Here is a 72,089-nt window from a genome sequence, read left to right on the forward strand (position 1 = left end):
TTGAAAACGTGTATGATAGGGTAGTGCATGATTTTATGTTTCATGTTTTTGAACGTTTAGGTTTTTCTGGTAAGATTATTGTATCTTTTAAATGTTTGTATTGTGAAATTGCGAGTCAAGTTCAGGTTAATGGTTTTTTGACTGAGGAATTTTGTGTTAAATCTGGAGTGTGCCAAGGTTGTCCTTTGTCTCCTGTGTTATTTGTATGTGTCATTGAGCCATTGTTAACTAGTTTGAGGAAGGATACATTAGTTAGAGGTGTGAGTGTTCCTGGCAGTAATGGAAGGTGTTTGAAAGTGATTGAGTATATGGATTATGTGAGTGTGGTATGTGAGACTCAGGCTGGTTTGAGGAGGGTGAAAACTTTGGTTGAATATTTTTGTATGGCAAGTGGTTTCAGAGTTAATTGGAATAAGTGTAAAGTTAAAGTTTTTGGTAATGATAGGGAGATTGATTCCTGTGGATGGCCTGTGACTAACGGTGCAATTGAGGTGTTGGGTGTGAAATTTGATGTGGATTTGAAAGGCTTGGAAAGTTGGGAGAATGTTTTTGATAAAGTGAGTAGAAAACTTCAGTTTTGGTCTTTAAGGACTTTATCTTTGGAAGGAAAAATGTTAGTTATTAAATCGATTTTGATCCCTATTATGTTATATTTAGCGTTAGTTTTTCCGCATCCTCAGAGGATTTTTTTGAGAATTTTGAGAGTGTTGTTTTCTTTTTTCTGGAGTTCTGGTATGAAGCGTTTGAAAAGAGATGTTGTTAAGATTAAGAATGTTGGTGGTAAGGGTTTTCCAAATGTGGAGAGATTCTTGGCTGTGAAATATGTTAGTAGGTGTGTGGTTCTGAGTGGTAAGGATAGCATGGCTGGTTGTATGGTAAAATATGCTTGTGGAAATGTTTTAAGATGATATGGTTTGTTTGAGATTGATAGAAAGAAACCAGTATGTTTTGTTGTTCCATGGTTTTATGTAAGGGTGGAATGTTGGATTAAAAAATAGACGGCTAGATTACAAGCTGTGCGTTATGAGGGGTGCGGTGCTAACTTGCAGTTTATTATCACCACTCACTTACCTGCAGCGCTGGTATTACAGGTTTTTATCAACCCGGCGTTAACAGGCAAGAAGTGATCATAGAGCAAAATTGTGCGCCACACTGCACTCCAATACCAGTGCTGCTTAAGTGAGCGGTGAGCTGGTTATACGTGCTTGTGCATGATTTCCCCATAGACATCAATGGGGAGAGCTGGCTGAGAAAAAGTCTAACACCTGCAAAAAAGCAGCGTAAAACTCAGTAACACAGCCCCATTGATTCCTATGGGGAAACACATTTTATGCTTACACCTAACACCCTAACATGAACCCGAGTCTAAACACCCCTAATCTTACACTTATTAACCCCTAATCTGCTGCCCCCGTCATCGCAGACACCTACATTATACTTATTAACCCCTAATCTGCCGCCATGGACATCGCCGCCACCTACATTATACTTATTAACCCCTAATCTGCTGCCCCCAACATTGCAGACAGCTACATTATATTTATTAACCCCTAATCTCCCGCCCCCAATGTCGCTGCAACCTACCTACACTTATTAACCCCTAATCTTCCGCCCCCAACATCGCAGCCACTATATTAAATGTATTAACCCCTAAATCTAAGTCTAACCCTAACCCTAACACCCCCTAACTTAAATATAATTTAAATAAATCTAAATAAAATTCCTATCATTACCTAAATTATTCCTATTTAAAACTAAATACTTACCTGTAAAATAAACCCTAAGCTAGCTACAATATAACTAATAGTTACATTGTAGCTAGCTTAGGGTTTATTTTTATTTTACAAGCAAGTTTGTATTTATTTTAACTAGGTAGAATAGTTACTAAATAGCTAATAACTATTTAATAACTACCTAGCGAAAATAAATACAAATTGACCTGTAAAATAAAACCTAACCTATGTTACAATAACACCTAACACTACACTACAATTAAATAAATTCCCTACATTAAATACATTAAATAAAATTAGCTAAATTACAACCCCCCCACTAAATTACAGAAAATAAAAAACAAATTACAAGATCTTTAAACTAATTACACCTAATCTAATAGCCCCCCCAAAATAAAAAAACCCTATATTTTTTTTATTTGGGGTGTTGGTTGTGTGGGTGGTGGGTTTTACTGTTGGGGGGGTTGTTTGTATTTTTTTTTACAGGTAAAAGAGCTGATTTCTTTGGGGCAATGCCCCACAAAAGGCCCTTTTAAGGGCTATTGGTAGTTTAGTTTAGACTAGGGTTTTTTAATTTTTATTTGGGGGGGGGGTTTTTTTTATTTTGATAGGGCTATTAGATTAGGTGTAATTAGTTTAAATATCTTGTAATTTGTTTTTTATTTTCTGTAATTTAGTGTTTTTTTTTGTAATTTAGCTAATTTTATTTAATTTATTTAATTGTATTTAATGTAGGGAATTTATTTAATTGTAGTGTAGTGTTAGGAGTTATTGTAACATAGATTAGGTTTTATTTTACAGGTCAATTTGTATTTATTTTAGCTAGGTAGTTATTAAATAGTTAATAACTATTTAGTAACTATTCTACCTAGTTAAAATAAATACAAACTTGCCTGTAAAATAAAAATAAACCCTAAACTAGCTACAATGTAACTATTAGTTATATTGTAGCTAGCTTAGGGTTTATTTTATAGGTAAGTATTTCGTTTTAAATAGGAATTATTTAGTTAATGATATGAAATTTTCTTTATATTTATTTTAATTATATTTAGGTTAGGGGGTGTTAGGGTTAGGGTTAGACTTAGATTTAGGGGTTAATAAATATAATATAGTGGCGGCGACGTTGGGGGCAGCAGATTAGGGGTTAATAAATGTAGGTAGGTGGCAGCGATGTTAGGGACGGCAGATTAGGGTTAATAATATTTAACTAGTGTTTGCGAGGCGGGAGTGCGGCGGTTTAGGGGTTAATATGTTTTTTCTAGTGGCAGCGATGTCCGGAGCGGCAGATTAGGGGTTAAAAAATGTATTATAGTGTTTGCGATGTAGGAGGGCCTCGGTTTAGGGGTTAATAGGTAGACTCGTAATACCGGTGCTATGGAAGTCCCATAGAAAAAAGCCTTTACAATTTTTGCGTTAAGGCCAAAAAAGTGTGCGGTACACCTATACCTGCGAGACTCGTAATAGCAGCGGGCATAAAAAAGTCAGCGTTAGGACCTGTTAATGCTGCTTTTTTACCTTAACGCACAACTCGTAATCTAGCCGATGGTTTGGAGAATGTTAGTAGGGAGATGTGGTGTGCAAACAGAATGGTGTTGAAAATGTTGGAGAAGAAGGAAGGTCTTGAGTTGATTGGGGGTTTGAATGAGAATGAATGTGTGTTTATATAGAAAAATGTGTGTAATAAACATTTGATGAATAGGCAGAAAGATATTAGTTAAATGAGTGCGCATAAGTGTTTGCCGACAAGGGATTTTTAGAGAGTGCGTCGTTTAGTGGCTTCGGGAGTGTGTCCTAGAGATGGTTGTTGTCAAAGCGAGAGTGTTATTCATTTGTTTTGGAATTGTGAGTATGCTAGGGATGTTTGGAGAAGTTTGAATAGGATGATTAAGGGTCTGACTGGAGTGCAGTTTTTTACTTTTAATATGATGATGTATGGTTTGTGTGGAAGTGGTGTGGAAAAGGAGAAAGCAAGATTGATATGGTTGTTGGCATGTTGTGTGAAGGAGGTGTTGTGGGATGTGCGTAATATTTTTATATTTAAGAAAGAGGTAGTTACTGTAGGTAATTGTGTGGGTATGATCCGTGGGAAGTTGTTTTTGTATTTTTCTTTTGATAGGAGGCGATATGGGGAATTAGATTCTGAAGGCATCTGGAAGACAAAGAAGTGGAAAGATTGGATTATTAAGTTTTTACTTTTTTTTTTCCTCCAGTTTGTTTTTGTCTGTATTTGAAATATGTTTAATTTTATTTTGTGTGATTATTTAAGTTTTATGTTTGCATTTTGTTTTATGTTTGCAGTTGTTTTGTAACAAGAGATATTTTGTTTGCATTTGTTATTATGATTTTATTTTGTATATATGCATATATAATTATTTTTCTAATAAAAGAATTACGAAACGTACGTCTGTGGTTTTACTGTTTCCCTTGTTCAGAGAGGGATTGCCTGGTATTTCGGGGCTGGACTGTACTGTTAAGTAAGGATCAGACTGATATGCTACAGGGAAGTTCTTCTCTGTGAAAGGCACATGTTGAGCAAAAAGAGGCTGCTTCTTGGGTGGTAACTAGCCATAGAACAAGCTATTATGCTATTGTTTGTTCCCAGGTTGAGCGTTTCTCTCTTTTAATTTATGCAAATTATGACTCTTAGGTAAGTCTCTCTATGTGTGATGCGGGAATCCAGACGTGGACCCGTTGCTCAGTGTGTCTAGAGGGATATGGCTGCACCTCACTGACGAGGCCCACACTAGGCCGAAAAGTACGTCTGGGGTTTCCCTTGTTCAGAGAGGGATTGCCTGGTACTTCGGGGCTGGACTTTACTGTTAAAGGGACAGTCTACCATAGAATTATGATTGTTTTAAAAGATAGATAACCCTTTATTACCCATTCCCCAGTTTTGCCTAACCAACACAGTTATATTAATATACTTTTTACCTCTGTGATTACCTTGCAGCTATGAACCTTCTTCAAGTCCCCTGATCACATGACTGTGACTGTTTATTATCTATTGTCTTAAATTTAGCATTGTGTTGTGATAACTCTTAAATAACCCCCTGTGCCTGAATACAGTGTTATCTATAAGCAAATTTGATGATAAAAGTAAATTTGATGATAAAAGTAAATTGGAAAGTTGATTAAAATTAAAAGTCCTATCTGAATAATGAAACTTTAATTTATACTAGACTGTCCCTTTAAGTCAGGATCAGACTGATATGCTACAGAAAAGTTCTTCTCTGTGAAAGGCACATGTTGAGTAAAAAGAGGCTGCTTCTTGGGTGGTAACTAGCCATTGAACAAGCTATTATGCTATTGTTTGTTCCCAGGTTGAGCGCTTCTCTCTTTTAATTTATACTATATTTAATTATATCATTTTATATATATATATATATATATATATATATATATATATATATATATATATATATATATATATATATATATATATATATATATATATATATATATATAACCAAAATACCATCAGATATGTGTAGAAACATTTATTTATAAATAAATACAACAAATTCTTCTATGTGAAGAACATTGGAATGTGAAATATTCATATTTTTATGTTGGATTAGCGCAAATGAGAATATGTCATCGGTTTTGCGCGAGAGTAGGGTGTTTTTCCCACTTTTTTTTGCACACGCAATATTCTAAGTTTGGCTTTTTGCGCTTGTCAGGTTACAGCGAGAGCAAGAACAGTTTACTTTCAACTCAAAATATGAGTGCAACCCGATGAGAGCAAAAAGCTTACTTCTAGCGCATTTAATGCTCAAGAAGAAGCCTTAATTTGCACTTCACCCATAATATGGACCATTTTTGGGCATTTGTATGTGTAGAATAAATAAAGAAAAACCATTAAATAAAGAAAAACACTATTCCAGTTATCTATCCTTGAGCATTTTAAGGTATAGAAAACTATGACTTCTCAGAACACCACACAGTTTGGGATGGTCTCCCACGTACAAAACAAGTAACAACAACACAATCTGAAGTGAAGTAGATAAATATGAAATATGGCTTTTGGCAGCCTATCAAATATTGAAGTGTGATCACAAAAACGGCACTGCTCTAATACTGTATTGGTTAACTGGTTTTCTTAAAGTAATTTTATGTCTTTTATGTCCACTCTTCATGTGGATATCATAAGGAAGAGGAGATTTAGCTAAAAGCTTGAGGAAGTATAAGGCATTTTGGGTCTTTTTTATAATACCTGTGAACCCAGGGAATGGGATGTGACATTATATATTTATTTATACATATACTGGTGATTGGTGCTGCTAGTCATTTTGTTGCATCCCTGTATCCACAAAGGTAATTTTATTCTTCGAGCATGATAGTATTTTGCAAATAATTCAGATGTGCATGGTTTACAAATTACATTAACAATTATATTGTTGAAGTTATAAACATTAAAATAATGTTGTTTAGGGGGCGGAGCCAGCAGCTGAAGCAGTAAGACGCATCTTTCCAGAGCTCCTGCTGTTTGATCGAATAAATAATCATATTAAGCAAGTTGAGGAATCTTATACTTTAATGTTCCTATTCATTAAGTCCTAGAATACAGGGCAAACATTTTAGGCCACTGAAACGAAGTGTTAGCTGCCATAACGGCACAAAGATCTTTTGGCCTGCTGTGTTTGCTGCATGGAGTAGGCCGCCATCTTAGAGAACACCTACGCACTGTCGCTGCTATCAGAGGTACATCTTTTTATACATCAACTCAGCCTTAAGCTACACTATGGAGAGGTAAATTATATCTGTTGCACAACTTACTACTTTCTTTGGATGCCCATCAACACGCACTTACTGAGGCGCTGAGAGCAGCTGTAGACTTGAGACGGGATGTTGTACCGACAGCATTTGAGACTGAAGAAGCTACTAAATATTGTGTATCAGACACATCCCACTGGGGATTAACGGAGCCCTGAGCCCAATATGGCGGCACCAACAGATCACTGTTAGCAGCACAGTCCCCTACAGTCCACTACCGTTAAAGTGGATGCGGTGGGCCCTCAGAAGCGGGAAGCTTGGCCTCCACTAGTTTTGAGGGTAATCTCCACAGGCAATAAATTAGTGAACTTACTAGCAAAGCCTTGGTCGGATCAAGTAAGAATACCAACACCGGTACTTGATCTCATCGCTAACAGCTTTTATGATGATCCAGAGCTGCTCACTGATGCTCTACTTTTGTGTTGTGAGGCATCTCTTGTTGCAGTTACCAAGTAGACAATGGGCGGTTCCCTCCTTTTAGGTGGGCAGATATTATGGCTGCACCAACCGCGGGTTGGATACATTCACTTATGCTCTCGCAAGATGGCTGGAATTGGATGAGGTAGTGGGACTCATTACCACAAGTGAGAGACTTCAACTCTCAATATATTGGAGTACTTTTTCTACCAATTGCTATGTTTTTGTTTCCTCATAATTGTTTAATTAGACTTAATTTTTGTTCTCCACCATCTTTGAAATGCTGAGTTATTCTATTCCAGTTATTTGTTCACATACTATTGTAATTGCTCTTATCACTGTAAATAAAACAATCTTTCCTTACTATGATATATATGTGTTTATTTAAATAGTGCTTTTTACTGCCAAATGCCTAATAAAAAAACACACCTATGATATGATTATACATCCTGTAATTTTGAGGTTACACGGGGTGGTTGGTATAGCTATTCCGGACTGATTGCTACCCTTTACATATTTTACTCAGTGCCCTAACATATCACTGAAATGCAAGCTAGATAGGACACAATGGGGTCACTTAGACATAACTAGGGTCACACCGCTATGTGAGTGTAAATGGGATCCATTTAGGAGATATAGCAGCCCACACTGTACTCCTTTAACAGACGAAGTTCTACAGCATGTTATAGTATATGTAGGTAGTATTCCTTCTATATGTTTAATAACTAAACTGACAAAGGCATATCATGTTTTCTAGCAAATTATGTGGTTTTACGAACTATGGTACTCTATTCCTACTACCCGTTTGATGATCATCTAAGCCAGGTCATTCCGCCTTACACATCATAGAACCTAGAAGACAGTTAATTTTGGCAATATTAAGAATACCAGATGCTCATATTTTGAAGGTTAGTTTTATATATCGGTAATACCTCAGTATATTCTCTAAAATGTTCATGTTAGGGTAGCTTTAGTCAAATTGCTCCTAATTATTTTGGCCTAGATTTGGAGTTTGGCGGTAGCCATGAAAACCAGCGTTAGAGGCTCCTAACGCTGGTTTTAGGCTACCGCCGGTATTTGGAGTCATTCACTTTTCAGCCGCGACTTTTCCATACCGCAGATCCCCTTACGTCAATTGCGCATCCTATCTTTTCAATGGGATCTTTCTAACTCCGGTATTTAGAGTGGTGTCTGAAGTGAGCGTTAGAAATCTAACGACAAAACTCCAGCCGCAGAAAAAAGTCAGTAGTTAAGAGCTTTCTGGGCTAACGCCAGTTCATAAAGCTCTTAACTACTGTGCTCTAAAGTACGCTAACACCCATAAACTACCTATGTACCCCTAAACCGAGGTCCCTCCACATCGCCGCCACTCGATTACATTTTTTAACCCCTAATCTGCCGACCGCCACCTACGTTATACTTATGTACCCCTAATCTGCTGCCCCTAACACCGCCGACCCTTTTTATATTTATTTACCCCTAACCTGCCCCCCACAACGTCGCCGCCAGCTACCTACAATAATTAACCCCTAATCTGCCGACCGCAAAGCGCTGCCACCTACATTATAGCTATGTACCCCTAATCTGCTGCCCCTAACACCGCCAACCCCTATATTATATTTATTAACCCATAATCCGCCGCCCTCAATGTCGCCTCCACCTGCCTACACTTATTAACCCCTAATCCGCCTCACTAACCCTATAATAAATAGTATTAACCCCTAATCTGCCCTCCCTAACATCGCCGACACCTAACTTCAAACATTAACCCCTAATCTGCCAACCGGAGCTCACCGCTATTCTAATAAATGTATTAACCCCTAAAGCTAAGTCTAACCCTAACACTAACACCCCCCTAAATTAAATATAATTTAAATCTAACGAAATTAATTAACTCTTATTAAATAAATTATTCCTATTTAAAGCTAAATACTTACCTGTAAAATAAATCCTAATATAGCTACAATATAAATTATAATTATATTATAGCTATTTTAGGATTTATATTTATTTTACAGGTAACTTTGTATTTATTTTAACCAGGTACAATAGCTATTAAATAGTTAAGAACTATTTAATAGCTACCTAGTTAAAATAATTACAAAATTACCTGTAAAATAAATCCTAACCTAAGTTACAATTAAACCTAACACTACACTATCAATAAATAAATTAAATAAAATACCTACAATTACCTACAATTAAACCTAACACTACACTATCAATAAATAAATTAAATACAATATCTACAAATAACTACAATGAAATAAACTAACTAAAGTACAAAAAATAAAAAAGAACTAAGTTACAAAAAATAAAAAAATATTTACAAACATTAGAAAAATATTACAACAATTTTAAACTAATTACACCTACTCTAAGCCCCCTAATAAAATAACAAAGCCCCCCAAAATAAAAAAATGCCCTACCCTATTCTAAATTACTAAAGTTCAAAGCTCTTTTACCTTACCAGCCCTGAACAGGGCCCTTTACGGGGCATGCCCCAAGAAGTTCAGCTCTTTTGCCTGTAAAAAAAAACATACAATACCCCCCCCAACATTACAATCCACCACCCACATACCCCTAATCTAACCCAAACCCCCCTTAAATAAACCTAACACTAAGCCCCTGAAGATCTTCCTACCTTATCTTCACCATACCAGGTTCACCGATCGATCCAGAAGAGCTCCTCCAATGTCCTGATCCAAGCCCAAGCGGGGGGCTGAAGAGGTCCATGATCCGGCTGAAGTCATCATCCAAGCGGGAGCTGAAGAGGTCCATGATCCGGCTGAAGTCTTCATCCAAGCGGGAGCTGAAGAGGTCCATGATCCGGATGAAGTCTTCTATCAACGGCATCTTCAATCTTCTTTCTTCGGGAGCCATCATCTTCCATCCGACGCGGAACATCCTCTTCTCCCGACGCCTACTAGCTGAATGACGGTTCCTTTAAATGACGTCATCCAAGATGGCATCCCTCGAATTCCGATTGGCTGATAGGATTCTATCAGCCAATCGGAATTTAGGTAGGAATATTCTGATTGGCTGATGGAATCAGCCAATCAGAATCAAGTTCAATCTGATTGGCTGATTCAATCAGCCAATCAGATTGAGCTCGCATTCTATTGGCTGTCCCGCTTGGATGATGACTTCAGCCGGATCATGGACCTCTTCAGCCCCCCGCTTGGGCTTGGATCAGGACATCGGAGGAGCTCTTCTGGATCGATCAGTGAACCTGGTATGGTGAAGATAAGGTAGGAAGATCTTCAGGGGCTTAGTGTTAGGTTTATTTAAGGGGGGTTTGGGTTAGATTAGGGGTATGTGGGTGGTGGGTTGTAATGTTGGGGGGGGTATTGTATGTTTTTTTTTTACAGGCAAAAGAGCTGAACTTCTTGGGGCATGCCCCGCAAAGGGCCCTGTTCAGGGCTGGTAAGGTAAAAGAGCTTTGAACTTTAGTAATTTAGAATAGGGTAGGGCATTTTTTTTATTTTGGGGGGCTTTGTTATTTTATTAGGGAGCTTAGAGTAGGTGTAATTAGTTTAAAATTGTTGTAATATTTTTCTAATGTTTGTAAATATTTTTTTATTTTTTGTAACTTAGTTCTTTTTTATTTTTTGTACTTTAGTTAGTTTATTTCATTGTAGTTATTTGTAGGAATTGTATTTAATGTATTTATTGATAGTGTAGTGTTAAGTTTAAATGTAGATAATTATAGGTATTTTATTTAATTTATTTATTGATAGTGTAGTGTTAGGTTTAATTGTAACTTAGGTTAGGATTTATTTTACAGGTAAATTTGTAATTATTTTAACTATTTTAGCTATTAAATAGTTCTTAACTATTTAATAGCTATTGTACCTGGTTAAAATAAATACAAAGTTACCTGTAAAATAAATATTAATCCTAAAATAGCTATAATATAATTATAATTTATATTGTAGCTATATTAGGATTTATTTTACAGGTAAGTATTTAGCTTTAAATAGAAATAATTTATTTAATAAGAGTTAATTAATTTCGTTAGATTAAAATTATATTTAATTTAGGGGGGTGTTAGTGTTAGGGTTAGACTTAGCTTTAGGGGTTAATACATTTATTAGAATAGCGGTGAGCTCCAGTCGGCAGATTAGGGGTTAATAATTGAAGTTAGGTGTCGGCGATGTTAGGGAGGGCAGATTAGGGGTTAATACTATTTATTATAGGGTTAGTGAGGCGGATTAGGGGTTAATAACTTTATATAATAATAGCAGTGCGGTCCGCTCGGCAGATTAGGGGTTAATAAGTGTAGGCAGGTGTCGGCGACATTGTGGGGGGCAGATTAGGGGTTAATAAATATAATATAGGGGTCGGCGGTGTTAGGGGCAGCAGATTAGGGGTACATAGGGATAATGTAAGTAGCGGCGGTTTACGGAGCGGCAGATTAGGGGTTAAAAATAATATACAGGGGTCAGCGATAGTGGGGGCGGCAGAATAGGGGTTAATAAGTGTAAGGTTAGGGGTGTTTAGACTCGGGGTACATGTTAGGGTGTTAGGTGCAGACGTAGGAAGTGTTTCCCCATAGCAAACAATGGGGCTGCGTTAGGAGCTGAACGCGGCTTTTTTTGCAGGTGTTAGGTTTTTTTTCAGCTCAAACAGCCCCATTGTTTCCTATGGGGGAATCGTGCACGAGCACGTTTTTGAGGCTGGCCGCGTCCGTAAGCAACTCTGGTATCGAGAGTTGCAGTGGCGTTAAATATGCTCTACGCTCCCTTTTTGGAGCCTAACGCAGCCATTCTGTGGACTCTCAATACCAGAGTTATTTTAAAGGTGCGGCCAGAAAAAAGCCAGCGTTAGATACACGGGTCATTACCGACAAAACTCTAAATCTAGCCGTCTGTTAATACACCTAGATATTTCCAATAGCACATCACTCTGTGGTTTTATGAGCTATATTTAATAAGCGGAACTGGAGATGGGTTATACCTATATATGTCTTAGCAAATATTAAGATGCTGTAATGCTCGTGGGATACTCCTCTATCAGACTGAACTCGGACAGTAATCTTGTTATCCCGGCGTTGAGCCACAATGATAGGGAATATCCCAGAGCAGAGAAGGTTTGCAAGATTAGATAAGTGGCACTTACCACAGGCAGGACAGTCCTTGGCGGAAACAGACAGGAAACCAGATAAAGGTAGTTCAGGGGTAAACCACTAGGATGGTCAGGCAGGCAGGGATTGGCAACAGTAAGGCAGTCCTGAGGTAAACCACTAGGATGGTCAGGCAGGCAGGGATCAGAAACAGTAAGGTAGTCCAGAGGTAAACCACTATGATGGTCAGGCAGGCAGGGTTTGGCAACAGTAAATCAATCCAGCAGTTAAGGGTTAAACAGGCAGAGTGGTCAGACAAGCAAGGTTCAGCATCAGTATATCAATCCAGCAGTTTAAGGGTTAAACAGGCAGAGTGGTCAGACAAGCAAGATTCAGCAACAATATAACAGTCCAGTATACAAATAAGCACAACCCAGGAGAACAGTAAGTAACACCTATACTTGGGCAGTGATAGGTATGACTGAGTTACTTACATAGGCGCAGGATTCGTGCCACAGGAGATCCTAACCGTCTTCTTAGGGAGAAAGCGTGCGGCACGCAGGCAGAGAGGAGCCGACTCCCCCCTAGGCAATGAGCATACAGGTCGCGACGTGACAGATGCTATCCCTGAGAGGGATGTCGTAGTGTCTCTGCCAGTGGCCGGGGCGCAGATACTATTTGTCCTTATATGCTAGGCATAACTGACAAGAGAAATATCTGTTTATTTTGGAATGTACTCAACCTGTTTTTGACTCAACCATACTTAACATCATAAGACCTTATCCACGCTCATTATAGAAGATACTTGACGGTTCTAATTATTTATCTGTGTCGTCTTTCTACGTATTATGTATTACTTTACTTATTATTGGTGTATTAGTATAGCCTTCTAGTTGGCTTCATTATTGAATATGTTTCTAATGTGTATAGCCAGGTTACCACCCGCAGCACTCGTTTATCAATCCGCCCCCCCCCCCTCAATATAGATCATAAACGGTGTTTATCCACTGAAAATCTAATCAAAACAAAATATAAGTTTATATTCCACTATGCGCTTGCTTTACTATGGCATGTATTTTGATATTTTTACATTTATGCAATGTCATTAATACTTAATTGGGTCCCTAGTGTGACTATCATACTCCTTTCTTCTCCTTAATCACTTGGTCCACAAGTGGCCGGCTAAATAGTCACTCAATTGAGCAATGAATATAAAAAGAGGTTTCAATAGCCCACTTTTTTATCTCTTTTTTTTCTGTCAACCATCCTTATTTTCTTTACCAAGCTTTTTTAACTGAATGGATGTTATTGATGTTACATGGCATTCGTTGTATGCTGTATTTTTCCTTTTTGTATTTGCACAACCTGAATAAAAGAATATAAAAAATAAATAAAAAGAATAATAACAAAATAAAATAAAAAAATAATGTTGTTTAATTTTTGAGTTTCATATTTCATAGGGCTGCTAGAATCAATATGTATCCAGTGTTGATTTTACTATTTATAAATCACATATGATTTTGATTCTGTTTCTATCTTTTGTATGCATATATGATTATATTTGTGTGTTATTTTTACATGTTTATATATTTTTCTTAATGTTTCTTCTGTTTTTCCCTTATAGGCTGTTTCACTAGTAATGAATTTGGAGATTTTGGAAACAATGAGACCAATTTATTAAAGGTCTTGCGGTCCTGATCTGACAGTGCGGATCAGGTCCGCAAGACCTCGCTGAATGCCGAGAGCAATACGTTCTCCGTATTCAGCATTGCACCAGCAGCTCACAAGCGCAGCTGGTGCAACGCCACCCCCTGCAGACTCGTCAGAAAGACCGCTGCTCCATAACTTGTGTTTCTGGCGAGTCTGAAGACTCGCCAGAAACACAGGCCCTCAAGTTCCATACGGAGCTTGATAAATGGGCCTCAATTAGTTAAGCATGATGATGATTTCATTATCAAATTAGGCATTGGTGTCTTTACAATGAACATCTGAGCATTATGTTTATTTTTGAGGAAGTACTGTTTGGCACACAACTGATATACAGTTTCTGTTGTTTTTATGCTGCCAGAATTTTATAGATGTTCAATTAACATTAAAGGGTCAGTTTACCCAAAAACATTCTCTCCTTTAATTTGTTCCCAATGATCCATTTTACCTGCTGGAGTGTATTAATATGTTTACAAATAGCTTCTTAGCCTTTATATTGGCATTTTAAATAGCTGATTTAGCCTGCAGCATCCCTATCTATACTGAAAGTTTATATACCTAGGTATATACTATTGAGAAACTATGGCCTAGATTTGGAGTTTTGTCGGTAAAGACCCGAAAAACTAACGCCGGCTTTTTTCTGGCCGCACCATAAAAATAACTCTGGTATCGAGAGTCCACATAAAGGCTGCGTTAGGCTCCAAAAAAGGAGCGTAGAGCATTTTTAACGCAGCTTCAACTCTCGATACCAGAGTTGCTTACGGACGCGGCCAGCCTCAAAAACGTGCTCGTGCACAATTCCCCCATGGGAAACAATGGGGCTGTTTGAGCTGAAAAAAAACCAAACACCTGCAAAAAAGCCGCGTTCAGCTCCTAACGCAGCCCCATTGTTTGCTATGCGGTAACCCTTCCTACGTCTGCACTTAACACTCTAACATGTACCCCGAGTCTAAACACCCCTAACCTTACACTTATTAACCCCTAATCTGCCGCCCCCGCTATCGCTGACCCCTGCATATTATTATTAACCCCTAATCTGCCGCTCCGTAAACCGCCGCTACTTACATTATCCCTATGTACCCCTAATCTGCTGCCCCTAACACCGCCGACCCCTATATTATATTTATTAACCCCTAATCTGCCCTCCCTAACATCGCCGACACCTAACTTCAATTATTAACCCCTAATCTGCCGACCGAATCTCGCCGCTATTCTAATAAATGTATTAACCCCTAAAGCTAAGTCTAACCCTAATACTAACACCCCCCTAAGTTAAATATAATTTAAATCTAACGAAATTAATTAACTCTTATTAAATAAATTATTCCAATTTAAAGCTAAATACTTACCTGTAAAATAAATCCTAATATAGCTACAATATAAATTATAATTATATTATAGCTATTTTAGGATTTATATTTATTTTACAGGTAACTTTGTATTTATTTTAACCAGGTACAATAGCTATTAAATAGTTAAGAACTATTTAATAGCTAAAATAGTTAAAATAATTACAAATTTACCTGTAAAAGAAATCCTAACCTAAGTTACAAATAAACCTAACACTATACTATCAATAAATTAATTAAATAAACTACCTACAATTACCTACAATTAACCTAACACTACACTATCAATAAATTAATTAAATACAATTGCTACAAATAACTACAATTAAATAAACTAGCTAAAGTACAAAAAATAAAAAAGAACTGTTACAAAAAATAAAAAAATATTTACAAACATAAGAAAAATATTACAATTTTAAACTAATTACACCTACTCTAAGCCCCCTAATAAAATAACAAAGCCCCCCAAAATAAAAAAATGCCCTACCCTATTCTAAATTACTAAAGTTCAAAGCTCTTTTACCTTACCAGCCCTGAACAGGGCCCTTTGCGGGGCATGCCCCAAGAAATTCAGCTCTTTTGCCTGTAAAAAAAAACATACAATACCCCCCCCCAACATTACAACCCACCACCCACATACCCCTAATCTAACCCAAACCCCCCTTAAATAAACCTAACACTAAGCCCCTGAAGATCATCCTACCTTGTCTTCACCATACCAGGTTCACCGATCGGTCCAGAAGAGCTTCTCCGATGTCCTGATCCAAGCCCAAGCGGGGGGCTGAAGAGGTCCATGATCCGGCTGAAGTCTTCATCCAAGCGGGCCAGAAGAGGTCTTCCATCCGATTGAAGTCTTCATCCAAGCGGCATCCATCCGGAGCGAAGCGGCAGCATCCTGAAGACCTCCACCGCGGAACATCCATCCTGGCCGACGACTGAACGACGAATGACGGTTCCTTTAAATGACGTCATCCAAGATGGCGTCCCTCGAATTCCGATTGGCTGATACGATTCTATCAGCCAATCGGAATTAAGGTAGGAATATTCTGATTGGCTGATGGAATCAGCCAATCAGAATCAAGTTCAATCCGATTGGCTGATCCAATCAGCCAATCAGATTGAGCTTGCATTCTATTGGCTGATCAGAACAGCCAATAGAATGCGAGCTCAATCTGATTGGCTGATCGGTAGCCTAAAACCAGCGTTAGGAGCCTCTATCTAGCCTCTATATAAATCTAGGCCTATGTAAACACAAACAGCAGAAGAAATTACACTCACACTGGGAGGTAGAAGATATAAAGCTCTAAAATGTTCATTTTCAGTTGTTTATAAGTATTGTACAGAGATTAGGAAAGTAAGCATTTGAGTGATAAGATAACGAGATCTTATTACACTGCAAGCTTAGTCTATTTTGATGGGCTGTGGTTTCAAAGAGCAAATCCAGCTATTTATTTTGCTAATAGAAGCATAAATAAGCAATTTCTCATACATTTTATATAATGCAGCTGGTATAACAAGTAATGGGGAACACATTCAGGGAAAAACAATTTTACAGTGAACTGTCCCTTTAAACTTGTATGATTTTTGAAGCTTCCATTTTGCCCTACTGTCTATAGCCTTTTCAAGTTAAATAATAGTGAGTTAACTGTTGACTTTTGTAAATAAGGTCTACGGTCAGTAGAATTTATCTTGTTTAATCAGAAAATTGATCACAATTTTATGACAATTCTCCCTCTTAATCTTTATTATCTAAAAAGTTCTAGCTTTGACATTAATCATCAGATTTGGTTTCATTGGTCAAGTGATTCTGGAAATTGTTCATACTTATATAGCACGTGTCTGGATTAGGATTAACATAAAGTCTCAGAACTATAAAAAAATATTTTTTTAAATAGTGATTTTCAATGTAGAAATGTGCTTTGAACAGTCAAATTAAGTAAGAGAGTCCATTTGTGATGCCTTCTTAAGCCATAGACATTATTACATGATGGACATATTATTAGTGCAATATTGTTAAACTGTTAAGGGAGATGTTTATTGCTCGATTAATGACCTTACTAATAGACTATCTGGCACATGACTTTCACCAAGATTACAAGTTGTGCTCTAAAAAATGCGCTAAAAACGCAACAAAATTAACGGTATCTCACTTTCCATAGCGCTGCCATTACACGTTACTGAAAAACCTTCTTTTCTTTCATGTAATTGGCAAAAGTCCATGAGCTAGTGACGTATGGGATATACAATCCTTCCAGGAGAGGTAAAGTCTCCCAAACCTCAAAATGCCTATAAATGCACCCCTCACCACACCCACAAATCAGTTTTACAAACTTTGCCTCCCTATGGAGGTGGTGAAGTAAGTTTGTGCTTGATTTTCTTCTGTGATATGCGCTTCTCAGCATTTTGAAGCCTGATAACTCTCAGAGTACAGTGTTTGTCAGAGGGATGTGAAGGGAGTATCACCTATTGATTCTATGGTTTTCCTCACGGGAAATCTTTTCATAGGTTCTCTGTTATCGGTCATAGAGATTCATCTCCTACCTCCCTTTTCAGATCGACGATATTCCATTACCTCTACTGATACTTTTTCAGGTTTGGCTATCTGCTATATTTGGATGGGTGTCTTTCGGCATATATGTTTTCATTACTTAAGACACTCTCAGCTATGGTTTGGCACTTTATGTATTAATATAAAGTTTTAAATATATGTATTGTACTTATATTTGCCATGAGTCAGGTTTATGTATATTTCATTTTGCAGACTATCAGTTTCAACATTGGGAAAAACATATTTAGGAAGTTCTTACCTGGAGTATATTCTTTTCTTCAAAATGACTGTTTTTTTTAATTAAATTTTGCGGCCAAAATTAGGCTTGCAAAATGCTGATATTTATTGCATCATTTTTGGCGCAATAATTTTTTTGGTGCAAAGGTACGTTCGGTGACGCAAAGGAAATTGATCATTTTCCTTTATATGTTGTTTTTTCTCTTACATTTGCAAGATGTCTCAATCTGATCCTGTCTCAGAAACAATTGCTAGAACCCTGCTGCCTGATAACAGTTCTACCAAATCTAAGTGTATCTGTTGTAAGTTAGCGAAGATTATATCTCCGGCTGTAGTATGTAACAGTTGTCATGATAAGCTTTTCCATGCAGAGAATGTATCCATCAGTACTAGTACAATGCCTGTTGTTCCTTCAACATCTAATATACATGATATCCCTGTGAATATAAAATATTTTATTTCTGATGCAATTCAGAATAATTCTGAATAAACGTAAAAGGTCTTTTAAAACTTCTCATAAAGTTGATGAATTTTCAAATGACCGATAACATACTGAATTATCCTCCTCTGATGAGGATCTATCTGATTCAGAAGATCCTACCTCATATATTGACTCTGACAAATCTACTTATCTCTTTAAGATGGAGTATATATGTTCCTTGTTAAAAGAGGTGTTGATTACTTTGGATATTGAGGAATCTAGTCCTCTTGATACTAAAACTAATAAACCAATAAGAACAGGAGAGCAGGCACTACTGACAAGCATCCGTATAAAAGTAAAACTTTAATAGGAAAAAGATTAAAAAATAAAGTGACAGCAACAAACGCTGTAGACACAAAAGTCACACAAAGCAGGAGGACAAACTGACAAAAATTGTCTGACTAGTTTCGCGCCCCCTGATGGCGCTTATTCATAGACATACAGAGAGTGATAGGTAAATTCTATAAGTAGGGCAAGCTAACATTTGATTGGTTTAAACATTGCATTATTCATTAGCATAAAACAGCTGCTGCTTATTAGCTAAGCCTCTAAAAGAAAAGACCCTAAATCACAAACACAATTACATGTTAAAAACAAAATACTATGTGAAGCTTTCTACCACAATAAAAGTGAGAATATTGTTGAGAACACCAAGAAAGAAAGAGTGTAAACACCTAAATGTTTATGTCACAGTGAGAAAACAGATAAAGGCAATTTGACCTAGAAAAACCGAATACTACATTAAGTATCAATGAAAAAATTAATGTCACATTCACGGTTCATACCAGATGGGCAACGTGTTTGTAATTTTATTATCCAGAAAAGTTATTTTTTAAATTTAAAACCTCTGATGGAGGTGGGGACTGTATCTATTAGTTTAATATTCATGTTTGCAACATTGGCAAAATGGTATCCATTAAAGTGGTTAGCAACTGCCGAATCTTTATTAAAATTCTTAACATCCCTAGTGTGTTCATTAAACCTTTTTCTGATCTCCCTAGAGCAGAGCTTTCCAAACTTTTCATGTTGGGGACACACTTTTTAGACCTACATCATTTTGCGACACAGTAATTCAGTTGCACTAGCAAACAGGAGGTTAAACTAACTTGTTTTAAGACATTCGGACACATACATAAATTATATAATAACAAAATATATTTACTAGTAACAGTACTGTATGTGCAAGAATTACAAAAAGTTTAATAACACCAATAGCTACTTACTATTTTAATGGGATGTATGAGGTTGATGGGATGAACACAGTTTCTGAATATTTGGTGGAATATTAGATAAAGATACTCGCATTTTTAAGCTTCCACTTCCTATCCATATATCAAGAGCAGGAGCAGCAATGCACTACTGGGAGCTAGCTGCAAAATAAAAACACTTTGACTTCTGACTTCAGCTTAGCATTTAAGCTGCTGCCCTCAGAGCTCTGCAAGTCCGACTGACTACTGCCCACTCTGCAAACACACTACTATCCCACTCACTGACTAGATATGCAGCCACGAGACAATTGAGAAGACTATATGTGCAGTCAGGAGCCAATGTGATGTCAATGGGAATAGTTTCAGTTCCCGCTAAGCTGCGCCAATAGGTTAAGATGATCTGTGACCCACTAGGTATTAATCACGTGTCAACCACGTGATATGCGTAGTAGGCAGGCAGAAAGTCGGAAACCAAAAAAAAAAAGGTAAAAATAATTTTAAATTAAAAAAAAATTTGTACTGAAGCAGGGACACAGCTACACACTGCCACCGACACGCTAATGTGTCACGACACACAGTTTGGAAAGCACTGCCCTAGAGGTTTGACCTGTATACTGCAGTTGGCATAAATTACAAGTAAGCAAACAGACCCCAAAAGTGGTTCCACAATTTGCATAAAAATCTATAGTGTAACCATTACCTGTACAGCTACTTGAAAAATAATTGCATTCTTGTATATGAGCACACATGAGACAATTTCTTTTGCCACATTTGAAATTACCCGTTTTATATAACCAGTTTTGTTTATTATTAAGAGAGGTATTAACTTTAGTTACTAGGCTAGGGGACAGCTTTTGCCCTAAGGTTTTTGACTTTTTAGGAACAAATTTAATTTTATCGATAAATGGCTTTAATATTTCATCTCCTAATAACATATGAGAGTGTTTCTTTAATATTTTCACAACCTCATTATACTGTTGGGAATAAGCTGTAGTGAACACTATAGCATCTTTGAAATTGGAATTTTGCTTCCTATTATCATTATGTGTTGTTAAAGATACATTGTATGATTTAATGTCCTTGCAAAAATTTTCTAGGCTATTGGCATTATACCCTCTGCATATGAGCCTATTTACAATACGATATTACACGCTTCTTCTCAACACCCTAAACATGTTGTCAAGGCTATACCTCGCGGACAATTCATCAGAATTCGTAGAAATACGAAATCGGATGAAATTTATGTATCTCAGTCCTTGGAATTAAAAAAATAGGCTCAAATGCAGAGGGTATAATGCCAATAGCCTAGAAAAATGTTGCAAGGACATTAAATCATACAATGTATCTTTAACAACACATAATGATAATAGGAAGCAAAATTCCAATTTCAAAGATGCTATAGTGTTCACTACAGCTTATTCCCAACAGTATAATGAGGTTGTGAAAATATTAAAGAAACACTCTCATATGTTATTAGGAGATGAAATATTAAAATCATTTATTGATAAAATTAAATTCGTTCCTAAAAAGTCAAAAACCTTAGGGCAAAAGCTAGCCTAGTAACTAGAGTCAGCATCTAGATTACTATCTCTTTCTCTTTCTTTCCAAGGTAACAATTTATTTGGTTATCAGTTGGATTCAATTATTTCAAATGTCACTGGAGGGAAGGGAGTTTTTTGCCTCAGGATAAAAGATCTAAGGGTAAATGGAAAGCTTCTAATCATTTTCGTTCTTTTCGACAGAATAAGGAACAGAAAGCCAATCCTTCCCCCAAAGAATCTGGTTCCAATTGGAAACCTTCTTTAAGTTGGAATAAATCCAAGCCTTTTAAGAAACCAAAGCCAGCCCCCAAATCTGCATGAAGGTGCGGCCCTCATTCCAGCTCAGCTGGCGGGGGAGCAGATTAAAATGTTTCCAATACATTTGGGCAGATTCTGTCTAAAATCAGTGGATTCAGAGTATTGTCTCTCAAGGGTATCGAATAGGATTCAGAGTAAGACCTCCTGTGAGAAGATTTTTTCTCTCACACGTTCCAGCAAATCCAGTGAAGGCTCAGACTTTTCTGAAGTGTGTTAGATCTAGAGCTTTCAGGGGTAATCATACCAATTCCATTTCAGGAACAGGGTCTGGGGTTTTATTCATATCTCTTGATTGTCCCAAAGAAAGAAAATTCATTCAGGCTAGTTCTGGATCTGAACATTTTGAATCTTTTTGTAAGAGTGCCAACTTTCAAAATGGTGACTATAAGGACTATTCTGCCTTTTGTTCAGCAAGGTCATTATATGTCCACAATAGACTTACAGGATGAATATCTTCATATTCCGATTCATCCAGACCACGATCGATTTCTGATATTCTCTTTTCAAGACAAGCATTACCAATTTGTCGATCTTCCATTTGGCCTAGCGACAGCTCCAAGAATTTTTTCGAAGGTTCTCGGTGCCCTACTCTCTGTAATCAGAGAACAGGGTATTGCAGTGTTTCCTTATTTGGACGATGTCATGGTACTAGCTCAGTCTTTAGATTCTGACGAATCTTACACAAATCAACTAGTGTTGTTTCTTCAAAGATATGGTTGGAGGATCAATTTACAGAAAAGTTCCTTGATTCCTCAGACAAGTGTCACCTTTTTAGGTTTCCAGACTCTGTCTCTAACAGACAAGAGATGAATGAAAATGGTTTCAGCTTGTCGAAACCTTCAGTCTCAATCATTCCCTTCAGTGGCTATGTGCATGGAAGTTTTAGGTCTCGTGACTGCAGCATCGGACGTGATCCCCTTTGCTCATTTTCATATGAGACCTCTTCAGCTTTGTATGCTGAATCAATGGTGCAGGGATTATACAAGGATATCACAATTAATATCCTTTAATCCCAATGTTCTCTCTCTCTAACTTGGTGGTTAGATCACTATATTATAGTTCAAGGGGCTCCTTTTGTTCGTCCAACCTGGACTGTAATCACAACAGATGCAAGTCTTTCAGGTTGGGGAGCTGTCTGGGGATCTCTGACAGTACAAGGGGTTTGGAAATCTCAAGAGGCAAGGTTACCAATCAATATTTTAGAACTCTGTGATATTTTAGGGCTTTTCAGGTTTGCCCTCTGTTGAAGAGAGAACCATTCATTTGTTTTCAGACAGACAATATCACAACTGTGGCCTATGTCAATCATCAGGGTGGGACTCACAGTCTCCTAGCTATGAAAGAAGTATCTTAGATACTTTCTTGGGTGGAATCCAGCTATTGTCTAATTTCTGCAGTATATATCCCAGGTGTAGGCAATTGGGAAGCGGATTTTCTCAGCTGTCAGACTTTACATCCGGGGGAGTGGTCTCTCCATCCAGATATGTTTTTTCATATGTAGGGTCTTCCAGAAATAGATCTGATGGCTTCTCATCTAAACAAGAAACTTCCCAGGTACTTGTCCAGGTTCAAGGATCCTCAGGCGCAGTTGGTGGATACGTTAGCAGTTCCTTGGTTTTACCAACCTGCTTATATCTTCCCACCTCTAGTTCTTCTTCCAAGAGTGATCTCCAAGATCATCATGGAACACTCATTTGTGTTTCTGGTAGCACCAGCAGGGCCTCACAGGTTCTGGTATGAGGATCTTGTCCGGATGTCCAGTTGCCAACCTTGGCCACTTCCTTTATGATCAGACCTTCTGTCTCAAGGACCGTTTTTCCATCAGGATCTCAAATCATTAAATTTAAAGGTATGGAAATCGAACGCTTAGTGCTTAGTCATAGAGGTTTCTCTGACTCAGTGATTGATACTATGTTACAGACTCGTAAATCTGTTTCTAGGAAGATTTATTATCGAGTTTGGAAGACTTATATTTCATGGTGTTCTTCTCATAAATTGTCTTGGCATTCTTTTAGAATTCCTAGAATTTAGCAGTTTCTTCAGGATGGTTTGGAAAAAGGCTTGTCTGCAAGTTCCTTGAAGGGACAAATCTCTGCTCTTTCTGTTTTATTTCACAGAAAGATTGTTAAGCTTCCTGATATTCACTGTTTTGTACAGGCTTTGGTCCATATCAAGTCTGTCATTAAATCAATCTCTCCTCCTTGGAGTCTTAATTTGGTTTTGAAGGCTTTACAGGCTCCTCCTTTTGAGCCTATGCATTCTTTGGACATTAAACTACTTTCTTGGAAAGTGTTGTTCCTTTTGACTATCTCTTCTGCTAGAAGAGTTTCCGAATTATCTGCTCTTTCTTGTGAGACTCCATTTCTGATTTTCCATGAGGATAAGGCAGTTTTGCGGAGTTCATTTACATTTTTACCTAAAATTGTGAATTCTAACAACATTAATAGGGAAATTGTTGTTCCCTCTTTGTGTCCTAATCCGAAAAATTCTTTGGAGAGATCCTTACATTCTCTGGATGTTGTAAGAGCTTTGAAATATTATGTTGAAGCTACTAAAGATTTCAGGAAGACTTCTAGTCTATTTGTTATCTTTCCTGGTTCTAGGAAAGGTCAGAAAGTCTCTGCCATTTCCTTGGCATCTTGGTTAAAGCTTTTGATTCATCAGGCTTATTTGGAGTCGGGTCAGGCTCCACCTCAGAGAATCACAGCTCATTCTACTAGATCAGTCTCCACTTTGTGGGCTTTTAAGAATGAAGCTTCAGTTGATCAGATTTGCAAAGCAGCAACTTGGTCTTTTTTGCATACATTTACTAAATTCTACTGTTTTGATGTTTTTGCCTCTTCGGAAGCAGTTTTTGGTAGAAAATTTCTTCATGCAGCTGTTTCAATTTGATTCCTCTGCTTATATTTTAAGTTTTTTTTCTTTTCAATTATGAGAAAAACTTATTTTTTTGGATGTGGATTTAATTTTTTCAGTGGAAAATGGCTGTTTTTATTTTTATCCCTCCCTCTCTATTGACTCTTCTGTGGAGTACCACATCTTGGGTATTACTATCCCATACCTCACTATCTAATGGACTCTTGCCAATTACATGAAAGAAAACATAATTTATGTAAGAACTTACCTGATAAATTAATTTCTTTCATATTGGCAAGAGTCCATGAGACCCACCCTTTTTATGGTGGTTATGTTTTTTTTTATAAAGCACAATTATATTTCCAGTTCCTTTTTTGATGCTTTTTACTCCTTTTTCTATCACCCCACTACTTGTCTATTCGTTAAACTGAATTGTGGGTGTGGTGAGGGGTGTATTTATAGGCATTTTGAGGTTTGGGAAACTTTGCCCCTCCTGGTAGGATTGTATATCCCATACGCCATTAGCTCATGGACTCTTGCCAATATGAAAGAAATGACTTTATCAGGTAAGTTCTTACATAAATTATGTTTTTTTGTGCAATATGGTGCGTTAAGATCCATACCGTACAAAATCCAAGTCCTGACTTGACGTGCTAGTGCATGTTTTCCCCCATAGACATCAATGGAGAGAAAGTGTTAGGAAAAAAAATCACGGAATGGTGATCGCTGTAACGCAACCCTATTAATGTCTATGGGGAAAATAAAGTTATATATAAATCTAACACCCTAACATAAACCCCTAGTCTAAATACCCCTAATCCACCACCCCCCAACATCGTCAACACTAATTAAAGTTATTAACCCATAAACCGCCGCCCTCTGACATCGTCGACACTAAATAAACATATTAACTCCTAAACCAGTGCCCCCCCCCCACTTCGCTACTAATAAAATAAAGTTATTAACCCCTAAACCACCGGCCCCCACATCGACAACACTAAACTAAATCTATTAACCACCACATCGCAAAACACTAAATTAAACCTAAAACCCCCCTAACTTTAAATTAAACTTACAATCTTAAAATAAATAAAAACTTTCCTGTGAAAAAAAATATAACCTAACATTAATATTTTTAAAAAATTAAATAAACTAAAAAGAAAGAAAACTAAATTACAATATTAAAAAATCCTAACACTATGAAAAGATTTAAAAAAAACTAACATTACAAAAAAAAACTCCCACTAAAATTAAGATAATAAAAAATAATCTAACATTACAAAAAAAAAACCCCCACTAACATTAGGAAAAATTAAAAAAAATCTAAGATTACAAAAAATAATAAGCGAAATTATCCAAAATAATAAAAATTAAACCTAATCTAATAGCCCTATAAAAACAAAAACGCCACCCCAAAATAAAAACACCCCCTAATCTATCAACAAACTACAAATAGCCCTTAAAAGGGCCTGTTGTAGGGCATTGCCCTAAGTTAAACAGCTCTTTTACCTACAAAAATGATAAGTCCCCCCTAAAAGTAAACCCCCCAACCCAACCAACCCCCCAAAATAAAAAAACCTAAGTCTAAAAAAAAACTAAACCTAAGATACCCATTGCCCCTAAAGGGGCATTTGTATGGGCATTGCCCTTAAAAGGGCAATCAGCTCTATTTTGCCCATTAAAATAAAAAATGCCCTAATCTAAAAAAAAACCCCCACCCAAAAAACCCCCAAAAAAACAACTAACACTAACCCCAGAAAATCTACTCACCATTCCTGAAATCCGGAAGTCCAGGAGGAGCAAAGTTTTCATCCAGGTGGTGAAGATCTTCTTCCAGGGCAGCACCATCTTCTATCTTCTTCCCGGAGGTGCAGAGCGTTCTTCAGCGATGTCCGGATCCGAAGCACTGGTCCACATCTGGAGCGCTGGCCCTCTTCAGCCGCAGCGGTCTTCAGTGACATGGATCCTCCTCATCATGCAATCGTCCGTCGCACACTCAAGCTGCAATGCAAGGTACCCCTTTTATATTGGGGTACCGTTGCATTCCTATTGGCTGAAATATTCAAATCAGCCAATAGGATGAGAGCTGCTTAAATTCTATTGGCTGTTCAAATCAGGTGAAGAAAGCGATGATATATGAAAAACAGACTTGGACTGCTGATAATGATGATGTTAGGAATTCAACAAAAATGAATAAATTGATCAAACAGAAAATATAATTAAAACAGGAATGGGAAAGACAGATATGGAGGGAAAATATTTGTCTCTGTGCAAAGGGAAATTGTACACTAGCTTTTTCTTTGCATAAATGTTTTGTAGGCAATCCATTTATATAGCCCATCTGGGGTTGTTTCTGTAAAAATGTATAGTTTTGTTTATTTTTTAATAACACTGTGCTGATTTTAAGACTCCTAGCCAAGCCCCAAAGTTTTAGATGCATACTGATGTCTACAGACTACTGATTGTGCCTGTTTTTATAATCTGTTTTTTCATATGCAGGGAAAGGGGTGGAGTATTTGCTGTTCCTTTTTTCCCCAGCCCCTTTCACTGGGTATCCCAGCCTAACCTCATCAACAGTGCTAAACTGGGGGCTTCTAAGAAAGTTTTTAATATGTTTTATACTGAATTTTTAGATCAGTATCTGTGCATATTCTTCTTTATAGTAGTGTCTATTACATGCAGTTATGTGAAATTTGGTGTATACTGTCCCTTCAATAACATCTAGATTGTACCTACATAAAGCTAGGATAATCTAAATTTTATTGCGAAATATCAGACATATATTTTGCTAGTTTAGAGTGAATTACTGGAGTAAAGAGGAAGCAGCATGAGTAATAGGTTTAAAATAAAATTGTCTAAAAATGGAATCAGATGATCAGTCTGCTGTGTTCATAATGTCCAGTGAAGAGGCTGATTCAATAAAAACTTTGGAAGTTGCAGAGCAGCCTCTTTCAAAATGAGCAGAAACATTGTGACCCACGCTATCTCCCTTCATCCACTTTACCTATATAGCGATATTATTAGAAGTGATAGGTATATGAGGAGGAATAAAAGATAACATTTATTAATAAGTACAAGAAGATCTAAAAAAGGAAACGTTTTAGATTAATAAATTATTAAACAATTAACCACACATAATTTAGGGTGTTGAGAAAAATACGGAAAAATAAAGTAGAGAGCAAAGTCTTAGGCCTAGATTTGGAGTTTGGCGGTAGCCGTGAAAACCAGCGTTAGAGGCTCCTAACGCTCGTTTTAGGCTACCGCCGGTATTTGCAGTCACTCAAAATAGGGTCTAACGCTCACTTTCCAGCCGCGACTTTTCCATACCGCAGATCCCCTTACGTAAATTGCGTATCCTATCTTTTCAATGGGATTTTTATAACTCCGGTATTTAGAGTCGTGTCTGAAGTGAGCGTTAGACATCTAACGACAAAACTCCAGCCGCAGGAAAAAAGTCAGTAGTTAAGAGCTTTCTGGGCTAACGCCGGTTTATAAAGCTCTTAACTACTGTGCTCTAAAGTACACTAACACCCATAAACTACCTATGTACCCCTAAACCGAGGTCCCCCCACATCGCCGACACTCGAAAAAAATTTTTTAACGCCTAATCTGCCGACCGCCACCTACGTTATACTTATGTACCCCTAATCTGCTGCCCCTAACACCGCCGACCCCTGTATTATATTTATTAACCCCTAACCTGCCCCCCACAACGTCGCCTCCACCTGCCTACACTTATTAACCCCTAATCTGCCGACCGCAAAGCGCCGCCACCTACGTTATCCTTATGTACCCCTAATCTGCTGCCCCTAACACCGCCGACCCCTATATTATATTTATTAACCCCTAATCTGCCCCTCTCAACGTCGCCTCCACCTGCCTACACTTATTAACCCCTAATCTGCCGACCGGACCTGAGCGCTACTATAATAAAGTTATTAACCCCTAATCCGCCTCACTAACCCTATAATAAATAGTATTAACCCCTAATCTGCCCTCCCTAACATCGCCGACACCTAACTTCAATTATTAACCCCTAATCTGCCGACCGAATCTCGCCGCTATTCTAATAAATGTATTAACCCCTAAAGCTAAGTCTAACCCTAATACTAACACCCCCCTAAGTTAAATATAATTTAAATCTAACAAAATTAATTAACTCTTATTAAATAAATTATTCCTAATTAAAGCTAAATACTTACCTGTAAAATAAATCCTAATATAGCTACAATATAAATTATAATTATATTATAGCTATTTTAGGATTAATATTTATTTTACAGGTAACTTTGTATTTATTTTAACCATGTACAATAGCTATTAAATAGTTAAGAACTATTTAATAGCTAAAATAGTTAAAATAATTACAAATTTACCTGTAAAAGAAATCCTAACCTAAGTTACAATTAAACCTAACACTAGACTATCAATAAATTAATTAAATACAATTGCTACAAATAAATACAATTAAATAAACTAGCTAAAGTACAAAAAATAAAAAAGAACTAAGTTACAAAAAATAAAAAAATATTTACAAACATAAGAAAAATATTACAACAATTTTAAACTAATTACACCTACTCTAAGCCCCCTAATAAAATAACAAAGCCCCCCAAAATAAAAAAATGCCCTACCCTATTCTAAATTACTAAAGTTCAAAGCTCTTTTACCTTACCAGCCCTGAACAGGGCCCTTTGCAGGGCATGCCCCAAGAAATATAGCTCTTTTGCCTGTAAAAAAAAACATACAATACCCAAGCCCCCCAACATTACAACCCACCACCCACATACCCCTAATCTAACCCAAACCCCCCTTAAATAAACCTAACACTAAGCCCCTGAAGATCATCCTACCTTGTCTTCACCTCACCGGGTATGTTAGGGCAGCAGATTAGGGGTACATAGGGATAATGTAAGTAGCGACGGTTTACGGAGCGGCAGATTAGGGGTTAATAATAATATGCAGGGGTCAGCGATAGCGGGGGCGGCAGAATAGGGGTTAATAAGTGTAAGGTTAGGGGTGTTTAGACTCGGGGTACATGTTAGAGTGTTAAGTGCAGACGTAGGAAGGGTTACCGCAAAGCAAACAATGGGGCTGCGTTAGGAGCTGAACGCGGCTTTTTTGCAGGTGTTTGGTTTTTTTTCAGCTCAAACAGCCCCATTGTTTCCTATGGGGGAATCGTGCACGAGCACGTTTTTGAGGCTGGCCGCGTCCGTAAGCAACTCTGGTATCGAGAGTTGAAGCTGCGTTAAAAATGCTCTACGCTCCTTTTTTGGAGCCTAACGCAGCCTTTATGTGGACTCTCAATACCAGAGTTATTTTTATGGTGCGGCCAGAAAAAAGCCAGCGTTAGTTTTTCGGGTCGTTACCGACAAAACTCCAAATCTAGGCCTCTGTTCTTCGGGATAAATAAAATATGACTCCTTCGGGGAAAAAAAAAAGTTGGAGCTGTAATCAATTGCTTGAACATCTGAAACTAAAAGTTAAAACAAAGTAGCTCATTTTGCAATTAACTATTTAAAAGATAAATCTGTATTGTGTGGAAAATTTCTGAAAAAGTTAAAACTAAATCAAAATCCCAAAATTGAGAATATATAGGGATATGATGAGTTTGAATATAAATAGGCTTTTAAAATCCTAACTACCTGAGAGTGAAAACCACAACTAGAAATTACAAAAATGCTTAAAATTGCATGCTCTATCTAAATCATTAAAGAAAAAATTGGGTTTAGTGTCCCATTAATTCGTAATCTGGATACAGTCTAAATATAAAGGTTGAATGACACAAAACTATCAGTTTCATCGGCTTAATGAAAATCCAGGAAGCTGATAAAAGGCCGAAGGGAGAAAAGGGAATTGCCTTAGGTATTCTTTCTACAAAAATCTCAAATATATGTGATGACATAAAACAATCGGATGGTTAAATAAGCATCTGCTAATTCTAATCATATAAACCAATCATTGTCTAAAAGGCAATCTCTTAAAAGATAGATTCTTCCATTTTGAAGTGATGATAAAGTAAGTTATGTAAAAATTGTAACTTAATAACTGCATGAAATGGACCAGTCTTCTTTTTGTTTTGTTTTTTACCAAAAATATCTTGTTTATATTGTAAGCAGTCCAGTCAAAGCTATTCACTTATTTTAACCATTCAAAATTGCTGGTTATTGATATTATGCATCTTTCCATTAGGCACCACCTTGGAATTTAAAGGGACAGTCAACACCATAATTTTTGTTGTTTAAAAAGATAGATAATCCGTTAATTACCAATTCCCCAGTTTTGCATAACCAACACAGTTATAATAATACACGTTTTACCTCTGAAATTACCTTGTATCTAAACCACTGAAGACTGCCCCCTTATTTCAGTTCTTTTGATAGATTTGCATTTTAGCCAATCAGTGCTCACTCCTCTGTAAATTCACCTGCATGAGCTCAATGTTATCAATACGAAACACATGAACTAATGCACTGTAGTGGGGAAAAGCTGTCAAAATGCATTTAGCTTAGAGGCAGCCTTCAAGGTCTAAGAAATTAGTATATGAACCTCCTAAGAATACCAAGAGAACAAAGCAAAATTGGTGATAAAAGTAAATTGGAAAGTTGTTTAAAATTACATGCCCTATTTGAATCATAAAAGTTTTTTTTGGACTTGACTGTTCCTTTAAGTATTACTGGACCTCTGAATCTACCATCTAGTAAGTTTAAGTTATGCCCAATTGATCTGATTCTTTTTTGAGAAATATTTTATTGTACTCTATTTGGGAGTAAGAAATTCATTGTTTTTTTTATTATTGGCTCGGTTTGAAAAGGTGGAGTTACTACAAGAAAGGCTTTAACCTTTCCAGTCTGGAGTGCGCCTAGTTATTTATTTTAAAATATTTTATATTTTGTTTTTATATTATGTTATCAATATAACTTAATTTATATTATGTTATCAATATACTTAAAGGGCATGCAATTTTAAACAACTTTCCAGTTTACTTTTATCATCAAATTTGCTTTGTTATTTTGGTATTCTTTGTTGAAAGATATATTCTAATTTCTAAGGCCATAAATGCTGCCTCTTATCTCAGCACATTTTTACAGTTTTTCACAGCTAGACAGAGCTAGTGCATGTGAGCCGTATAGATTACATTGTTCTCACTCCTGTGGAGTTATTTATGAGTCAGCACTGATTGGCTAAAATACAAGTCTGTCAAAAGAACTGATAAAGGGAGCAGTCTCTAGAGGGGTAGATACAAGATAATCACAGAGGTAAAAAGTAAATTAATATAGCCGTGTTGGTTATTCAAAACTGGGGAATGGGTAATAAAGGGATTATCTATCTTTTTATACAATAAAAATTCTGGAGAAGACTGTCCCTTTAAGCAAGAGGAAAGCAGATCTACCAAGCTTTTGCATAGTTATTCCTTTCAACGCTACTCTACTTTTTAAAAAAAAATTGGCCTACTTAAAGGGACAGTCTAGGCCAAAATAAACTTTAATGATTCAGATAGAGCATGTAATTTTAAACAATTTTCCAATTTACTTTTATCACCAATTTTGCTTTGTTCTCTTGGTATTCTTAGTTGAAAGCTTAACCTAGGAGGTTCATATGCTCATTTCTTAGACCTTGAAGCCCACCTCTTTCAGATTGCATTTTAACAGTTTTTCACCACTAGAGGGTGTTAGTTCACATATTTCATATAGATAACACTGTTCTCGTGCACGTGAAGTAATCTGGGAGCAGGCACTGAATGGCTAGACTGCAAGTCTGTCAAAAGAACTGAAAAAAGGGGCAGTTTGCAGAGGCTTAGATACAAGATAATCACAGAGGTTAAAAGTATATTATTATAACTGTGTTGGTTATGCAAAACTGGGAAATGGGTAATAAAGGGATTATCTATCTTTTAAAACAATAAAAATTCTGGTGTAGACTGCCCCTTTAACATTGGTACATCTGTTTATATTGCAGTGGTTGTTACACTTCTCAACTAAATCAAAAAATATTTTTTTATTTTTTGAACTTTTTTATTTTTGAGCTTTTTTTTTTTTTTTTTTAATAAACTTTAACTTTTTTATTTTTGTGTATGTACTTCATGCTGATTTTATGTTGACTTTAGAATAATAATATATGTATGTGATTCAGACCTTTAAGCTTTTTTTGTGCAGTCCTATTACCTCTGTTTCACTCCAGATAATGGACTTTATACATAAAGTAAACTCATAATTGCAAGGGACAGGACAGGACTACATCCCTTTAATATTTCTGAATGTATGTGATCAGTTTAATACATCAGATAAAGTGATCCAGAAAGAGTTAAACCAAAACAAGTAAATGTCATCCAACACGTGCCTTTTCCCTTACGTGTCACTTCTGCATTCTAACTTGTTCAGTGTGTTAATAAGCTAAAAATACCCACCATATCAACATGTTAATACCATGAATGCACCAACCAAAATGTTAATTTACATCACAAAACAAATAAATAATAATAAAAAAAATCTGCTCAATAATTTACTAGTAGAGTCGTGGTCAAAAGTTTTGAGAATGACACAAATATTAATTTTCACGAAGTCTGCTGCCTCAGTTTTTATGATGGCAATTTGCAAATACCCCAGAATGTTATGAAGAGTGACCAGATCAATTGCAATTAATTGCAAAGTCCTTCTTAGCCATGAAAATGAACTTAATCCCCAAAAAACATTTCCACTGCATTTCAGCCCTGCCACAAAAGGACGAGCTGACATCATGTCAGTGATTCTCTCGTTAACACAGGTGTCAGTGTTGAGGACAAGCTGGAGACCACTCTGTCATGCTGATTGAGTTAGAATAACAGACTGGAAGTTTTAAAAGGAGGGTGGTGCTTGAAATCATCTTCCTCTGTTAACCATGGTTACCTGCAAGGAAAAACATGCAGTCATCATTGCTTTGCACAAAAAACGATTCACAGTCAAGGATATTGCTGCTACTAAGATTGCACCTAAATCAACCATTTATCGGATCATCAAGAACTTCAAGGAGAGAGGTTCAATTGTTATGAAGAAGGCTTCAGGGTGCCCAAGAAAGTCCAGCAAGCGCCAGAACCGTCTCCTTAAGATGATTCAGCTGCAGGATCGGGGCACCACCAGTGCAGAGCTTGTTCAGGAATGGCAGCAGGCAGGTGTGACTTTTGGAGGATGGCCTGGTGTCAAGAAGGGCAGCAAAGAAGCCACTTCTCTCCAGGAAAAACATCAGGGACAGACTGATATTCTGCAAAAGGTACAGGGATTGGACTGCTGAGGACTGGGGTAAAGTCATTTTCTCTGATGAATCCCCTTTCTGACTGTTTGGGGCATCTGGGAAAAACCTTGTCCGGAGAAGAAGAGGTGAGCACTACTACCATCAGTCGTGTGTGATGCTAAGCATCCTGAGAACATGCATGTGTGGGGTTGCTTCTCAGCCAAGGTAGTGGACTCACTCACAATTTTGCCTAAGAACACAGCCATGAATAAAGAATGGTACAAATACATCCTCCAAGAGCAACTTCTACCAACCATCAAATAACAGTTTGGTGATGAACAATGCCTTTCCAGCATGATGGAGCACCTTGCCATAAGGCAAAAGTGATAACTAAGTGGCTTGGGGAACAAAACATCAAAATTTTGGGTCCATGGCCAGGAAACTCCCCATACCTTAATCCCATTGAGAACTTGTAGTCAATCCTCAAGAGGCGGGTGAACAACCCCCCCCCCCCCACACACACACACACAAATTCTAATAACTCCTGGGGGCCCATTTATCAAAGGGCTTGCGGACCTGATCCGACACTGCGGATCAGGTCCGCAAGACCTCGCTAAATGCGGAGAGCAATACGCTCTCCACATTTAACATTGCACCAGCAGCTCACAAGAGCTGCTGGTGCAACGCCGCCCCCTGCTGACTCGCGGCCAATCGGCCGCCAGCAGGGAGCTGTCAATCAACCCGATCGTATTCGATCGGGTTGATTTCCGGCGGTTCCTGTCCGCCTGCTCAGAGCAGGCGGACAGGGTTATGAAGCAGCGGTCTTTAGACCGCTGCTTCATAACTTGTGTTTCTGGCGAGTCTGAAGACTCGCCAGAAACACGGCCCTTCAAGCTCCATACGGAGCTTGATAAATGGGCCTGCAAGCATTGATTATGCAAAAATGGGCTGCCATTGGTCAGGATGTGGCCCAGAAGATGATTGACAGCATGCCAGGGCGAATTGCAGAGGTCTTGAAAAAGAAGGGTCAACACTGCAAATATTGACTCTTTGCATAAACTTAATGTAACTGTCAATAAAAACCATTGACACTTATGAAATGATTGTAATTATACTTCAGTATACCATGATAACATCTGACAAAAAGATCTAAAAACACTGAAGCAGCAGACTTTGTTAAAAGTAATATTTGTGTCATTCTCAAAACTTTTGGCCAGGATTGTACATTCTTGTAAAGTGGACGAACATTTTTTCTGGGCTTTGTTCTTTAAGCTTACTTTTCTAACTATCACCTAGATTAAAAGTTTTGCATCATGAGTCAAATAGCATCGTTATGGCACATAACGCTTAATTTTCCCTAACGCTGCTATTACAAGTTTCGGTAGCACCACAAATATCCCCATCTACGCTCAAATCCATAACACTCACCCAGACCCAGTAGTTATTGATATACCGATACCAAAAGCATTCACAAATCATTTAAAAAATATCATACAAAGTACTCTTACACTCATACAAACACTATACAATGTTTCATTTTTAATAAAATATTTTTATATACAAAATATAACGGATCAAAGTTACGAGATCTCGGGTGTTAGAAAAAAATGCACACAAACCCATTTTACATTGACTTACATAGACATATGTGAACATACTCTCATTTAGCTACATCTACATACAAATATCATCACATACATACAGAATTAGATACATACAAACAATATACAGCACATTACGTATACAAAACATTTTTTTATTATGAAATTAACACAATTTAGGTACTTTTTCACAGAAGGACATGATGTCGCTCATTTTATGCTCAACACAAGTGTTGGAAGTTTTTTCATTGCAATTTCTCGCCTCCATTGACTTCTATGGGGAATACGTGCTCGTGCAAGCGACCGGCCTCTTTCCATAACGCACGTGATATTTTCTCCTTTAAAACTCGTAATAGCAGCGTAAATATTGTGGCGCTAATTCATTCATTCTTGCGTTGGTCACGCTATGACAAATAGCCTGCTATGGCTGCTTTTTATGGCGAGGTGAAAATGGATTTTCTCCATTTTCGCCATGTAAGGCCTTGCGCTGGATATTGGATACCAAATTGCGCGGGTTTTATATGTTAGTCTATGGGGGGAAAAACTACGTCCGCCGGGTGAAATATACGTGCCACATTTATATGCAGCGCTGTATATAGGATACCAAACCCACGCAAAAACCGGCGTCACCGGCTTTTGCGGGCGACGCTGCATATCGGATGGGGCCCTAGGTGTAATTTGTTTAAATATTTGATCATTTCTTTTTTATTTTTGTGTAATTTAGTGTTTATTTTTTTTAATTTAGTTGACTGTATTTAATTAATGTAATTTATTTAATTTTAGTCTAATGTTAGGTGTTAGTGTAACTTAGGTTAGGTTTTATTTTACAGGTAAATTTGTATTTATTTTAACAGATAGTTAGTAAATAGTTAATAACTATTTACTAACTAGTCTACCTAGTTAAAATAAATACAAACTTAGCTGTGGAATACTACTATTAGTTATATTGTAGCTAGCTTAGGGTTTTTTTTATAGGTAAGTATTTAGTTTTAAAAAGGAATAATTTAGGTAATAATAGGAAGTTTTATTTTGATTTATTTTAATTATATTAAAGTTAGGGGTGTTAGGGTTAGGTTTAGGGGCTAATATATTTATTTAGTGTTAGTGATGTGGAAGGCCAGAGGTTTAGGGGTTAATAACTTTAGTATAGTGGTGGCGGTGGCGGCGTTGGGGGCAGCATATTAGGGGTTAATAAATTTATGTAGGTTGTGACGACATTGGGGCAGAAGAATAGGGGTTAATAAGTGTAGGTAGGTGTCGGCGATATCGGGGGCGGCAGATTAGGGGTTAATAAGTGTAATGTAGGTGTCGGTGATGTCGGGGGCAGCAGATTAGGGGTTAATAAGTTAAATGTAGGTGTCGGCGATGTTAGGGGCAGCAGATTAGGGGTGTTTAGACTCGGGGTTTATGTTAGGGTGTTAGGTTTAAACATACATTTTCTTTCCCCATAGGAATCAATGGGGCTGCGTTACGGAGCTTTATGCTCCTTTATTGCAGGTGTTAGGCTTTTTTTTCAGCCGGCTCTCCCCATTGATGTCTATGGGGAAATCGTGCACAAGCATGTAAAACCAGTTCAAAGCAGTGCTGGTATTTGTGTGCGGTATGGAGCTCAACGCTACCATATTTCCCGCTAATGCAGGTTTTTGGAAAGCCTGTAATAGCAGCGCTATTAAAGGTGAGCAGTGGAAATAACTTGCACGTAAAACTCGTAATCTGGCTGAGTGTTTTTTAAGGGTTATGTGCAACTGGTATCTGCTTTTGTTTTTAATTCACTGGAATGATTTTGATTTCTAATGACTTTTGTTGAGTGGAACAAAATATGGTAAATGAACAGAGAATATTTGTTCTTTGTGCCAATAAGGAAATTGGCAATAGTTTATTTTAAATTTAATCAGATTTCAATTTCATGATGTCTTCCATTGTACTAATGTCAAGAAGTGCATACAATCAATCCGTCTAATTAATGGTCATAGAAATAATTGTCAAACATAAATCAATAAAGACTATAAGGATTAATGTGGATTACAGTGGATTTTAAGAAAATTAAAATAAAGATAAGGTTTATACAACCTAATATTTTAACAGTTGATGATTCGAAAAAAAATGGTAAAATAATCAACAACTTGAGAAAAAGAATGTAAGTACATGAAATGGAACAGTAGCACAACAAAACCCACATAAGCATGTTATAATACAAAACCTACATAAGCATGTTATAATACAAAACCTACATAAGCATGTTATAATACAAAACCTACATAAGCATGTTATAATACAAAACCTACATAAGCATGTTATAATACAAAACCTACATAAGCATGTTATAATACAAAACCTACATAAGCATGTTATAATACAAAACCTACATAAGCATGTTATAATACAAAACCCACATAAGCATGTTATAATACAAAACCTACATAAGCATGTTATAATACAAAACCTACATAAGCATGTTATAATACAAAACCCACATAAGCATGTTATAATACAAAACCTACATTAGCATGTTATAATACAAAACCTACATTAGCATGTTATAATACAAAACCTACATAAGCATGTTATAATACAAAACCTACATAAGCATGTTATAATACAAAACCCACATAAGCATGTTATAATACAAAACCTACATAAGCATGTTATAATACAAAACCAGAGAGATATAACCTTGTTTCACCACTTGTCAATGACAAATAGAACGATGAATACATGGATGCACAAATATACAATTTAAGAGTGAGAAATATGACTTGTTTTTCACTTAGTTAATCTGAAGATTTTATAGAACTCTGTTTAGCAATTAATTGCCTCGACATTTATTTATATTCTTCTTCCCTTCTGCAAACCTCCTTTCTCTTTCAGCTCATAAAACGTCTTACTGCCTTATCAACCTTTTATCTCACCCAATTACTTTTTTTCTTCTGCTTATCTGTCTTTTTCTTCCATACTCTTGTATCTTCCTACTCGTTTCACTTGCCTTCAGGTTAAACTGTTTTGATCTATAGATCTTGATGATACAAGGGGGTAGATTTATGAACTGCCGAGCGGACATGATTCGCTTCAGCCTTTATCCTTTTCTTTTTCACACCATTATGATTGCAATATACTATTTCATGCAGTACAATACTGTCCAGTAAAGCTTAAGAAGGTGTAATAACTCAATCTGTTCTAATACTGCTTTAATACAGACGTAGGGGCCGATTTATCATCAGTCTGTCCAACGTGATCCGCTCAGCGGATCATGTCCGACAGACATCGATGAATGCTGACAGCATACGCTGTTGGCATTTATCTGTCAGGGTTTTTTCCCTGCTTTGTTTGCCATGTGCTGCTGGCAGCCATTTTACTCACCTCTCTTGCTGACTCTGGTGCATAGTGTGTGATGCTGCTCATTTCCTGCATGCCCTTTTATAGCCAGACTGGTGTACATCATCCTTGTGAGACAGGTTGCAGTCTCAGAATTGTAAGGTCATCACTTATTATTTAAATGGCCTCTGTTCAGTATGCTTTGCCCTTGCATTGTCTCAGACCTGTTTGTGAGAGTTCCAGTTCCTGTGTATTACCTGGCTGTCTGACGTCCCTCCTGGTTCCTGATCCCTGGCTTGTTCCTGACTCTGCTATTCTCCTTGTTCCTGATTCCGGCTCGTCTGACTACTCGTTTTGGCTCCTGACTCGGCTCGTCTGACTATTTGCTTTGGCTCCTGACTCGGCTCGTCTGACTACCAGCTCTGGTTTTGACTCCTGGCTTGTTATTTGACTTGTGGACTTTTTATTATTTTTTGCTATTAATAAATGTGTGATTATTTTTGCACTTTTCATCTCAGTGTGATTCCTGGCACCCTGACATTATGCAAGGGCCATGAATCCTGATGGTGCTAATAATCCACCTTTACCTACCATCATTTCCAGGATGGATGAACAGGATCCCCGCATGGATCAATTTGCACTAGCCCTGCAAACCCTGCTGACTCGCACTGCACATTTGGACCAAAGTGTCCCGCAAGTTATGGTTGCTCCTGTTTCCGCTGCTGCTCCTAGTCCTACCAGGAGCATGTCCGGTTCTGCACCTCTACCTCAGCGATATGGAGGTGATCCTATTCAGTGAAGAGGGTTTTTGAACCAGGTGGGCATTTACTTTGGGATGTTAACTCAGGTGTTTCCCTCTGCCAGAGATAAGGTGGGATTTCTCATCTCATTACTCTCTGACACAGCTCTTGCCTGGGCTAATCCCTTGTGGGAGACTAATAAACCTGTGATTTCAAATTACCCTGAATTTGTGGCCTCCTTTCGAAGGGTATTTGATGTGCTTGCTCCTCCTCTGCTGCTAAACGACTCATGTCCATTCAGCAAGGCAATGAAGCCCTTGTTGCCGCCTTCTTTCATGGGCTCTCTGATGCGATTAAAGATGAAGTTGCTGCCAGAGATTTACCAGAGGATCTCAAGGCATTGGTGTCTTTTTTTATCCTAATTGACATCAGACTCAGAGAGAGGCCCTCTTTCAAGGAGCGCTTGCCGGAAGCCTCCTGTTCCGTTGTCTCCTATGTGTTCGTTCCCACCCATGCCTCCCTCTCCTCCTATGCCTCCTGGTCCCGAGTCACCAGGTACTGCTGAGCCAATGCAGTTGGGATTCACGCGTCTCTCTGTGGCGGAGAGGGCCTTTGGGAGGAGGGAGGGGCTTTGCCTCTATTGTGGGTTACAGGGCCACCTTTTAAAAAGTTTTGTCCTACATGGCTGGAAAAACGCTCACACCTAAGGTCCTGTCAGGGGCAGACCTTGGGTGCTTTATCCTTGTCCCCGGAACCACTAAAGGAGAAATCCTTGGTCATGGTTGTCCTTTCCTGGGTGGACTCCTCCATAGTCACCTAGGCTCTTGTTGACTCCGGTGCTGCGGGCTATTTCATTGACAGTGCTTTTGTATCAAAGTACTCCATTCCTGTTTTGCCTAGGTCTGTTCCACTAGCTATTGAGGCCATTGATGGCAGGCCCCTTCAGCCCACACTCGTTACTCACGAAACCGCTCCGTTATCCATGGCTGTTGGGGCTCTCCATTTTGAAACCCTCTAGTTCCAGGTGATAAATTCTCTGCATTTTCCAGTTGTTCTGGTTTATCCCTGGCTCCAAAAGCACAATCCCAGTCTCGACTGGTGCAGGTCTGAAAATTTGTCGTGGTCTCTGCAATGTGTTTCCACTTGTCTTCGGAAACCAGTTAAAGTCTTGTGCACTTCTTCGGTATTTCAATTGCCAGAGGAGTACCGAGAGTTCCTAGACGTTTTTGACAAGGTTCGTGCCATTACGTTGCCTCCTCACCGGTCTTACGATTGTGCCATAGACCTGCAACCCGGAGCCATTCCTCCTCGGGCCAGGTTTACCCTCTGTCTGTTGCGGAGAATTGTTCTATGGAGGAGTATGTTGCCGATGCTCTGTCGCGGGGGATCATCCACAAATCCTGCTCTCCTGCAGGGGCTGGCTTCTTCTTTGTGAAGAAAAAGGGTGGTGAGCTAAGACCATGCATTGATTATAGGGGTCTTAATCGTCTTACCATTAAGAATGCTTACCCTATTCTGCTTATTACGGAACTCTTTGACCGCCTCAAGGGAGCTACAGTCTTTACTAAACTTGATTTGAGCGGAGCGTACAATCTCGTTAGGATCAAGGAGGGCCATGAATGTAAAACAGCATTTAACACCAGGAGCGAGAATTATGAGTATCTTGTAATGCCCTTTGGCCTATGTAATGCTCCTGCTGTTTTCCAGGAATTTATTAATGATGTCCTATGAGATAGGTTGCAACAGTGTGTTGTGGTGTATTTAGACGACATCCTCATACACTCACACTTGAGGCTCATCATTCTGATGTTACACGGGTTCTTCAGAGACTGAGAATGTCCTGTTTTGTAAACTCAAGTAATGTGAGTTCCATCAGACTCAAGTAACCTTCCAAGGTTATGTTATCTCTGTTGCAGGGTTCTACATAGATCATGACAAGTTGTCTGCAGTTCTGCAGTGGCCTCGCCCAGTTGGTATTCGGTCTATTCAACGTTTTTGGGGTTTGCCAATTACTATAGAAAGTTTATTAAAAACTTTTCTTCCTTGGTCAAACCTATCACAGACATGACCCGTAAAGAGAATGATCCCCTCCATTGGTCACCTACTGCCATTAAGGCCTTTGATAGTCTTAAGACTGCATTTGCTGCCGTTCCAGTTCTGGCTCATCCTAACCCTGTCCTGCCTTTCGTTCTTGAGGTCGATGCGTCTGAGACTGGAGTAGGTGCCCTCTTGTCTCAACGTCCTACGCCTGACAGTCCCTTGCATCCATGCGGTTTCTTCTCTAAGAAATTGTCTCCAGCAGAGTGCAATTATGAAATTGGCGACAGGGAATTACTGGCTATAATTTTGGCACTCAAGGAATGGAGGCATCTTCTCGAGGGTACTAGCGTACCAGTGCTCATTCTTACTGACCACAAGAATTTAACTTATCTAGCTGAAGCAAAACGTTTGTCGCCCAGACAGGCCAGATCTGCGCTATTTTTGTCTCAGTTTAAATATGTGGTCTCTTACCTGCCTGGTAGTAAGAATGTTAGGGCTGATGCTTGACAATTTTTGCCTCTTTCCAAGGAGGAGTCTGTACCTTCTCCAGTTATACCTCCTGACCATATTTTGGCTACCATACGTACTAATTTGACTTCTCCCTTGGGGGAGGATATCCTGACTGCACAAACCAATGCACCTCCTGAGAAACCTAGTGATAGGTGTTTTGTTCCTGAGAATCTTCGAACTAAACTTTTGCACACCTACCACTATCCTAAAGCCACAGATCATCCAGGCAAGACACTCAACAATCCTGGTGGCCAGGTCTTCATTCTGATGCTGCTGCATATGTTGCCTCCTGCTCAGTTTGTGCACAGAATAAGACTCCGCCTCCACACTTCCTGTGGGTCTTCTTCAACCTATTGCTAATGGTGAGCATCCTTGGACACATCTTTTCATGGACTTCATTGTCGAGCTCCCTGTTTCCAATGGCAATACTGTTATCCTTATGGTGGTTGACTGTTTTTCTAAAATGTCACTTTGCATTCCCTTGAAGAAGTTGCCTAACGCTCAGGAGCTTGCTTACATTTTTGCCTGGGAGGTCTTCCATCTACATGGGTTACCCAAGGAGATAGTGTCAGACCGGGGTAGCCAGTTTGTCTCCAGATTTTGGCATTCCTTTTGTGCTCAAATGGGGATCCAGCTTTCCTTCTCCTCGGCATATCACCCTAATTCCAATGGGGCTGCAGAACGGTCTAATCAAACTCTGGAACAGTTCCTCCATTGCTATGTCTCAGATCACCACAATAATTGGTCTGAACTGTTACCTTGGGCAGAGTTTGCTTGTAATAGTGCTATTAATGCTTCCTCCAAGTTATCCCCATTCATGGCAAATTATGGGTTTTAACCATCCTTGTTGCCCGATTCATTCATATCTCAGGGTATTCCGGCTTTGGAGGAGCATCTCCAGCAACTCCGTTCCACGTGGGTGCAGATTCATGATTGCCTTCATCGATTGCCTTACTCGGCTCGTCTGACTACCAGCTCTGGTTTTGACACCTGGCTTGTTATTTGACTTGTGGACTTTCTTTTTTTTTTTGAACTTCCACAGCAGGTATAATTAAGGTATATACAAAGAAAAATAGATCAAAAACATTATTAGGTCACCTCACAGAGTGCCACAAGTAAAATAAACGTAGTACATAATGATAGTACCAAAACATTAAATCATATCTTTCTTCAGTTTAAAATGATACTAAATGCAGCTTCTTTAGCTATCTAAAAAATTAGTGGTCCCAGCACTTGCAGTTTGTACATACATTTGTTATATTCTCATAACTGAGGATAACGCTATTGGATAATTTTATCATCCAGCAAAACTAGTTACATACCAAGAAAAAGAGAAAAAGAAAAAAAGAAAGAGAAAAAGAAAGAAGAAAAAAAAAAAAAAGGGGGAAAACCCCCCACCCTGCCTCCAGCCCTCTTCCCCCTCCACCAGTACCTATGACCTAACCTTCTCTATAAAGAGAAACCCACTCAGCTGGGAAAAAGTTATGCAGGACAAGATCCATAAAAGCATTAGTATTCAAAAAAGGGGTCAAAATCTGTTTTTGTAGATTATTCGGGTAGGATTTAATTATTGGAAGCCAAGCGTATAAAAATGCTTTTATTTTCCTGTTGGAAACTGTATTTAACTGGAATGATTCAAATATAATCTGGGACTGGATTACCGTTAACAGACTTGAAAATTTTGGTACAGAATGGGCTTTCCAGTTCTTAAAAATGAACGCCTAGATTTAGAGTTTTGCGGCCAAAGGGGTGCGTTAGCTACGCGTGCTTTTTTCTGGCCGCACCTTTTAAATACCGCTGGTATTTAGAGTTCACAGAATGGCTGGGTTTTCAGTGCGTTAGGCTCCAAAAAGGGAGCGTAGAGCATAATTTAACGCCACTGCAACTCTCGATACCAGCGGTGCTTACGGACGCGGCCAGCTTAAAAAACGTGCTCGTGCACGATTCCCCCATAGAAAACAATGGGGCTGTTTTAGCTGAAAAAAAACCTAACACCTGCAAAAAAGCCGCGTTCAGCTCCTAACGCAGCCCCATTGTTTCCTATGGGGAAACACGTCCTACGTCTGCACCTAACACCCTAACATGTACCCCGAATCTAAACACCCCTAACCTTACACTTATTAACCCCTAATCTGCCGCCCCCGCTATCGCTGACCCCTGCATATTATTTTTAACCCCTAATCTGCCGCTCCGTACACCCCCGCCACCTATGTTATCCCTATGTACCCCTAATCTGCTGCCCTAACATCGCCGACCCCTATATTATATTTATTAACCCCTAATCTGCCGCCCCCAACGTCGCCTACACCTAATTACACTTATTAACCCCTAATCTGCCAACCGGACCTGAGCGCTACTATAATAAATGTATTAACCCCTAATCCGCCTCACTCCCACCTCAATAACCCTATAATAAATAGTATTAACCCCTAATCTGCCCTCCCTAACATTGCCGACACCTAACTTCAAGTATTAACCCCTAATCTGCCGACAGGAGCTCACCGCTACTCTAATAAATTTATTAACCCCTAAAGCTAAGTCTAACTTTAACCCTAACACCCCCCTAAATTAAATATAATTTAAATCTAACAAAATAAATTAACTCTTATTAAATAAATTATTCCTATTTAAAGCTAAATACTTACCTGTAAAATAAACCCTAATATAGCTACAATATAAATTATAATTATATTGTAGCTATTTTAGGATTAATATTTATTTTACAGGCAACTTTGTAATTATATTTCCAGGTACAATAGCTATTAAATAGTTAATAACTATTTAATAGTTACCTAGTTAAAATAATTACAAAATTACATGTAAAATAAATCCTAACCTAAGTTACAATTAAACCTAACACTACACTATCAATAAATTAATTAAATAAAATACCTACAATTATCTACAATTAAATCTAACACTAAACTATCAATAAATAAATTAAATACAATCCCTACAAATAAATACAATTAAATAAACTAACTAAAGTACAAAAAATAAAAAAGAACTAAGTTACAAAAAATCAAAAAATATTTACAAACATTAGAAAAAAATTACAACAATTTTAAACTAATTACACCTACTCTAAGCCCCCTAATAAAATAACAAAGACCCCCAAAATAAAAAAATGCCCTACCCTATTCTAAATTACAAAAGTTCAAAGCTCTTTTACCTTACCAGCCCTTAAAAGGGCCCTTTGCGGGGCATGCCCCAAAGAATTCAGCTCTTTTGCCTGTAAAAAAAACCCATACAATACCCCCCCCAACATTTACAACCCACCACCCACATACCCCTAATCTAACCCAAACCCCCCTTAAATAAACCTAACACTAAGCCCCTGAAGATCTCCCTACCTTGTCTTCACCTCACCGGGTTCACCGATCGGTCCAGAAGAGGGTCCGAAGTCTTGATCCAAGCGGCGGCTGAAGAACTCCATCATCGGGCTGAAGTCGGAAGTCCATCATCGGGATGAAGTCTTCTATCAAGCCGCATCTTCAATCTTCTTTCTTCCGGAGCAGAGCCATCTTCTTCCCAGCCGACGGGGATCCAACCTCTTCAAGCGACGCCTACTAGCCAAATGACGGTTCCTTTAAATGACGTCATCCAAGATGGCGTCCCTCGTATTCCGATTGGCTGATAGGATTCAGCCAATCGGAATTAAGGTAGGAAAATTCTGATTGGCTGATGGAATCAGCCAATCAGAATCAAGTTCAATCCGAATGGCTGATCCAATCAGCCAATCAGATTGAGCTCGCATTCTATTGGCTGATCGGAACAGCCAATAGAGCCATTTTCCTACCTTAATTCCGATTGGCTGATAGAATCCTATCAGCCAATCAGAATTCGAGGGACGCCATCTTGGATGACGTCATTTAAAGGAACCGTCATTCGGCTAGTAGGCGTTGCTTGAAGAGGTTGGATCCGCGTCGGCTGGGAAGAAGATGGCTCCGCTCCGGAAGAAAGAAGATTGAAGATGCGGCTTGATAGAAGACTTCATCCCGATGATGGACTTCCGACTTCAGCCCGATGATGGAGTTCTTCAGCCGCCGCTTGGATCAAGACTTTGGACCCTCTTTGGACCGATCGGTGAACCCGGTGAGGTGAAGACAAGGTAGGGAGATCTTCAGGGGCTTAGTGTTAGGTTTATTTAAGGGGGGTTTGGGTTAGATTAGGGGTATGTGAGTGGTGGGTTGTAATGTTGGGGGGGGGTATTGTATGTTGTTTTTTTTACAGGCAAAAGAGCTGAATTCTTTGGGGCATGCCCCGCAAAGGGCCCTTTTAAGGGCTGGTAAGGTAAAAGAGCTTTGAACTTTTGTAATTTAGAATAGGGTAGGGCATTTTTTTTATTTTGGGGGTCTTTGTTATTTTATTAGGGGGCTTAGAGTAGGTGTAATTAGTTTAAAATTGTTGTAATTTTTTTCTAATGTTTGTAAATATTTTTTTGTAACTTAGTTCTTTTTTATTTTTTGTACTTTAGTTAGTTTATTTAATTGTATTTATTTGTAGGAATTGTATTTAATTTATTTATTGATAGTGTAGTGTTAGGTTTAATTGTAGATCATTGTAGGTATTTTATTTAATTAATTTATTGATAGTGTAGTGTTAGGTTTAATTGTAGATAATTGTAGGTAGTTTATTTAATTTATTTATTGATAGTGTAGTGTTAGGTTTAATTGTAACTTAGGTTAGGATTTATTTTACAGGTAATTTTGTACTTATTTTAACTAGGTAACTATTAAATAGTTCTTAACTATTTAATAGCTATTGTACCTGGTTAAAATAAATACAAAGTTGCCTGTAAAATAAATATTAATCCTAAAATAGCTACAATATAATTATAATTTATATTGTAGCTATATAAGGGTTTATTTTACAGGTAAGTATTTAGATTTAAATAGGATTAATTTATTTAATAAGAGTTAATTTATTTCGTTAGAATAAAATTATATTTAATTTAGGGGGGTGTTAGTGTTAGGGTTAGACTTAGCTTTAGGGGTTAATACATTTATTATAGTAGCGGTGTGCTCCGGTCGGCAGATTAGGGGTTAATAATTGAAGTTAGGTGTCGGCGATGTTAGGGAGGGCAGATTAGGGGTTAATACTATTTCTTATAGGGTTAGTGAGGCGGGAGTGAGGCAGATTAGGGGTTAATAACTTTATTATAGTAGCGGTGAGATGCGGTAGGCAGATTAGGGGTTAATAAGTGTAGGTAGGTAGCGGCGACGTTGTGGGGGGCAGATTAGGGGTTAATAAATATAATATAGGGGTCGGCGGTGTTAGGGGCAGCAGATTAGGGGTTCATAGGGATAACGTAGATGGCAGCGGTATACGGAGCGACAGATTAGGCGTTAAAAATTTTAATCGAGTGGCGGCGATGTGGGGGGACCTCGGTTTAGGGGTACATAGGTAGTTTATGGGTGTTAGTGTACTTTAGAGCACAGTAGTTAAGAGCTTTATAAACCGGCGTTAACCCAGAAAGCTCTTAACTACTGACTTTTTTCTGCGGCTGGAGTTTTGTCGTTAGATTTCTAACGCTCACTTCAGCCACGACTCTAAATACCGGCGTTAGAAAGATCCCATTGAAAAGATAGGATACGCAATTGACGTAAGGGGATCTGCGGTATGGAAAAGTCGCGGCTGGAAAGTGAGCGTTAGACCCTTTCCTGACTGACTCTAAATACCAGAGGGCGGTAAAAACCAGCGTTAGGACCCTCTAACGCTGGTTTTCACGGCTACCGCCCAACTCTAAATCTAGGCGTAAGTGTCTTACTAATAAAATAATCGTATTGACCATATTTTGATATAAACCAAGACTCTCGTCCTGACCATATAAGAAAAAAATATTTTCTAATGTAAATTGAATTTGTAGGTTATAAAGGCTGGAGACCCAGTACGCTATTTTTTGCCACATTTGGGAAATTTTTGGACAATACCATACCATGTGACAAAAATCTGCCCCTGGAAAACTACAACGTGGACAGTTTGAAACTGTGGAAGGGAACATTTTATTCAGTATATACAGAGAAATATAAAAATTATTAAAGATTTTCATATGAGACTCTTTCCAAGAGGTAGGGACAAGACAATGATTAAGTACTGAAAAACTAGAAATAATTTTATTTTCATCCATCTCTGGAAAAATATAAATCCATTTATTAATAATGTTCCCTATAGCCAATGCACCTTGTTTGGACATCATAATATCATACATTAAAGAGATAGAGGCATCACCCACTTTAAATTTAGAACAGCATATATCAATTTCAGACCACGCGGGAGAAATAGGATAGGTGCAATCCAGCGCATCTATATAGTGACGTATTTGTAGATACGCAAAAAAAGGTCTTATTAGAGATGCCAAATTGAGAGATTAATTCTTGAAAAGAAACAGCTTGTCCATTATCTGTCATAATCTGCGCTAAGAAGCAGAGCTTTTTGTCTTTCCACGATTGAAAGGCCTTATTATAAATTCCTGGCAAGAATTGAGGATTCCCACAGATAGGCAAAAATTTAGAGACATTTGGATCTATCCCAAGCAGGATACAGCATTTCCTCCACGCCACTAATATATTTTTAATAGTAGTAAGACTATTAATATTAGATGGAAGTATTTTAAGCGGAGAGTGTAATATAGCCTTTAACATAAACGGTTTACAGTAAAAACTTTCAAGGTCAAAGGAAGAGACTATATTAGATTCTGAGATCCAATCAAGTGCTATCTTGATCATAGCTGCCCAATTATAAAGTTTAATATTGGGTAGAGAAAAACCAGCCAACTCCTTTTTTAACATCAATTTGTCAAGAGATATACAAGCTTTTTTATTACCCCAAATAAATCTGGAAATACATGCAGATAACTTCTTTATATCACCTAAAGGCATAAAAATTGGTAAGTTTTGCAGAGGATACAACAGTCTAGGGAAGATAATAGCTTTAAATAAGTTAACCCGTGCTTTCAATGAAAGTGGTAAGGACGTCCAGTTTTCTAAATCGGCCTGGATTTTCTCCAATAAAGGGGTAAAATTCGCACTGTACCATTTTTTTGGGTTGGTATGAAAAAAAATACCCAGGTATTTAATACTATCCACTGTCCTAAACGGAATTTCTTGAATACTATACATTGATTTTTTAACCCATAAAAGTTCACTCTTTTGTAGATTAACCCTATACCCGGAAAAGGCACTAAACTGTTTCAAGTATCTCATAGCTAGTGGAATAGACTGTCTAGTATCCTCAAAAAACAGTAGAAGGTCATCAGCATAAAGTAATAATTTAAGAGTTTGTGTACCCAAAGATATACCTTCCATCTTTTCCCTTAATTTGATCGCTAAAGGTTCTAACGCAATATTAAATAATAACGGGGATAACGGGCAACCTTGACGCGTACCTCTTTTCAATATGATCTTTTCTGAAAGTGTATTATTAACCAATAAAAAGGACATTGGAGATCTATAAAGTTTCTTAATAAAAGAAACAAATTGTTCATGAAATCCAAATTTAGCTAAAGTAAAAAATAAATGCTTCCAAGATATAGAATCAAAGGCCTTTTCGGCATTGAGTGTTAAAATTGCTATATCTTGAGTGTTATCATTATTAACTTTATTCGTCCCGTATAGATTCCAATGATAATCAAGAAATGTAGCAACGCTGCGGATATGTCTAGTAGAGTTCCTAGCTAACATAAAGCCTACCTGGTCTATGTGGATGGCTTTCTCCAGTAAGATGGCTACCCTCTTAGCGATTATTGAAGATAGAATTTTATAATCTGTGTTTAACACAGAAATTGGTCTATAAGACGCGGGATCTTCTGGGTTTTTTCCTTTTTTTAATATTAAAGAAATATTGGCCGCAGAAAAATACGAAGAGATAGAATCATTGGAACAGAAATAAGAATTAAACAGTTTGCCCAAAATCGGCTTCAATTCTAGGGCCAAGATCTTATAGAATTCTCCCGGTAAGCCATCCGGACCGGCTGCTTTATTAGATTTAAGTCGCTCTATAACTCCAAGAATTTCTTCGTCAGAAATGGGTGCAATTAAAAAGGCTGATTCTTCCTCCAAAATCTGTGGGATTTGCAAATCCTGCCAGAAATTATCTTGACACTCAGCATCACTAGTTATATCAGTATAAAGTAGCTGGTAGAAATAAAAAAAACCCTTACAAATCTCCTCTGTTTCAAAGACTCTAGTATTACCTACTTGTAGAGCAGCTATATAATTCTTTTTCTTTCTGCTTTTAGTAAGGCGAGCTAGATGTTTAGCGGAACACCCCTGGAAACCCCTAAAATAAAGGCTAATCTTTGATTCTTGTTCCAGTGATTTTTGTTTAAGAAAAATATCTAGAGCTTTTCTGGCTTCAGAATAGGCTTTCCAATTTCTAGCTGATTGCTGATCTAAATATTTTCTGTATGTGTTTTTATCCTGGTTGGAATATTGCGTTTCAGCTGCTCGCTGTTTTTTATTTAAATTGTACGTATAGGCCTGTATTTGACCCCGTAGCACCGCCTTTGCGGTTTCCCAGAAAACTTAGATTTTGTTGACATAGTTAATATTAAAACAACAAAAGTCCTTCCAACTCTGTTTTAACCATATGGAAAATTTAATATTATTCACAAGATATCTGGGGGAAAAAATCTAATACTCTTTTTTTTTTTTTTTTTAAATTTGAGGATACAAAGCTGAGTGATATAACCGCGTGGTCTGAAATCTCAATGTCGCTGATATCCGCCCTTAATTTTTGGATGGATAAAGATTCAGAAATTAAAAATAAATCGATTCTAGAGAAAGATTTAAATGACTTGGATTCACATGTATATCTCTGAACGTCAGGATTCCTAAGTCTCCAAATATCACATAATTTAAGATTATAACACATTTTTTTAAGGAGACGTGCACCTCTATTATGAAGTTTTAAATTTTTACCTGAAAGTCTATCCAATGTAGGACACGGAGTTAAATTAAAATCTCCGCTCATTATAATATTTTCATTAATCATTGGGAACAGAATATGTTCAATTTTTTTCCAGAATCCCTGGGATATTAAATTAGGGCCATAAAGGTTGCACAGAATAAATTTAACTTCATTAACGAAGATTTTCAAGATTATAAAACGTGCATCAGGGTCGATTTGTACCTTGATAATAGAGTATTTTAAGTCTTTATTAAGTAGGATTGCTACTCCACATTTCCTGTTTAAGGAGGGGGCCCCAATAACTTGTCCTACCCATTTACACTTAAGTTTTGCAGTTTCTACTTCATTTAAATGCGTCTCCTGCAAGAACGCAATATCTGGTTTATCCTTGGCTAGGTGTTTCAATATGAGTTTACGTTTAGCTGGGGAAGAAATTCCTCCAACATTCCACGACACAACCTTTAAATCAGTCATCCTCCCGAAATTCTATTCCGGTTATACTAAGAGGCGGTGGGTGGGTGGGGGGAAGGGGAGAGGGAAGTGGATAACTGTGGAAAAAGAAGAGAAAAAACAACAAAACAAAAAAAAAAAAACAACAACATCCCAGCACGCATACATACCAAAAAGCAACACACATACATACCAGAAAATAAAAATTAGTTACACAGCAGACATTATACATCCTTATAAAAATAAGAGGATATAATAACCTTCAACCCGCCTCTACGGCGGTATCCCTTAGAGGGTTACATTAGTATCAATGAAATCTTTTACTTCTTTAGGGTTAGCAAATACATATCTCTTTCCCTTCTCTTCTAGGACAATTTTTGCGGGGTAAATCAATCTTGCTTTCATGTTCTGCTTTATCAGCTGGGTGCAGAGGGGGGCCATTAGTTTTCTCTTGGCAGACGTTTCAGATGAAAAGTCTTGAAACAATGGTATTTTGTGGTTTCCCAACATAAGAGAACCATTTTTCTTAAATAATCTTAATAATTCAATTTTATTCTGGAATTTTAGATATTTCACTAGGCAAGCCCTACTTCTGGATGAGCCATCTGGCGCCTCTCTACTGGTCCCTAACCTATGAGCTGTTTCAACTTCTAGGGGTAGTTGTGAGGCCGGGACACCTAGGGTTTGGGGGAGCAAGACTGACGTAATTTTAATTAAGTCCTCATATTCTGAGGTTTCTGGGAGGCCTATTATTATTATATTATTTCTTCTAGAATGATCTTCTAGTTCTTCTAGGGGAGATTGGAGATTACTGATTTTTGTTTCTTGCTTCTGTGAAATAGTTTCCTGAGAATTAACCAGATCCTCTAGGTCGGAGACCCTGGTCTCAACTTCAGAGATCCTTGCGGCAAATTGCCTTACTTCCTCTGTGAGGGTTATCACGTCAGAGGAAATACTGGTTAATTCTCTTTTAATAAGTTCAAACTGGGGTGTAAACAACTCGGCTATCTGAGAAAATAAAACCTGGGAATCCATTCTTGTAGCAGAGTGATCTAAACTTATATCATTACTTGAGTCATTAACCTTATTTTTTCTGTCTTTGACCTTGGCAGGCATTATGGGCGAAATAGTATTCGCCTGTGTAAGAAATCTATCCATAAAATGGGGTGAGAACTAAAAAAGTGGAAATCAATCCACGTGCAAATTTAAAAAAAAAAAAAAAAATCTTTTTTTTTTAAGTGGTTAAACAGAATATTGAGGGTCGAAAAAGTGAAGTGTGATAATAGTGAAGGTGAGGGGGAAGAGAGCCTGACAGGTCTGTATAATCTGCTAGTAAAGTACTCAAGTCCTAAAAAACACTACTATGTTACCATAGGCGGATCATTTAAACCATTTAACTTTTATATAAAAGCTTATCTATAGCTTATCTATAGTGCTATTTCAGCAAGATATATTATGAGTAGACACCTTAGTTTAAACCATATGAAAAACTATGTGACATGTACAAGGATTCATAGAATATTCTATCTAAACAGACATATATATAATTTTGCAAGTATCACAATATTGCATAGCCAACAACCTTTTACTTTTTTTTCTTTTTTTACCCTTTTTCTTTCCTTTTTTTTTTTTAAAGAGATTAAAAATAAACTATGATGTGTAAGATCAAATACAAACTAATAACACAAAATATATTGTTTCTTTTTCTTTTTTCTTTTGACTGCAACAACTAGAAAGACACGTCCCCTTTATTTATTATTCATTTCTCCTTCACTTTTCTTTCTTCTTTTCATATATAAGATGTATAGATTTCCCGTGTAGATCCGTAAGGGGCCGGAATGGAGTTTTCACTGCTGCTTTAATAAAGTCATAGGACTAAATCTCCTGTGTGAATAGGGTTAATACAGAATCCCCATATAATATTTTTGTAGGTTTTATCCCTTTATCTGCAGTTGCTATATTAAAATCCTAAACAAAAAGTCACACAAAAGGGTGAAATACAGGATCCAAATATAGTATTCTTATAACATTTATCCTTTATCCATCAGGATATACTGTGTCCTGAGAGGGATTCACATACAGCAATTTCTTCTCTCTGGATTGTGGTGGCAGGAAAACTATGAAACAATTAGCCGAGTCCTTGCAGGGTACTCCTTCAGCATTTAAATTTCTAAACTGCCCCTTGGAAAACATGAGGAGCCATGACCATTTCTGTAATTAGCACAGGCTAACCGTGGATAGCACCCCAGATAATGCAGTGTGTTCACTGACACTTATTCTTAATAATGAAAGGGTAGAAAAGTACCTGATGAGGGCCAGGTAAGGGATGCAGGAATCAGGATATAATTACCCCTGTGATCGGTCACTCTGTTTCTTCAGCCGCGAGGACAGAGGACAGGAATCAGCTCCCGCTGAAATCCTGACCTCTTACCTACCAGCGGCACACGTCAAGCCAGGTGCCGGTCTTACCCTTCTCTTTGCCAGTCGTCACCAACAACTTCCCGGTCCTTCCCGGAGCTGCCCTCTCTCTTGACACCGGTGATTATTCCACCACTGCAGGCAGGTGAAAGGGATTGCAGAAAGGTATGTCTGCTACCAGCTGTAGGCTAATGGAGCTTCTTCCGCCACTGCAGCATGCTGCAAGAAGTGCCCTAAACAGGCCCAGGAGACACACCAAGGGCCGCGGGGCGAAAAGGCGGGGGATCAGGTCTGCAACGCTGCGTTGAATCTAGCAGCCGACGAGGAGCAACTAAGCGTGCGTGCTCCTCTTCCAACAGGAAGTTCCTTCTGTTTAGAACATTCTATGACTTGTGGACTTTTTATTATTTTTTGCTATTAATAAAGGTGTGATTATTTTTGCACTTCTTATCTCAGTCTGATTTCTGGCACCCTGACATTATCATTGCACAAGCAGTTCTTGTGCCACTAGCAGGGGGTGTTGGTAAGCCCGATTGTATAGAATTGGGCAGATTGATGTCCACAGCTTTAGAGCAGGTGGACCAGTTATGGAGCAGCGGTCTTTAGACCGCTGCTTCATAACTGCTGTTTCCAGAGAGCCTGAAGGCTCACGCGGAAACAGGGGCATCAAGCTCCATATGGAGCTTGATAATTCGGCCCCAGAGGGTTTAAGTAATCAAGTCTGGGGCATCAGTAAGAATGGTTAGCATCAACGGTTAAGGCCCAATTTACTTCTGTTACTGCAAAACAGCTGTTAACCCAAAAACCCCATTATTTTTCAGTTATTGGTAACCTGTGTTTCTTTCATTTTTGTCAGTTTACAGCTAACCTTTGTAACATTATTCAATAAACTTCTCATTGTAGACCCCTATCTTTGTACCCAGCGCTACGGAATTTTGCGGCACTTTACTAATAAATGATAATAATAATAATAGACTTGAAATGCTTAAATTTTAATAAGAACTAGAAAGAATAGAGGTGTTCTAAAACTTATGACATGCAGCATACATACAAATTTGATGTGAGTTCTCTCCATCCTGGCATATTAGTTAGTTGCCATTTTAGATGAATCCCATTAATAATAAATGTTCAATTAGAAACGTATTGTTTACTTTAGTATATTTGATACTCTTGTTAGTAACGTAAAGGAATGAATGTTAAGAATTATGTGGTTCTGCAGCCTTAAAAAAGGCTAGAGAGTTAGATTTAACTCTGGTTGGCAGCAAACATCCACAGTCAGCTAGAATATTTCCTTGCACAAACTTTATTCACTGCAAATGATCTGTGCAGCTGAAGTAAAGTGAGTGTGTGATTTTCATTGTATTTTTGGCAGCCATAATAAACAGTATTACACTATTTGTCCTTCTTATTTCTCCTTTCTAAGCATACATCTAAAAACTGGTACCCAGAGAAAGGGATAAAGAAGTCCCAATGAATTCTTCCTTGCTTAAAGAGACAGGAAGCAAGACCTACAGAGTGACACCTTACTCTCCTCACACGTGCCACTTACCTCATTTGAATTGAGGTTTATTAAAGTAAGTAGACATCCTCTAGTGGGATATTCAGCACCTGAAAGTTGGCTTTAAAAACTGTCACTAGCACTTATATCACTTCAGCTCCAATGTTCTCTAATTTTGGATGGTGGTTTGGGAAACACCATACAACAGGGCGTTAGGGCGATTTGCCATTCTGCGATCACAGGTGTTAGTTTTTTTCTAACACTCTCTCCCAATTTATATCTATGGGGGAAAGCGTGCACAAGCATGTAAACTCAGGCCTTGGCTTTTGTGCGGCATGGAGCTTAACGCACCATACCGCACAGCACAAGGAGGTTTTTCAGTAATTTGTAATGGCAGCACTATGGAAAGTGCAATAACGCAAAATCTTTTTGCATTAGTTACGTACCCTGTTTAGCGCACAACTCGTAATCTAGGTGATAGTTTGAAAAAAAAAAAGGGTAAAAAAACAAACAAAAAGTTAAAAAAAAAATGTTAAAGGAAAAAAAAAATTGTTAAAGAAACAACCCAATAAAATTGTTAAAGAAAAAAAATGTTTAAAAAATAATAAAAAAAAAACTAATTTTTTATTTAGTTTTTTAACAAAAGTAAGATATCCTATTGTTTATAACTGGATACTCGCCCCTTTGGCACTGCCTGTGGAAATGGAGCTCTGGAAGTGCTTGTTCTGCGATGGACTCTCTCTAGGTTTCTGAGTGGACACTGGCCCCCTTTGGCACTGCCTGTTAAAATGGTGCTTGGGTAGTGTCTGTTCTGCGATGGACTCTCTCTAGGTTTCTGAGTGGACACTGGCCCCCTTTGGCACTGCCTGTTAAAATGGTGCTTGGGTAGTGTTTGTTTTACAATGGACTCTCTCTGGCCTTCTGAGTGGACATTCGCCCCCTTTGGCACTGCCTGTGGAAATGGAGCTCTGGTAGTGCTTGTTCTGCAATGGATTCTCTCTGGTCTTCTGACTGGACTCTGGCCCCCTTTGGCACTGCCTGTTGAAATGGTTTTCTGGTAGTCCTTGTTCTACAAAAGACTCTCTCTGGCTTTCTGAGTGTACACTGGCCCCTTCTAGCACTGCCTGTTGAGATGGTGCTCAGGTAGTGCTTGTTCTGCAATGGACTCTCTTTAGCCTTCTGAGTGGACACAGGCCCTCTTTGGCACTGCCTGGGGAAATGGAGCTCTGATAGTGCTTGTTCTGCGATGGACTCTGTCTGGTCTTCTGACTGGACTCTGGCCCCTTTGGCACTGCCTGTTGAAATGGTTTTCTGGTAGTCCTTTTTTCTACAATGGACTCTCTCTGGCCTGCTACGTGGACAATGGCACCATTAGGTACTACCTGTGGATATGGTGTGATCTAGTAGTGTTTGTTCTGCAATGGACTCTCTATCTGGCCTTTTGAGAGGACACTGGCCCCCTTTGTCACTGCCTGTTGAAATGGTGATCTGATCGTGCTTGTTCTACAATGGACTTTCTCTAGCTTTCTGAGTGGACACTGGCCCCCTTTGGCACCGCCTGTTGAAATGGTGCTCTGATCGTGCTTGTTCTACAATGGACTCTCTCTGGCCTTCTGAGTGGACACTGGCCCCCTTTGGCACTGCCTGTGGAAATGGTGCTCTGGTAGTGCTTGTTCTACAATAGACTCTCTCTGGCTTTCTGAGTGTACACTGGCCCCTTCTTGCACTGCCTGTTGAAATGGTGCTCAGGTAGTGCTTGTTCTGCAATGGACTCTCTCTAGCCTTCTGAGTGGACACTGGCCCCCATTGGCACTGCCTGTGGAAATTGAGCTCTGGTAGTGCTTGTTCTGCGATGGATTCTCTCTGGTCTTCTGACTGGACTCTGGCCCCCTTTGGCACTGCCTGTTGAAATGGTGCTCTGGTAGTGCTTGTTCTACAATTGACTTTCTCTAGCTTTCTGAGTGGACACTGGCCCCCTTTGGCACTGCCTGTGGAAATGGTGCTCGGGTAGTGCTTGTTCTGCAATAGACTCTCTCTGGCTTTCTGAGTGTACACTGGCCCCTTCTTGCACTGCCTGTTGAGATGGTGCTCAGGTAGTGCTTGTTCTGCAATGGACTCTCTCTAGCTTTCTGAGTGGACACTGGCCCTCTTTGGCACTGCTTGTGGAAATGAAGCTCTGATAGTGCTTGTTCTGCAATGGACTCGCTCTGGTCTTCTGACTGGACTCTGGCCCCCTTTGGCACTGCCTGTTGAACTGGTTTTCTGGTAGTCCTCTTTCTACAATGGACTTTCTCTGGCCTGCTGAGTGGACAATGGCACCTTTAGGTACTACCTGTGGATGTGGTGCTCTAGTAGTGTTTGTTCTGCAATGGACTCTCTATCTGGCCTTCTGAGAGGACACTGGCCCTCTTTGGCACTGCCTGTTGAAATGGTGCTCTGATTGTGCTTGTTCTACAATGGACTCTATCTAGGTTTCTGAGTGGACACTAGTCCCTTTGGCACTGCCTGTTGAAATGGTGCTCTGGTAGTGCTTGTTCTGCGATGGACTCTCTCTGGTCTTCTGAGTGGACACTGGCCCCCTTTGGCACTGCCTGTTGAAATGGTTCTCTGATCGTGCTTGTTCTGCGATGGACTCTCTCTGGTCTTCTGAGTGGACACTGGCCCCCTTTGGCACTGCCTGTTGACATGGTGCTCTGATTGTGCTTTTTCTACAATGGACTCTCTCTAGGTTTCTGAGTGGACATTAGTCCCTTTGGCACTGCCTGTTGAAATGGTGCTCTGGCAGTACTTGTTCTACAATTGACTTTCTCTGGTTTTCTAAGTGGACACTGGCCCCCTTTGGAACTGCCTGTGGAAATGGAGCTCTGGTAGTGCTTGTTCTGTGATGGACTCTCTCTGGTCTTCTGACTGGACTCTGGCCCCCTTTGGCACTGCCTGTTATAATGGTTTTCTGGTAGTCCTTGTTCTACAATGGACTCTCTCTGGCCTTCTGAGTGGACATTCGCCCCCTTTGGCACTGCCTGTGGAAATGGAGCTCTGGTAGTGCTTGTTCTGTGATGCACTCTCTCTGGTCTTCTGACTGGACTCTGGCCCCCTTTGGCACTGCCTGTTGAAATGGTGCTCTGATTGTCCTTGTTCTACAATGGACTCTATCTAGGTTTCTGAGTGGACACTAGTCCCTTTGGCACTGCCTGTTGAAATGGTGCTCTGTTAGTGCTTGTTCTGCGATGGACTCTCTCTGGTCTTCTGAGTGGACACTGGCCCCCTTTGGCACTGCCAGTTGAAATGGTTCTCTGATCGTGCTTGTTCTACAATGGACTCTATCTAGGTTTCTGAGTAGACACTAGTCCCTTTGGCACTGCCTGTTGAAATGGTGCTCTGGTAGTGCTTGTTCTGCGATGGACTCTCTCTGGTCTTCTGAGTGGACACTGGCCCCCTTTGGTACTACCTGTTGACATGGTGCTCTGATTGTGCTTTTTCTACAATGGACTCTCTCTAGGTTTCTGAGTGGACATTAGTCCCTTTGGCACTGCCTGTTGAAATGGTGCTCTGGCAGTACTTGTTCTACAATTGACTTTCTCTGGTTTTCTAAGTGGACACTGGCCCCCTTTGGCACTGCCTGTGGAAATGGAGCTCTGGTAGTGCTTGTTCTGTGATGGACTCTCTCTGGTCTTCTGACTGGACTCTGGCCCCCTTTGGCACTGCCTGTTATAATGGTTTTCTGGTAGTCCTTGTTCTACAATGGACCCTCTCTGGCCTTCTGAGTGGACATTCGCCCCCTTTGGCACTGCCTGTGGAAATGGAGCTCTGGTAGTGCTTGTTCTGTGATGCACTCTCTCTGGTCTTCTGACTGGACTCTGGCCCCCTTTGGCACTGCCTGTTGAAATGGTTTTCTGGTAGTCCTTGTTCTACAATAGACTCTCTCTGGCTTTCTGAGTGTACACTGGCCCCTTCTAGCACTGCCTGTTGAGATGGTGCTCAGGTAGTGCTTGTTCTGCAATGGACTCTCTTTAGCCTTCTGAGTGGACACAGGCCCTCTTTGGCACTGCCTGGGGAAATGGAGCTCTGATGGTGCTTGTTCTGCGATGGACTCTGTCTGGTCTTCTGACTGGACTCTGGCCCCCTTTGGCACTGCCTGTTGAAATGGTTTTCTGGTAGTCCTTTTTCTACAATGGACTCTCTCTGGCCTGCTACGTGGACAATGGCACCTTTAGGTACTACCTGTGGATATGGTGTGATCTAGTAGTGTTTGTCCTGCAATGGGCTCTCTATCTGGCCTTTTGAGAGGACACTGGCCCCCTTTGTCACTGCCTGTTGAAATGGTGCTCTGATCGTTCTTGTTCTACAATGGACTCTCTCTAGCCTTCTGAGTGGACACTGGCCCCCTTTGGCACTGCCTGTGGAAATGGTGCTCTGGTAGTGCTTGTTCTACAATAGACTCTCTCTGGCTTTCTGAGTGTACACTGGCCCCTTCTTGCACTGCCTGTTGAAATGGTGCTCAGGTAGTGCTTGTTCTGCAATGGACTCTCTCTAGCCTTCTGAGTGGACACTGGCCCCCATTGGCACTGCCTGTGGAAATTGAGCTCTGGTAGTGCCTGTTCTGCGATGGATTCTCTCTGGTCTTCTGACTGGACTCTGGCCCCCTTTGGCACTGCCTGTTGAAATGGTGCTCTGGTAGTGCTTGTTCTACAATTGACTTTCTCTAGCTTTCTGAGTGGACACTGGCCCCCTTTGGCACTGCCTGTGGAAATGGTGCTTGGGTAGTGCTTGTTCTGCAATGGACTCTCTCTGACCTTCTGAGTGGACACTGGCCCCCATTGGCACTGCCTGTGGAAATGGCGCTTTGGTAGTGCTTTTTCTACAATAGACTCTCTCTGGCTTTCTGAGTGTACACTGGCCCCTTCTTGCACTGCATGTTGAGATGGTGCTCAGGTAGTGCTTGTTCTGCAATGGACTCTCTCTAGCTTTCTGAGTGGACACTGGCCCTCTTTGGCACTGCTTGTGGAAATGAAGCTCTGATAGTGCTTGTTCTGCAATGGACTCGCTCTGGTCTTCTGAATGGACTCTGGCCCCCTTTGGCACTGCCTGTTGAAATGGTTTTCTGGTAGTCCTTTTTCTACAATGGACTTTCTCTGGCCTGCTGAGTGGACAATGGCACCTTTAGGTACTACCTGTGGATGTGGTGCTCTAGTAGTGTTTGTTCTGCAATGGACTCTCTATCTGGCCTTCTGAGAGGACACTGGCCCCCTTTGGCACTGCCTGTTGAAATTGTGCTCTGATTGTGCTTGTTCTACAATGGACTCTATCTAGGTTTCTGAGTGAACACTAGTCCCTTTGGCACTGCCTGATGAAATGGTGCTCTGGTAGTGCTTGTTCTGCGATGGACTCTCTCTGGTCTTCTGAGTGGACACTGGCCACCTTTGGCACTGCCTGTTGACATGGTGCTCTGATCGTGCTTTTTCTACAATGGACTCTCTCTAGGTTTCTGAGTGGACATTAGTCCCTTTGGCACTGCATGTTGAAATGGTGCTCTGGCAGTACTTGTTCTACAATTGACTTTCTCTGGTTTTCTAAGTGGACACTGGCCCCCTTTGGCACTGCCTGTGGAAATGGAGCTCTGGTAGTGCTTGTTCTGTGATGGACTCTCTCTGGTCTTTTGACTGGACTCTGGCCCCCTTTGGCACTGCCTGTTATAATGGTTTTCTGGTAGTCCTTGTTCTACAATGGACTCTCTCTGGCCTGCTGAGTGGACAATTGCCCCTTTAGACACTACGTGTGGATATGGTGCTCTAGTAGTGTTTGTTCTGCAATGAACTCTCTATCTGGCCTTCTAAGAGGACACTGGCCCCCTTTGGCACTGCCTGTTAAAATGGTACTCAGGTAGTGCTTTTCCTGCAATATACTTTCTCTGGCCTTCTGAGTGGATACTGGCCCCTTTTGGCACTGCCTGTGGAAATAGAGCTCTGGTAGTGCTTGTTCTACGATGGATGCTCTCTGCTCTTCTGAGGGGACACTGGCAATGTTCCAGTTAAATTTTGTTTTTCTAAAGATGGTTATTTCTTTAATACATTTTTAAAAAAAGTGCATTTATTTAATAATGAAACAAGGTAGTAAAAATTTTGTTTTATTTTTAAATGAGTATATCCTTCAAGTGGCAGCATTGATTGTTTAAAACAACAGCAGATAATAATTTAATAATGTAGGTTTACATTTTTTAAGGTCCACATGTATGGTTTGCTTATTGTTGTTTAAAACAGTAAACCAAATATGTCATTGAAAATGATAAACATGGCACATATGATTCAATATCAATTCAATTAATGAATATCTCTGATCTATGTTATGTATGATTTAATTGTCAATTTTTTGACAAGGCTTTTTTTTAAGAATTACAAGCTCACTGCCATAGTTTTAAATGTTTTACTATACATATTTGAAAATTGATATACTGTAGATACAATATCATGTTAAAATCTGAACATATATCAGCCCACAAAATATTTTTAAAAGGGTTATGAAAACCTACAATTGTCATACCTGTTTCAAATATCAAATGCAAAATTAACCAACATTCCAATTTAATTCAATTATTTATTTTTTCTCATTCTTCATATATCCTTTGTGGTTGAAATAGCAATGCACATGGATGAGCCTATCACAAGGGATATCTATGTACATCCACCAAGCATCAGCTACTGAGCCTATCTAGATATGCTTTTCAACAAAGGCCATGTGGTAGATTTATCAAGCAGCCAATGCTTCATGCTTCGCCCGATGTTTCCGTCTTGCCGGAAACATAAGTTAAGACCACTGCTCCTTAACTCATCCACCACCTCTGAGGTGGTGGACTGCAATCATCCCGATCAGATACGATCAGGATGATTGACACCCCCTGCTAGCAGCCGATTGGCCGCGAATGTGCAGGGGGCAGCAATGCACAATCATTTCACCCACCATTTGTTAAATCGGTCCCGAAGTGTAGTTTACACTCGATAAGGAATTATGAAGCACATTGAAAGGGTAGATGACAAGACGGTCACTTCTCAATGCTATATTTATAAATAAAAATAGCGTACACCTTTACATCTGACTTAATTCAAACACAAGTTTCTTTCTAAACTCACCTAAAAATTAGAACTGCAATTAAAGTGACATTTTACTTTTATTTTGATTTTTCTCATATATGCATTTGACCGAAAGAAAAGTCTTTAATCAATTCCATACGTGTAAAAAATACCTTCTTTATATTTTCATAATTGGCAATGTGATCCTGTGTTATAATAAACTATAAAGTAATTGTGCTTTATTAAATACATGCTACTGTAGTTTTACAGTGTTATAAATATATTACCCAACTTAAGCATGAGTGTGTCCTTTTATAGACTATTCTCTTTTAAATAAAAAGCCAAGATTTAAATCAATTTGGACTTGTAGCCGAATGGACAACACAAGCTATTTACATAAAAAAAACTAGTATACCCATTAAATTCATCCTACATGTTTATGGTTAAATATGTCAAAAAATATTTCTTTTTAAATTGGTATGTTTTATACCATATATGAACATGTATGTTTAACATCAAAATTTAACGTTTGTTAAAAATTCTAGAAAGCAAAAATGTCTTCTGAACTGTTTATGCAAAGTATGTAAGAAATGTATACAAACATTATTTAATTAAAGGGACATTACACTAGATGTTTATCATGTTCATTAAACAATACAATGTGAAAAGATTATTTTTCATTTCAAGAATGTAACTAGATTTTCATTATTAAATGTTACCAACATTGTTTAGATGAGAGCTAAGTCATGCTTGTTCTGTTAAGAAGGATTATTTTCTGTACAATACAAGCACATATTTAATTCAAGCCATTGAACGCAACTGTAAGATATGTATTAATAATACACTTTGCATTGAGGTGAGTTCATCCAATGGGGCCGATTTATTAAGAGCCGAATGGCCCTGAATGTACTTGTTTCTGCGCAAGCCTTCAGACTAGCCGGAAACAGGAGTTAAGAAGCAGCGATCTTAAGACCGCTGCTCCTTAACTCGTACGCCTCCTCTAAGGCAACGGACATCAATCTGCCCGATCGTATACGATCGGGTTTATTGACACCCCTGCTAGCGGCCGATTGGCCGCGAATCTGCAGGGGGCGGCATTGCGCAAGCAGTTCACCAGAACTGCTTGTGCAATGTTAAATGCTGACAGCGTATGCCGTCGGCATTCAGCCATGTCAGGCGGACATGATCCGCTACAGCGGATCATGTCTGCCTGACAAATGATAAATCGGCCCCTATGGCTTTTTTCTAAACATATTGATATATTATAATGTATGAGCTCAATTCCCTTTAAAAAAGAAAAAGAAAACAACAACAGGGGCAGCATGTGATGATATTACAGAATCACACTTGTAGAACATACTCTGCAAACAATCTATCTACATGACCTTGTTACCATAGAAGCCTATTGAATTCAGAGTATGCTCCACAGGTGTAAGCATTCCACATTATCACATAAAAACAATTTCTTCGAAACCAATAAGAGAAAAAAAAGGACAAAAAATACTTCCTCTTCCTTTCCCTCTTCCCACAATAGGGAGGCTCTATATGGGGGCTCCAGCCTCCTCTGTCATGTCCTTCTTGGAGATTCAGTTGAGAAAGATGTGGAGGAGGAGTACTCTCAGGGGTAGGGGATGGAGGAGCCAGATGGGGAGGGGATGGAGGAGGTTGAGATGAAGCTGGCAGAGGTGGTGATACAGGGACTGCAGAACAGCCGGAGGGAACTCCCTATTTTGCACTTGGGAAGATTAATTTGACTTCTCCCTGCAATGTAGCAGCTCACAAATGATGCTGTGCATTGCGCAAATGTGTTCCACAAATGTATTTTTTTTTATTTATTTTTTTAACCCTGCACATTTCAATTGATGTTAAAATATTTAATAACAATATGTAGACATATTTAATCACCCAATATGTAAACTTGATGAGAAAAAATGTCAAAGAAACAAAGACTTTCAAACAACTATTTCTTTATATCTAAATGGCATGTTATGGCTAAGTGCAATAAAGTGCAATTGTGAGATACGTAATATTTTTTTAATTGTAATTCTGAACTGTAAAGATGTAATGACATTCTTAGGAACTTAAAACAATATTTTCCTTACCAGGAGATATGTGGCACCTCTCCTCAGTATCAATCCCTCCGGGGATACCAACAACAGACAACGCCGATGTATTCTCCCGTAGCATTTCCTCCCACCGACAGTAGGTGAAGACCTGTGCAGGCCTGCCACCAGTCCTGGAAGCCGCTGCCCACTCCATGGCCAGATTCTTCTTGTGCTCCTTCTTACAGTCCTGGTAGCAGTGCTTGATTGAAACAATAGTCCTCCTGTGATTCCCCACAGCGTTAATGGCATCCAAGATCTCCTATTAGATCTTCTGTTTCCCTATTCTGCTCATTGCTGATGACTCCATCCTCCTTGCCCTCTGCATGTATGCCCTTATGAGAGTCTCCTTCTCCATAGTGTACCTCCCCTCCCTCATTCAGGCTTTAACCTGTGATGGCTGTGCAGACTGTAGTTCCCCGGGCTGTATTACACCCTGTCTGTGCTTCTGCACTATCCCTTGCCTACTGGACCCAGACTCCTGGATATCTTCCACCACGCAGCTAGGGCCCCTCTACCTAACCACTCAGCTGTCCCTCTCTTGTCTCCTCTCCGTCAGCCCTCTGCTGTCCCTGTCCTTTCCTCTGTCATTGATGTCTCTGCTTTCCCTGTGTTCTTTAGACCGCTGCTTCATAACTTCTATTTCCAGCGAGCCAAATACGGGGCATCAAGCTCCATACGGAGCTTGATAAATATGCCCCACTATCTATCTCTCTCTCTTTCCTAAACCTCCAACGCCAAGACCTGTATGTAATTTATGAAAGCAAAACAGTCAAGGGGGCCGATTTATCAATGTCTGGCCCCTGCAGATTTGCGTGCTAGCAGGGGGTGTCAATCAACCCGATTGTACACGATTGGGCAGATTGATGTTCGCCGCCTTAGAGGCAGCGGACGAGTTAAGGAGCAGCGGTCTTAAGACCGCTGCTTCTTAACTCCTGTTTGCGGCGAGCCTAAAGGCTTGCGTGGAAACAGCTGCATTAGGCAGCATTCGGCCGATAATAAATCGGTCCCAATGTGTTCAATGCAAAAGCGTCCTTATATACCCTATTATAGAAACATAAGTACAAGCAGGACATTTAGCGAAAACGACCCTTATGCAAACGTGATTACGCTTGAAATCAGGCTGCGATAAATCACGCTCTCGCATTAATTGTGCCCTAATGCAAACTTTTAACTTTTAACTTGTAACACAAATAAGATTACGATAATGCTATTTACATTCGAACTAAAGCGCAAAATACCGCTCCTCTTGTAATCTGGCCCAGAAAATAGTCTGGCACTCTCTTGCAAGCACACAGCTAAGATTAAAAGCAAAAATGGAAGAGTTATTTACTGCATCTGGCCAAATTGTTCAAGCCCAGGACCACGTCAAGGTCTCTTTCATCATGGAGAGAGAGTGACAGACTTCCTCTATGTGTTGTTTTGATTAATTTGTTTTGTAATTTTCCCTAAGGGCTTTGCAGCCAGACTTGTCTGGGGATAACTGCCTGCGTCTCTGGAAACTGTGCAGCTGGCTGTGAGTGCTATTGAGCACCCAGGGCACTGCATTTTGCAGGGTCATAGGATGTGTACTCAGTCCAGTTTGAGAGTGCAGTCCATTTCTGTATTATATATATATATATGTATATATATATATACTTTTGAGCCCTTTCCAGTTAAATACCTTCAAACATGAAACATAATTTTTAGTCAATTTTATATACTTTACATTCCAATATTTTTCACATATAACAAAATGTTCTTTTTATTTTTAAATATATATTTCTATATATCTGTATATTCATCTATAACTTTAGATATTCATATAGATTTATAGGTATAGATATATATTTTTTCAAAACATAATTTATATATATATATATTTATATTATTTATTTTTAATATTTTAAATAAAAAGAACATTGGAATGTGAAGTATTTATAACTACCTTTCGGCTAGATTACAAATTTTGCGTTACGGTTTTAAGGCTGAAAAAAATGACCATTTCAGCATAAAAATAGTAACGCAGCCATTACGAGTCGTGTCTTGTGATGTCGCGAATAGTTCGCCGGAGAATAGTTTCTGGCGAACATAGCTTGTTCGCGTTTGCCGCGGCGGGCGAACATATGCGATGTACGATCCACCCCCTATTCGTCATCATTGAGTAAACTTTGACCCTGTATCTCACAGTCTGCAGACACATTTCAGCCAATCAGCAGCAGACACTCCCTCCCAGACCCTCCCAGCTCCTGGACAGCAGCCATTTTAGATTCATTCTGATCCTGCATTCTTAGTGAGAGGAGGGATAGTGTAGCTGCTGCTGATTTTATAGGGAAATTGATAGCTAGGCTAGTGTATTCAGTGTCCACTACAGTCCTGAATGACTCATCTGATCTCTGCTGTAAGGACAGCACCCCAAAAAGCCCTTTTTAGGGCTAGAACATCAGTGTTTTTTTGTTTTTTTTGCCTGTGTAATTTTGACTGTGAAACATCAGTCTGCTAGTGTAATCTAATAGCAGTTGCCTGCCTGCCAGCGTGTGTGGCAGGCCCACTTGCCAACTAGTGCCATCACTCATATCTGTTGTAACAGTAGTGTACATTTTTAGAAAAAAAACTTTTTTGACTGTGAAAAATCAGTCTGCTAGTGTAATCTAATTGCAGTTGCCTGCCTGCCAGCATGTGTGCCAGGCCCACTTGCCAACTAGTGCCACCACTCATATCTGTTGTAACAGTAGTGTAAATTTTTAAAAAAAAAACTTTTTTGACTGTGAAACATCAGTCTGCTAGTGTAATCTAATTGCAGTTGCCTGCCTGCCAGCGTGTGTGCCAGGCCCACTTGCCAACTAGTGCCACCACTCATATCTGTTGTAACAGTAGTGTAAATTTAAAAAAAAAAAAACTTTTTTGACTGTGAAACATCAGTCATCTAGTGTAATCTAATAGCAGTTGCCTGCCTGCCAGCGTGTGTGCCAGGCCCACTTGCCAACTAGTGCCACCACTCATATCTGTTGTAACAGTAGTGTAAATTTTAAAAAACAAAAAGCTTTTTTGACTGTGAAACATCAGTCTGCTAGTATAATCTAATTGCAGTTGCCTGCCTGCCAGCGTGTGTGCCAGGCCCACTTGCTAAGTGCCACCACTCATATCTGTTGTAACAGTAGTGAAATTTTTTTTAAAAAAAAAAATTTTTGACTGTGAAACTGTGAAAGCGGGCGTAACCCTTACACTACCTGATCGATACAACATCATACCTGATGTTTTAAAGCACGTTATTCCAAACAATTTAGGAATGTTAGGGGATTTATGCCCTTTATGGATTAAAACCAGACTCTGCATCAACTATGTAATTTTCCGTGGGAGTTTTGCCATGGATCCCCCTCCGGCATGCCACAGTCCAGGTGTTAGTCCCCTTGAAAAAACTTTTCCATCACTATTGTGGCCAGAAAGAGTTCCTGTGGGTTTTAAAATTCGCCTGCCTATTGAAGTCAATGGCGGTTCGCCCGGTTCGCCAGTTGCGGAAGTTCGAGTCCGCCGTTCGCTAACGGAAAATTTTAAATTCGCGACATCACTAGTCGTGTCGGTATAGCTATACCGCAAGCATTTTAACCTGTGACGCAACGTCAATCCCGCACTCAAAAAAATTATGTGTTTGCGTGGGATTTCCATAGCGCCAGTATTACAGGTTGTGCAGTGAGGCTAAAATGCTTGCGTTACAGCCTATACCGACACAATCCATACCGCCATCTAAAAGCAGTAGTTATGGATTTTGTGTAACAAAAATGTTTTACAAAACTCATAACTAAACTGTTATGAAGTACACTAACACCCATAAACTACATATTAACCCCTAAACCGAGGCCTCCCGCATCGCAAACACTATTTAAAACGTATTAACCCCTAATCTGCCGCCCGCCTACATCCCCGCCACTATAATAAAGTTATTAACCCCTATTCCGCCGCACCCCGCCACTGCCGCCACTAACTAAACCTATTAACCCCTAAACCCCTATTCAAATCAGCCAATAGAATTTCAGTAGCTCTTATCCTATTAGCTGATTTGAACAGCCAATATGATTTAAGTAGCTATCATCCTATTGGCTGATTTGAATTTCAAGAATCAAATCAGCCAATAGGAATGCAAGGGACGCCATTTTGAAAAGACTCCCTTGCATTGAAGATCCAGTGTACGACGGTGACCGTATGAAGCGGATGCTCCGCGCCGGATCTCTTCAAGAATGGATCCACTCTGCGCCACTGGGATGAAGATAGAAGACGCAGCCGGGATGAAGATAGAAGACGCCGCCTGGATGAAGACCTCACCGCCTGGATGAAGACTTCTCGCCGACTGGATGAGGATGGTTCTCCGGACTTCAGAAACTGTGAGTGGATCTTCAGGGCTTAGTGTTTTTTTACATCTTTTTGGGTGGGTTTTTTTTTTAGATTAGGGTTTGGGCTTTAGGTAAAAGAGCTGAATGCCCTTTTCAGGGCAATGTAAAAGAGCTGAATACCCTTTTAAGAGCAATCCCCATACAAATCCACTTTTCAGGGCAATGGGTAGCTTAGGTTTTTGTTAGAGTTAGGTTTTTTGTTTTTGGGGGTTGGTTGGGTGGTGGGTTTTACTGTTGGGGGGTCTTTGTATTTTTTTCCAGGTAAAAGAGCTGATTTCTTTAGGGCAATGCTCTACAAAAGGCCCTTTTAAGGGCTATTGGTTTTTTTTTTGTTTTTTTGGAGGGGGGGGCTTTTTTATTTTTATAGGGCTATTAGATTAGGTGTAATTGTTTTTATTTTTGATAATTTCGTTTGTTATTTTTTCGTAATTTAGTGTTTGTTATTTTTTGTAATTTTAGATTTCATTTTTTTTAGTAGTGTTATGTTTTTTTTAATCTGTAATATAGTTTTTTTAATTGGTAGTTATTTTAATTTTAGTATAATAGTTTAGTATAATAGTTATGTTAGGTTAATTTATAGTTTAACCTTAGTTTTTTTTTAATTTCACAGGTAAGTTTTTATTTATTTAAAGATAGGGATATTGTAATTTTATTATAAAGTTAGGGGGTTGTTAGGCTTAGGGGTTAATAGTTTAATGTAGTTTTTTGCTATGTGGGGGGCTGGCGGTTTAGGGGTTAATAGGTTTATTTAGTGGCAATGTGGGAGGCAAGAGGTTTAGGGGTTAAAGGGACACTGTACCCAAAAATATTCTTTTGTGATTCAGATAGAGCATGAAATTTTAAGCAACTTTCTAATTTACTCCTATTATAAAATTTTCTTTATTCTCTTGGTATCTTTATTTGAAATGCAAGAATGTAAGTTTAGATGCCGGCCCATTTTTGGTGAACAAACTGGGTTGTCCTTGCTGATTGGTGGATAAATTCATCCACCAATAAAAAAGTGCTGTCCAGAGTACTGAAACCAAAAAAATCTTAGATGCCTTCTTTTTCAAATAATGATAGCAAGAGAACGAAGAAAAATTGATAATAGGGGTAAATTAGAAAGTTGCTTAAAATGACATGCTCTTTCTGAATTACAAAATAAATTATAATAAATGTATTATAGTGGCTGCGTTGTCGGGGAGCGGCGTAATAGGGGTTAATAACTTTTATTAGTGGCAGCAATGTCAAGGAGCGGCAGAATAGGGGTTAATAACTTTTATTAGTGGCGGCGATGTTGGGAGCGGCAGATTAGGGGTTAATAACTTTATTTAGGTGGCAACGATGCCGGGCGGCAGATTAGGGGTTACTAACTTTATTTATGTGGCGGCGATGTTGGGAGTGGCAGATTAGGGGTTAATAAATTTATTTAGGTGGCAGCGATGTCGGGGGCGACAGATTAGGTGTGTTTAGATTTGGGGTTTATGTTAGGGTGTTAGGTTTAAACGTAACTTTTTTTTCCCCATAGACATCAATGGTGTTGCGTTACATTGATCGCCATTCCGCACTTAAGGTGCTAGTTTTTTTTCTAACACCTTCTCCTCATTGATGTCTATGGGGAAAGCCTGCACAAACACGTATTCTCAGCCCTTGGATTTTGTGCGGTATGGAGCTTATCGCCACCATATTGCACGCGCAAGGAGGCATTTCAGAAATTTGTAATGGCAGCGCTATGAAGAGTGAAATAACACAACTTTTGTTGCGTTTGTTTCACACCCTCTATAGCGCAAAACTCTTAATCTAGGCGTTTGTCTTTAGCGCTGTTGGCTTAATGCGGTGTTGGTTTAGCATGCTAACGTTAAGTATTGTTTGAGCAGAACTCCCTATTAAAGTCTATGGGAGAAGAAGTTAACACGGTCACAATATCTGAAGTCCTAAAGTTTGCACACAACTTTTTACTTTCAACTTCTAAAACATGTGCTAATTTTACGTTGTGAGCACCTAGCGCACAAGCAAAAATATTAGTTAGCCCTCCACTTGTAATCTGTCCCTTAAAGGGTAATTTAATAACGGTTTGGCAATGAGTATTTAAGGAGAGGCTATTAAGGTTTTTGAATAAAATGAAAAAAGCTTACAAACAGCTTAACAAATCTTAAAGGGACATTAAACACTAAGAACTAGATTAAGTGGAGCGCTAAATTATTGCATGCCCACAAACAAACAAATTTGCCCATTTGCAAGCGTGCAATAATTAATCAGCCATTACAAGCTCACGTTAGTAATTAGCACTTATAAAATTAACCAGAGATCAGATCTCTGGTTCATTTTATAAATTAGCCCCAAAAGCCACCAAAATACAGATAGTAGCATCTTTAATTTTAATAAAATAACTGCACTAGGCAGTATTATGAGGCTAAAGTTGGCGGTAGTGGGGTGTTAGAATATGTGTATATACACATATTAACAGATAAATTTATATTATATATATATTTACTAACTTCTGCCCATCACTGTGCTACTTACCCCCTTTGCTGTGCAATGTTCTGATGATGGCATCAGAACGAAGCTCTTATTGCAGCCTATGGATGCACACTCTCGTGAGCGCAATGCTTCCCAGCATTGCGAACACAAAGGTCACGTTCGCATTGCTGTAAACTTGTAATACCAGCGCAAATTAGAGTGCGCTAGTATTACACAGTGGAACACAAATATCACTTTCATGAAAGTGATGTTTAGCGATCCACTTGTAATCTGGCCCTAGATACTTTTTTATAATAATAGTATTGAGATAATTTCCTGCCTCCCTGTACTAATCTGTTTGCACATATGCAACAACTTTCCTTCAGATACAATTGTTGTTTTTTTTAGACTTTCAAGGCTTCCGTAGTTTGCTCTGTAGTGGAGCACTGAATCCGATACTGAAATACTTCACCATGCTAAATCGAAGCTTACAGACTCGAGGCGAACAACACTTCTTCCAACATCCGGAGGATTCCTTACTAGCAGCTAGGGATGGGCGAATGTTTCGCAACATTCGAAAAACGGCACGAATTTTAACACATTCGTTCGTTCGAATCGAATTTCGAATGTTTACATTACATTCTAACATTCGATTTTCGAATATTCGGTTTCGAATTTTACGATTACATTCGAAAAAATTAGAATTCGAAAAATTCGAATTTAGATTGTAATAGTATTTCTAATGCTTTTTCTTTAAATGTAATATTCGAATTATGCAATATTCGAATTCGAAAAATTCGAATTTAGATTGTAATAGTATTTCTAATGCTTTTTCTTTAAATGTAATATTCGAATTATGCAATACGTGTATTCGAATTCGAAAAATTCAAATTTAGATTGTAATAGTATTTCTAATGCTTTTAAATGTAATATTCGAGTTATGCAATACGTGTATTCGAATTCGAAAAATTCGAATTTAGATTGTAATAGTATTTCTAATACTTTTTCTTTAAATGTAATATTCGAGTTATGCAATACGTGTATTCGAATTCGAAAAATTCGAATTTAGATTGCAATAGTATTTCTAATGCTTTTAAATGTAATATTCGAATTATGCAATATTCGAATTCGAAAAATTCGAATTTATATTCGAATTCGAAAAATTCGAATTTATATTCGAATTCGAAAAATTCGAATT

This window comes from Bombina bombina, chromosome 4 (assembly GCF_027579735.1).
Source record: "Bombina bombina isolate aBomBom1 chromosome 4, aBomBom1.pri, whole genome shotgun sequence".
Lineage (NCBI taxonomy): Eukaryota > Metazoa > Chordata > Amphibia > Anura > Bombinatoridae > Bombina > Bombina bombina.